At 43.4% G+C, this 60,948-nt stretch overlaps 2 protein-coding genes and 1 pseudogene across 4 annotated transcripts; 2 read left to right on the top strand and 1 right to left on the bottom strand.

Moving 5' to 3' along the window:
- Positions 1–4,205, top strand: part of LOC139321195 (transmembrane protein 91-like) — a 4,750-nt pseudogene extending 545 nt beyond the window's left edge.
- Positions 4,206–24,319: 20,114 nt separating this feature from the next.
- On the top strand, positions 24,320–51,563 carry ATP4A (ATPase H+/K+ transporting subunit alpha). Its single transcript, XM_070950017.1, has 23 exons — positions 24,320–24,418; positions 25,976–26,107; positions 28,554–28,613; positions 29,278–29,481; positions 30,357–30,470; positions 31,820–31,954; positions 34,467–34,584; positions 34,663–34,931; positions 37,443–37,641; positions 37,759–37,868; positions 38,629–38,763; positions 38,981–39,173; positions 40,383–40,558; positions 41,488–41,624; positions 42,170–42,299; positions 43,448–43,616; positions 44,794–44,948; positions 45,821–45,944; positions 47,334–47,479; positions 48,358–48,491; positions 49,355–49,456; positions 50,832–50,923; positions 51,535–51,563. The coding sequence occupies exons 1-23, from the start codon at positions 24,320–24,322 to the stop codon at positions 51,561–51,563; spliced, it is 3,162 nt and encodes a 1,053-aa protein (XP_070806118.1).
- A 2,246-nt stretch (positions 51,564–53,809) lies between these two features.
- TMEM147 (transmembrane protein 147) lies at positions 53,810–60,191 on the bottom strand. Of its 3 annotated transcripts, none has more exons than XM_070949621.1 (8): positions 60,141–60,191; positions 59,181–59,317; positions 57,687–57,756; positions 57,506–57,571; positions 56,718–56,854; positions 56,447–56,531; positions 54,743–54,864; positions 53,810–54,113 (listed from the first exon to the last, which is right to left on the bottom strand). In XM_070949621.1, exons 2-8 carry the CDS (start codon positions 59,255–59,257, stop codon positions 53,993–53,995), a joined length of 678 nt encoding a protein of 225 aa, XP_070805722.1. In that variant the 5' UTR covers positions 59,258–59,317; positions 60,141–60,191; the 3' UTR covers positions 53,810–53,992. The 3 variants fall into 3 exon arrangements, with proteins under 3 accessions (XP_070805722.1, XP_070805721.1, XP_070805723.1); XM_070949620.1 differs by lacking the exon at positions 60,141–60,191 and adding an exon at positions 60,019–60,096; XM_070949622.1 differs by lacking the exon at positions 60,141–60,191 and having other exon boundaries at positions 59,153–59,233.
- Between the last annotated feature and the right edge of the window lie 757 nt (positions 60,192–60,948).

The raw sequence follows: 60,948 nt of genomic DNA on the forward strand, positions 1-60,948 counted from the left end.
GTACCATGAGATGTTCCTCAGGGGCTGCATGGCTACAGCGAAAGAGGGGGATAAGGAAGAAAGGGGGACAAGTAAGGGGACAAGTAAGAGAGTATAGTGACATTTGCAGAGAAACAGAATATGTGACATCATAATATCTTCACTTAGGATTAGTTGCCTGCTTTTCCTTCTTGTAGTGTTCATATTTAGCTCTTCGTTCATTCGTTCGTTCATTTGTATTCTGCCAAATTTTGTAATTCATTTGCAAATGCTTTTCCTCTAGGAGCTCAAAATTGTAGGGAGGGGAAGGATCCCTATCTTTCATCCATACCGGTACCATACACCCCTTTTGAAGTAGCTTGAGTTGAAAGAATGAATGGCACAGCTTTATCCAATTAACTCTTGGTCAGGGGAATTTGAACTTCAGTACATAATCACTAGATAGATAGGTGATGGAGGGATAGATGGATAGCTAGATGATAGATAGCTAGATAGATAGATAGATAGATAGATAGATAGATAGATAGATAGATAGATAGATAGATAGATAGATGTGTGTGTGTGTGAGAGAGAGAGATAGGTGAGAGAGAGATGAGAGAGAGAGAGATGAGAGAGAGAGAGAGAGAGAGAGAGATGATAGATAGATAGATAGATAGATAGATAGATAGATAGATAGATGATAGATAGATGTGTGTGTGTGTGTGAGAGAGAGAGAGATGAGAGAGAGATGAGAGAGAGAGATGAGAGAGAGAGAGAGTAGATAGAGAGATAGAGATAGATAGATAGATAGATAGATAGATAGATAGATAGATAGATGATAGATAGATGTGTGTGTGTGTGTGAGAGAGAGAGATGAGAGAGAGATGAGAGAGAGAGATGAGAGAGAGAGAGAGTAGATAGAGAGATAGAGATAGATAGATAGATAGATAGATAGATAGATAGATAGATAGATAGATAGATGTGTGTGAGAGAGAGAGAAAGAGAGAGAGAGAGAGAGAGGGAGGGAGGGAGGGAGGGAGGGAGGGAGTATTTTGAGGAGTTAGTGATATATTTTGATTTCTCCTTCATATTAAGAAAAGTTGAAGCTGAGAACTCATTATGCTTGTTTAACCTGCTCATTTTCACTAATGCTGGATGAATAAAGGGAGAGGAAGTCTAACTTTGTCTTACCTAACTTGATTCCTATCATGTCAAGACTAGGGCTTCTAATCTTGTGACCACATAAGAAGGATCATGAAGTCTTGGTGCTAGGTTTTAATACAAAAAAAACCCTGAATGTTGCCCATTAAGCTGAGACTCTGCATAGGCTTGAGCTCCAAGCTGCGTACCCAGAGCATATGGGTCTCTCTACAGCTTGAAACAGGGTTCCCTAATTAATATGTTATGCTTTCTTGTCTTTCCATTTAATATCTATCAGAATTAAAAGAATAAAGCTTGAAATCTCTTCACTTAGTGGATGTATTCATTGTCTCTGGATTCTCAAAGAACCAATCTCTGGCACCTTACCACTGCCTGACACTTGGCAAAACAATAGGTCAACTAATTATATCTCTTATCGCCTAATTTATCATATATTCTTCTTGACATTTTAAAGAGAGTAAATAATACACATTGATTGGTGTTACCATGATCTAATGGTAAATAATTAATCCTTTACAAATCTAAAAAGGCTTTTTGTGAGGTATTTGGGATTCAGATCATATCAGGGGTGAAATCCAGCAGGTTCTGACAGGTTCTGGAGAACCAGTAGAGGAAATTTTGAGTAGTTAGGAGAACTGGCAAATACCACCTCTGGCTGGCCCCAGAGTGGGGTGGGAATGGAGATTTTGCAGTATCCTTCCCCTGCCATGCCCACCAAGCCACACCCACCAATCCACACCACATCCACTAAGCCACGCCCACAGAACCGGTAGTAAAAAAATTGAATTCTACCACTGGATCATATATATTCGATAACCACATTTACTGTTACCAAAGTATATTTTTCCAGAAAAACAACCTTGCCATCTCTCAATATTAATCAGAAAATATTATTTGACACAATTATCATAAATTGTTCTGAAGACAGCTTAAAACATACAAGCATACCATGAAATAGGCACTACTTCACCTGCAGTATATGCCATCCTGAAGAAAGAAATTAATAGACTGTTTGCCTTTTAACTTCCACTAATTCTTTACTGACCATGATGTCATCCCATCGTTCTCCTTAATTCATCCTGCAGTGGGAAAGATTTTCGCAATGTTTCTTGCAGAATATTAGAACAATGGGTGCTTTATTAGATCATCTGTCACCTTTAGGTTTATAAATCAGAAGTAATCCAATATAAAATAACCTGGAGCTATTTAAAAAATCCATGGTCTAGAATGAATAGAATCAAGATCATGTGAAGTGTTAATACCACTTTATAATGCCTTGGTAAGACCACACTTGGAATATGGCATCCAGTTTTGGTTGCTACGATGTAAAACTCTACAAGAGGACAGTGCAACAAAGATTATTAGGGGACTGGAGGCTAAAATATAATAGTTGCTGGAATTGGATATGTCTAGTTTAATGAAAAGAAGGACTAGGGGTGACATGATAGGAGTGTTCTGATATTTGAGGGACTGCCACAAAGAAGAGGGGGTCAACCTATTCTCCAAAGCACTTGAAGGCAGGACAAGAAGCAACGGATGGAAACTAATCAAAGAGAGAAGGAACCTACTCTAGAACTAAGGAGAAATTCCCTGACAGTGAGAACAATTAATCAGTGGAATGATTTGCCTCCAGAAATTGTGGATGCTCCAACACTGGATGTTTTTAAGAAGAGATGGGACAACCATTTGTCTGAAATGGTATAGGGCCGTGATGGCGAACCTATGGCACGCAGAGCCATATTGGTGGGCATGCGAGCTCAGCTCCGACACACATGTGTGCGCCAGCCAACTGATTTTGGGGCCTTCTGGGCCCACTGGAAGTAGGGAAACAGGCTGTTTCCTGTCTCTGGAAGGCCTGGGGGAGGTGGGGAAGGCCCATTTTTTTCTCTCCCCTGGCTCCAGAGCCTCTCTAGGAGCCTAGGGAGGGTGAAAACGGCCTTCCCCACTCCCCAGGAGGCCCTTCGGAGGCTGGAAATGGCCCATTTGCCAGTTTCTGGTGAGACCGGAAGGCCCGTTTTTTGCTCTCCCCAGGCTCCTAGAGAGAGTCTGGAGCCTGGGGAGAGCAAAAAACAGGCCTACCGGGCCCCCGGGCCATCACATGCCAAAAGCGGGGGGACTGCGGGGGAGTCACACATGCATGCGTGGGGGGCAGGGCACATAGAATTATGGGTGTGGGCACGCGTGCGACAACACACACATGCCTGTGCTTCCCCCGTTAAAAGGCCTTATGGGTTTGGCCCTGGTAAAAGTTATTCCTAACATCATATATGCTCAAAGACACCCAGTTCATTAATTCTAGGATATGTTAACTATCTGAGCCAGAATTTGAGATCTGGTTCCAGTCAGAGGATCTCAAGATTCTACGTGTTAGGGAATGGCTATTGCCTAACTGGTTGGGTTGGCAATATATATAAACCGTCAATGTATGTTTGCAGTCAAAATGTAATGTGTAGCTTTAAGACTGTAATGCTGTATTGCATCATACTGTATTCTGATGGGCTAGCTCTGTAGCCAACGTACTTAAGGGGAAGCTGGAATCATGGCTTGTTTTTCTTATTACATTATTATTGCTACCTCTGCTCCTCTCTGCCTGTTCTCTCTGCATGATCACTGCTTGATCATTGCTACTTGTTGTTTTTCTACTGTTTTACTGATTGTTTTACTGCTGTACTCGTTCCTGTTTGCAACTCCAAAAAGAACTGTTTTATTGCATATGACTACAACAACTACGTAGTTTGGAGCTTGTGATCTAAGTAAGCTTCATCTTGCAAGGCTCGTGTCAACCTATCACCTAATACTAATGTGATAATACCTGACCAATAAGGTGGGTTGACTTTCCAAGTCAGCTAATCATTCCACAGCTTCCTGCAGGTCACCTTATTTCTGGAGATGCTTTTCTGTTTCAAGTGCTCACCAGTCTGATTCTTATGTCTCTTTCTCTTCAGACTCAAGAATCCAACCGAAATGGAAACTATACAACTGCTCGAGAGAACTCCAGGCTGGCCCGCATATTTATCTATTGGGCAGTTGGCGTCGGGCTCATTTTCTGGACCCTGTACACCATCTTAATTTCACGCCACTTCTAGGCTTCCAACGGTTAGACATCCAAGTGAAGTCCGTTAGAACATCAGGCATTACATGGGGCTCTTCTCCCACAGCTTTACCCAAAAGCCTTAGTTGGAGCTAAAGTTGTCGGCATCATTCCATTCATATGCACATGAACTGACTTGATGATCAGCAGTGGAGCATGAGAACTTCAAAGTCTTGCACCTGAGCCAACTTTTAACATTCTGAAAGTTCTCCCTAGCAGTAACCCATCCAACATCAAGTGATAAATCTCATGTGTGATGCAACTCTATGGTATCAAAAGATCTCCAGATGAAGGTCATAGGAGGTCCATTGGCTACCTGGAACAATATCACTTTAGCTAGGGTTATTAGTTTGTTTCTTACATGTGTATAATTTAGATTTCTTCTGGCAGTTGAAGATCTAATCTATGGATTTTCCTCTCCCTTTTGTTTATCCCCAAAACAACAATGCTGTGACAGCGCACAACCATTCAATCTGCTCTATAGTCAAACGTGAAATTCAATGTGGGTCTTCCCTAGCCAACATCTTAACTACTACTGCTACACCAGACTGGTCCTTCTGTTCAATGAACCGATCAGTTACCTTTGTATTGTCAAGGAAAACAATGGAATGTTAATGTTAACAGAATATTTTTTTCATTCATCTGACCATTTTTTCGTTTTATTCTAAGGTTGGCCTTTAAATGGTGGGCTTCAAAATGACATTTGAATTAACTTATGTAAGTTTAATTGCAATCAGTTGGATTCAATATCTACTATATATTTGAGCATATCCCCTCTAGTCCCGTAACATTTCAGCACTATTTTTCCCAGAGGTTTTAGGAACTGCTTCAAGGATCTAACCTAGTGAGGACATTAAATTTCCAGAAGATGTTTGGGACTACAGCTTCCATGATCATTAGCCATTCAAATATCTGGACAGCTCCCACTTGCTCTCTAGTGCTCCTAGTGCTAGTCCTAGTGCTCCTATCTAGCCAACCCAGCTTCAACAGTAATTCCCCTCAATATTTCATAGATGAAAACAAGAGATCTTTTACCTTGATCTCTACATAGCTTGGCCCCTTAAGATTCATGCAAATGAGTGAGATCTGGGCCTGCACTTGAATGGGTTGATTCTGCAAGAGGCTTTCATCAGCTATTTTGGGCACTTCTTGGCACTATATCAATCAATAAATCAATGCTGTAAAACTGCGGTGATTTTTATTTCCCTGGTACATTTTCAATGAGTTGCTTGGATTCTCCACATTGCTAAAAAAAAAAAGAGAGAGAGAGAAAGTTAAATAACCTTGTTTATATTGAATAGAAAGGAAAATCCTCATTTTTGTACTGCAATGAAGAGCAAATATTCAAATGCCTTAAATATGCTGCGTAGCAACACTCAAAATTCGTCAGATGATGATGACCTGTGCCATAAACTAGACTTAGTGAGCACCTAGTTCAACATATTGGAATGCTCCTTAATTTGTTAGATATAGTCTCCCACATACCAACCTTTTATACTGCCTTACACCAATCAGATCTTCCTATCCCTTCTTTTAATTACTTTTGGACTCTTGATTTTTATATATACTTTAGGTTTTAATACAAGTAGTCTCGGACATAGGACTGGTTGCTTAGTGACTGAAGTTATAATAGACGCCCCCCCCTCCCAAAGGTACTTAATGACACAGTTCCAAAGCTCAGATGGACATGAGTCACATGACACATTTGGTTGCTCCACAATTGACCTACATTTACCATCCTTTGACCCACTTGTACCATCACAAGACTGCAATTTACAATGTTTCCCCCCCCCCAAAATAGTGATTATTTATCAGTTTTCAGCAAAAGTACCTATAGCCAGTGGTGGGTTCCTCCCAGTTCGGCCAAGCCGGTAGCAGTGACAATATGACATCACCGAACCAGTTCTCTTTGTTCGGGAGCTGGGCCCTCACACACACACACACACACACACACACACACACACACACACACACACCGTGTTATTCTTACCTTTTATTTGCCCCCCCCATCTATTCGCTACCTCCCCAGTTGATCGGCTAGAAGGAAAAAAACTGTTTAAACTCTTGTCACGGGGCTTCAAAGGGCCACCCTACAGCTGATCAGTGTTAAAAGGCAGTGTGGTGGTAGACCAGTGCGCTCGAAAAACAAATAGGTAGACTGGTGCCTCCAAAAACAAATGGGTAAACCAGTGCCTCCAAAAACAAATGAGTAGACCGGTGCCTCCAAAAACAAATGGGTAGACTAGAACACTCCAAGAACAAATGAGTAGACCAGTACAGCTCTGCAAGCAGCTAAAAGCCTGGTAGACCAGTATCTCTGCTAAATCCTAAAGAATTGTCACATGACCATCAAACTACGCCCACAAAATAAGCCACGGCCACAGAACCTGTAGTAAAAAATGTTAGAACCCACCCCTGCCTATAGCCATGATGGCGAACCTATGGCACGCATGCCAGAGGTGGCACGCAAAGTCCTCTCTGCTGGCACATGCGCCATCGCCCCAGGTCAGGTCTCCGCGGTGTTTCTTTTGTGAGCTTCTGTTTCCCTGCAAACGACGAAACGGAAGCTCACGAAAGAAAAAGATCTTACTTCTTGCCGCGCTGCCAGTGTTGGGATGCCCTGCCTCCCACCAGCCAGCTGGTCTTTGGGCCTCTGCTGTGCATGCATGCATGTCCGCGCATGTGCATGCACACCTTTCAGTTTCGGCATACATGCGCGCGCAGTTTGGGCACTCGGTTTCTAAAAGATTCGCCATCACTGCCCTATAGCAAACAATTGGCTTGCTTCAGGACTATGGTGTTACCATTTAACCACTATTAAAAAAAAAAACCAGTGTAAAATCAGTTAAAGGATGACCTGCTTTATGACTGTCACAACTTACGACCGTAATGGGCAGACTCTATCTTAAGACTTAAGGACTTAAGTGGGCAGATTCTTCAGTCAAGGACTATCTCTACATATATCTTTTATATCTTCTTCTTTTTCATATTTTTTTAGACTCCGGTGTATCTTCTATGCCAGTGATGGCTAACCTTTTTGCCATCACGTGCCAGGAGGGGGGGTGGGGGAGTTCGCATGCACACATGCCCACACCCATAATTCTATGCGCACCGCACCGCAAATGTGCACGTGACCCCCCCCCTGCTCCTGGCACACAATGGCCCAGTAGGCCCGTTTTTCTCTCTCACCTGGCTCCAGCTCCTCTCTATGCATCTGGGGAGGGTGAAAACAGCCTTCTCCACGCGCTCAGAGGCCCTCCGGAGGCCTGAAACAGCTCGTTTCCCAACTTCTGGTTGGACAGGAAGTGACTTTTTTGCTGTAATAAGTTTGAAAGTTTGAAAGTTTATTAGATTTCTATACCGCTCTTCTCCCAGGGCACTCAGGGTGGTGTACAGCCATATTAAAACACATAAATTTATAAAATTTAAAACCAATTAAAATCAAATATATAAAATTTGGCCCTTAAATTAAAACACACATACGCCCATTTAAAATTCATATTGGGCCAGTCCGGCTTGCTGAAACAGAAGGGTCTTAAGGGCACGGCGAAAAGTATGCAGGTCGGGGCTAAGACGAAGCTCTAGGGGCAGCTCATTCCAAAGGGCTGGTGCCCCCACAGAGAAGGCTCTCCCCCTGGGTGTCGCCAGTCGGCATTGTTTGGCCGACGGCACCCTGAGGAGCCCCTCTCTGTGGGAGCGTATTGGCCGGTGGGAGGTTGTTGATGGCAGAAGGCGGTCTCATAGATACCAACGGGAGCCAGTGCAGCTCGCGCAGGAGGGGTGTTACGTGGGTGCGCCAAGTCGCACCCATAACCACCCGCGCGGCTGCATTCTGGACCAGCTGGAGCCTTTGAGTGCTCTTCAAAGGGAGCCCCATGTAGAGAGCATTGCAGTAGTCCAGACAGGACGTGACGAGGGCATGAGTGACCGTGTGCAGGGCATCCCGGTCCAGAAAGGGACGCAACTGGTGCATCAGGCGAACTCAATAGAAAGTTCCCCTGGCCATGGTCGTCATGTGATCTTCCAAAGACATAAGGTTCGCCATCATGGTTCTATGCTCTTGAATTGATTGCATCCCACCCTCCTTATGCTGCATTATGTCCACCATAAAAATTTGATTTGAATGCCTTAAAGCAGCTGTGTTTTTTTTCCCAGATTTTCCCAGATTCCTGGAGAGCTGCTTTTTAGAGCATCTGGGAGAAGATGCAGCTGCTTGAAAGTATTGCAGGCAAGCTCTACATCTAGATTAGATTAACAGAGTTGGAAGGGACCTTGTACATCATATAGTTCAGCCCTCCACCCAAGCAGGAGACCCTACACCATTTTTGACAAATGGCAGTCCAATCTCTTCTCGAAAGCCTCCAGTGATGAAGCTCCCACAACTTTTAAAGTCAAGCTGTTGTTGATTGCTCTCACTGTCAGAAAAGTTCTCCTTATTTCTAGATTGAATCCCTCCTTGATCAGTTTCCATCCATTTCTTGCCTGGCCTTCAGGTGCCTTGGAAAATAGGCTGACCACTTCCTACCTGTGGCAGCCCCTCAAATATTGGGACCCTGCTATCATGTCTGTGGTCGCACCGACCCTCTGGAATGGGTTACCCACTGGGCTCCGGACAACCCCCGACCTCCGCACTTTCCACGCTGACCTGAATACATGGCTTTTTCAACAAATTCTCTGATCTGCCGCGAGGTTTTAATTGTCTGGGGATTTTAAATTGGCTTGTTTTAGCACTATTTTATTGTTATGTTGTTTCTATTCTGTGAGCCCCCCGAGTCCTATGGGAGAAGGACGGCATATAAATTTGATAAAATAAATAAATAAATAAATAAATAAATGTCTCCCCTGGTCCTTCTCTTCACTAAACTTCCTGTCAGGGTTCCACGTAACACCCCCAATGAAATCAAACTCCAAGGCTTGAACTTCCTCAAAGCTAATTTTTATTAGAGATGTCATATTGGCACATCTGGGAAAACCCGAATCTGAGAGCTTCCGGGTTTTCCTCGCCCAAAAGAAAGTTCAAGTCCTTGCCCTTCACCCACATGTCCATCACACGAACAAATCAGATACCCTCCAGAACAGAAGATACCTCCCTAGTCTTCTCAGCACAGCTGCAGGGCAAAGTGGCCTTGACTTTCTAGAAAGAATGTTATTTTGACCACAAATCATCTTCACTCCATACAATCCCCCCTCCCATTTTACCACAATAGAATTTGTGGCAGGCCTGAAGGCTCAAAGGAAAAAGATGGCTTCCAGGTCTGACGTTAGCCATGCCCAGTTCCTGTAACCATTCTTCATATGTTTTAGTCTCCAGCCCCCTAATCATCCTAATTGCTCTTCTCTGCACTTTTTCTAGAGTCTCAACGTCTTTTTTATAGTGTGGTGACTAAAACTGGATGCAGTATTCTAGGTGTGGTCTTACTAAGGCTTTATAGAATGATATTAGTACCTCACTTGATCTTGATTGTATCCCTCTGTTAATGCAATTTAGGATTGCATTGACTTTTTTGGCTGCCACCGCACACTGCTGCCTCATATTTAACTGGTTGTCCACTAAGACTCCAAGATCCCTCTCACAGTTACTGCTATTAAGCCTGGTTTCACCCAGTCTATATGTGTACTTTCAATTTTTCTTGCCTAAGTGTAAGACTTTACTTTTCTCTACATTGTATTTCATTTTGTTAGATAGGGGCCAGTATTCAAATCTGTCAGGATCTGGATCTTGAGCCTATCTTCTAAGGTGTTAGCTATTCCTGCCAGCTTAATTTCATTTGCAAATTTGGTAAGTTCTCCTTCTATTCTCTCATCTAAGTTGTTTATGAAGATATTGAAGAGTACTGGGCCTAAAACAGAACCTTGTGGTATCCCACTGCTTACTTACTTCTATGTAGATGTAGACCCATTAAGGACTACTCATTGAGTACGGTTTGTCAGCCAGTTACGAATCCATCTGGTGGTGATGCTATCTATCCCACTTTTTTCTAGCTTACCAAGAAGTAGTAAGTCTACCTTGCTGAAGTCTAAATATATTATGTCCACAGTATTTTGCTGGTCTACTAATTTAGTCACTATGTTGAAGAATGAAATAAGATTGGTTCGGCATGATCTGTTTTTAACAAACCCATGCTGACTGCTAGTTATTATTTTACTCATTTCTATATATTGGCAGATCTGTTTTTTTATTATCTTTTCCATTTTTATTATCTTTTATTATCTGCGTTGCCACACCCAATTTGGGGTGGTTAAGGAAGTCATAACAGTCCCTCAGTTGTTTTTCATACAGGAAATTTTATTCTGGGATTTTCTCACCTCCCCATAAATTAAACATTTACTGAAATTCTTGTGGCCAAAGAAAACATTCCAGTATTTGCCTACTCTGCAGTTTCTGGTGCTCTCTGACTTTTATTGCTTTCTTGTGGACATTTCATTACCAAACCAGGAAGCAATATTTACCTGCCTTTATTTTTTGGCAAATAGGGTTACTTTCTCCAGCCTAGGAAAGATGCAATTACAATCCAAAAATCCTTGCTAAGAAAACAGCAGGGACTTGTTCAGGCAGTCACCAGAGAAGACTCAGCAATTAGGATATATAATATAATATTGTATTGTATTGTATTGTATTGTATTGTATTGTATTGTATTGTATTGTATTGTATTGTATTGTATTATTATTATTGTATTGTATTGTATTGTATTGTATTGTATTGTATTGTATTGTATTATTATTATTGTATTGTATTGTATTGTATTGTATTGTATTGTAGTATGGTATAGTAGAGTAGACTAGAGTAGAGTATATAGTATTGTATTATTATAATTGTATTGTATTGTATTGTATTGTATTGTATTGTATTGTATTGTATTGTATTGTATTGTAGCGTTGCATTGCATTGCATTGCATTGCATTGCATTGTATTATATTCAGGGTAGCATGGAGAGCACTTGCCTATAAAGTCGTCAAGAGTCGGACATGACTGAATGGTTAAAACAATAACAGCATATTATATCATATTAATGCCAGTATGCTTTTTTTTCTAGCTTAATGATTAGTAAATTGCCTGAAACATAGTTCCAAATCAATTAGGGTTGATCCAAAGTCAACACAGATGTTTCTGTCTCCAACAAATATGTTCCCCCATGGGCTTTGGTGATCCTTTCAGTTCTTTCTTATGTACAGTCGTGGCCAAAATTGTGGTAACCTTTTTGGGAAAGTGTATTTTTGAGGTTTGATGGCTAATAACACCACTTTTTTGGGAGAGTTTCAAGATAATCCTATTCCACTGCTGGAATGGGCTGGGAATAGCCCAGACCTTCACCCAATTGAAAATCAATGCAGCCAACTGAAGAAAACTTGTTAGTCAGAAACGACCCAGCAATAAAATCCAGTGAATAGAAGCAATCATTCAATCTTGGTTTCACATTAGAACAGCTGCAGAACTGAAAGACTTGGTTCACTCCATGGGAAGACGTTGTAAGGCCATAATTCATGCTAAAGGTTACCCAACTAAGTATTAACTGACATGGTGATCATTTTTGTATATCTCGTTTTTTTCTACGTGTTTCACTTTTCTTCTTTATACTGTAACTGCTATTCTAATAGCAAATCCTTCATAAAAGCATTACATCCTTGATTATATTATCTTTCCATTGAGATATACTGTAGTTCTATAATACTACTCCAAAAAAAAAAAAAAAGTGGCGTTATTAGCTAGTTTTAGAAAATACACTTTTCCCAAAAGGTTTCCACAATTTTGGCCACTACTGTATCTAACGTCCTTACCCATTTCCATAACCGGTTAGAATTCCATAGTCATTTCAGAACTGCATCTCATGACAAAGCAACATTCCCTGAGCTGGATGGTGTTCCTTCTGTTTCCCTGATTTCAAGTCATAGATATTTTAAGATTTGGAATTTTATGTCAGCTTGATATGCTTGAGAACTGCCCTCCCCCGAAAAAAGAAACAAGGCATCTGAAACAAGAAATGGAGTCCAACTGGAGTTTTTTCTTTACATATTTAAGGGCACCGATGCACTTATGTGTCCACAGCAGAGTCATCGTTTTGGTTGCAAAATACAAGTAGATGGTTTTCTCGGCAAGATGACAAGCAAATTCTCAGCCTTCAGGACATGACTCTGGTACAATTCAAACTTCAGGACATGACTCTGGTACGATTCAAATGGAGCTGCAATCCCAAAAGCAAGTTGGCACATGTGTTTGTTTTCCTTCGTGCACTAATGCTACTCCTTCCCTATCTCTCCTTCCTGCTTCATAAGGTCACCCGTCGATAAGAGTAGGAGTGGGCAACATTTTCCAAAGAACTTTGGCTTTGATAAGTGGAGATCTGCTGACATGTTGGAGCTCCTGGGAGTTTTAATGCAAGGTCTTATCAAGGTCCTCTAGGGCAACGGTCACCAACTGGTGGTCCATGGACCACTGGTGGTCTGTGAGAAAATTTTGGTGGTCTGCAGAAAAATTATTTGCATTTTTTATATTGCACTAAATCAGGGGTTCTCAAACTACGGCCCCTGAGCCGGATACGTGCAATGAATGTTTGTGTTGCTGCAGAGAGTCTCCCCCTTTGGAGTCTTTTTGTGTGGGTCAGAGGGGGGCAGAAATTCCGGCTTGGGATCTGCTTCAGCCTCCTGGTGTGGGACTTTGGGCGAAGGCTGGAGGGAACTGCCTCGTGGCCTGGAACTGGCTGACCATCTCAGCCTGCTGAGCCTCCAGGTGCCAGTACCTGGCCTTGCACTCCCACAGGTCTTCCCTCTGCTTGGAAAGCCTATGCTCCTAGTCCTCAGTGAGGTGCTTCTGCTGAGCCTCCTTCTCAGCCAGATCCAATTTGAACTGAGCCAGCTGTTTTGCCAACTCTTTCTCGTGGTGGCTGCTTAGCTCCAACAACTGCTTCCTGTTGCGGCCCTAAGGAGCCCAGGTGGGCAGGTGAAGAGTGTCTGGGAGGGGAGGGGTGAGTAGAGGCCGGCGAGGTGCCCCTCGACCATAATGTGGCATGTTTATAATGACCTTCGTTTCTGCAATAGACTCAGAAATAGAAATAAATATCTCAAGACAGCAGGCATGGAACTGTGATCCAAATTATGCCCCCTTTTATATAGGGCAGGGCTTCTATCGCAATCCTGCAACTTACAGATTTTGATATGATCACATCCAGTGGTGAAATCCAAAATTTTTTACTGGTTCTGTGGGTGTGGCTTGGTGGGCATGGCTTGGTGGACATGGCAGGGGAAGGATATTGCGAAATCTCCATTCCCTCCCCACTCTGGGGTCAGCCATAGGTAGTATTTGCCGGTTCTCCAAACTGCTCAAAATTTCCGCTACTGGAAATTCTCCAGAACCTGTCCGAACCTGCTGAATTTCACCCCTGGTCACATCCCACGCATACCGTAGAAGGTGTGGCTCTATAAAATTGAAACAAAAAGGGGAAATTAATGTATTTAATATTACGTGTTGGGACAGCAGCAAGGATTGTATTCGCACAGTATTGGGAAAAATGAGGAAACTCTGAGAGAAGAAGATCTAAGTATATTAGACTGTGCAGAAATGGACAGACTGCCATTAAAGATAAAACAAAAAGAAGATACAGAGTATTTTCAAACAAGGGACTTCTTTTATAAATTGGATAATAGAGGTACAAATTAGGAGCGGGGAAAGTACTATTATGTAAGCAGATTACCCCCGACAATACAAAGCACTTATGTATATTAAATGAAAATGTATAAATAAACTGTTTTTTTAAAAAAATAGCGAACAGCTCAAAGACTATGTCTCATTTTATGTCATAAAATGCTTCATCAAACAAAATGCATCACCTTGCAAAGATCTAGATTTAAATGGGAAGTGAAGACATATAGCCCAATTGCGTACAATCCTTGCAACAGATGTCAAATTGTGTGTTATTACTTGACTTAAAGCTGTAAGAACCAGCTTTGCTTCTGCTTGTGGTTTGGGTTATTGCAATGGTTACGCAAGACCTTTTCCGAAATACTCTTTGACACAAGAGTATCGAAGGGTGAAAATGCTTCATTATATTGTCATTGGAAAAAACATTATTGGTTTCCTAAAGGGCCTTCCATGCTAGAAGTTTTCTTTGGGATGGCCCTTGTACATATGGGAATGTCAAAATGACATCATCCTCATCATCCTTGTCTGATGAAAAGAAGGACTAGGGGATACATGATAGCAGTGTTTTAATATCTCAGGGGCTGCCACAAAAAAGAGGGAGTCAAAGCTATTCTCCAAAGCACCCGAGGGCAGGACAAGAAGCAACGGGTGGAAACTAATCAAGGAGAGAAGCAACTTAGAACTAAGGAGAAACTTCCTGACAGTGAGAACAATTAATCAGTGGAACAACTTGCCTCCAGAAGTTGTGAATGCTCCAACATTGGAAGTTTTTAAAAAGAGATTGGATAACCATTTGTCTGAAGTGGTGTAGGGCTTCCTGACTAAGCAGGGGGTTGGACTAGAAGACCTCCAAGGTCCCTTCCAACTCTATTATTCTATTATTCCATCACATTATATAAAAGGTTTTCAAATGGATTTTTTAAATGGCTCTGAGTTAAATGGCTTAGTTTTTCAAACCATCATTTCATTTATAAAGTAATTACTTTATTGAGAGCTATTGCCTTCAGAGGCTGTTTCTAGGCTGCCAACTGAGACCTTACTGGCCAATATAGAAAGGAATAGGGGGGGGGGATAATTTTATAAATCTTTATAAATCTTCCACTTTGGATACCTATTTCGCCCAGATTGCATTTTGGACAATCGTTTTGTCTAATGTACCCTATAAAAAAAAAAATGTTGAGACTCTAGAAAAAGTGCAGAGGAGAGCAACCAGGTCCCTTCCAACTCTGTTAACCTTGATTTATTCCCCTTAATAAAATGCATAAATGCACACTTTTCATGCCTAGGGGCAGTTTAGGCCAGAATTTTCTATATTAATATTCTTTTTTTGAGGGGAAGGGAAAAGAGTTCCTCTGCGCTATTTGGAAAAGCCCAAACGTTAAGTGACGGCTAAGTTTTAGTTTGGACATCGGTTTGAAAACGTCAGATTTTGATATGTCTTATTTACTTAGTTGATTTATCTACTAGCTTTTTTTTTTTTAAGAACAAGGTGTTCTTTCGCACTCTTCACCTTCAAGTTCACAGATGCCCTACATGTGTTTGGTACAGAAGGAGATATTGTAAAAGGGGCATTCCAAGGTGGCTTTCAGCTAGATGTCTAGGTGTGTGTTTGTGTGTGTTTTCTGTCCTCTCTTACAGGGCTGTCTCCTCTTGGTGTGTGACTTCAAAAACACGCAAGCGAGACCTGGCTGTATAGTGCATGGAACCACCCCTCACTCTTAGGGAAGGTTGGCAGCCACAAGAATTTATAAAAGGGAGTTACCTTGGGGGATTCATCCGTTTACTCCGTTGGAGGGCCTGGCATCTCCTGCAGCCTTCAGCACCAAGTTCCCCTTGAGCCCGTCTTGTTGACTTCAAGGACTCACCATGGGGAAGGAGGTAAGGAAGCTTCTGTTTTCATTTGGGCACCGGCTTCAAACTTCACTCAGGATTCCCCCCACCCCCTTTTATACTAGTAAATGGATCTGCATCATTTAGCAGTAGAATATATTTCATTCAATTTTTTTTTTTTTTTAAAGGCTGGTTTTTATAGCTCTAATTTTCATGGCTCTTTAGCAGAGTTGGAAGGGGTCTTGTAGGTCATCTAGTCCAACCCAAGCAGGAGACCCTATACCATTTCTGACAGATGGCAGTCCAGTCTCTTCTTGAAAGCCTCCAGTGATGAAGCTCCCACAACTTCCGAAGGCAACTTCTGTTCCATGGGTTGATTGTTCTCACTGTCAGAAAAATTCTCCTTACTTCTAAGGTTGAATCTCTCCTTGATCAGTTTCCATCCATTATTCCTTGTTTGGCCTTGGGGTGCCTTGGAAAAATAACTTGACCCCTTCCTCTCTGTGGCAGCCCCTCAAATATTGGAAGACTGCTCTCATGTCTCCCCTGGTCCTTCTCTTCACTAGACTAGCCATGCCCAGTTCCTACAACCCTTCATCGTATGTTTTAGCCTCCAGTCCCCTAAGGCTCTGGAGATATTGTTTTTTCCCTGACCTGTCAGTAAATCTAGGGAGCCAACTGGTTTTTTAAAGGGAGGGTTCCTGCATGGCATGCCAGTGAACTGCTCACTCTGCTTGTGAATGGGGTTAGCATGGGATAAACTATAGAAGACATCTGGAATCAACCTCCCAACCAAGTTAGATTTTTGTGGAGCTAATATTTGCCGGGTAAAGTCTTAGGCTGCATTAAGAGAGAGAGAGAATCAAGATCATGTGAATGCCTTGGTAAGGCCACACTTGGAATACTATCACCACGATATTAGAAAAAGATGTTGAGACTCTAGAAAGAGTACAGAGAAGACTAATAAAGATGATTAGGGGATTGGATGCTAAAATATATGAAGAATGGTTGCAGGAGTTGGGTATATCTAGTCTAGTGAAAAGAAGAACTAGGAGGTGACATGATAGCAGCATTCCAATATCTCAGGGGTTGCCACAAAGAAGAGGGAATCAAGCTATTCTCCAAAGCACCTGAGGGCAGGACAAGAAGCAATGGGAGGAAACTAATCAAGGGGAGAAGCAACCTAGAACTAAGGAGAAATTTCCTGACAGAAATTTCAATCAATCAGTGGAAGTTGTGGGTGCTCTAACAGTGAAGGTTTTAAGAACAGATTGGACAACCATTTATCAATTTCCTGCCAGTGGAATGACTTGTTTCCAGAAGTTAAGTGTTGGAGGTTTTTAAGAAGAGATTTGACAACCATTTCTGAAATGTTATAGGGATTCCTGACTGAGAAAGGGGTTGGTCTGGAAGATCTCCAAGGTCCCTTCCAACTCTGTTATTCGGTTAAACAAAAATGGCCACACTCTTACAGAAAAGCAAAAAGCATTTGGGAAATCTTGGGGGTTTTCCTGCTCTATTACTGGGACTGTATTATCAACGCTATTCAACAGGAAGGAACAATTATTTCATCCAACCAATATTTCGGTCAAGTAAAATGTAGGCAGACGTTAGAGATCTGACAAAAGCAATAAACGACTGCGGTTTATTCAAACATTTCCTAGCAAGGACCTGGTGGCTCAGCAGACTAAAGCATTGTGATTAACACCAGCTGTCTGCAATTACTGTAAGTTCGAATCTCACCAGACTCAAGGTTGACTCAGCCTTCCATCCTTTCTAAGGTAGGTAAATTGAGGACCCAGTTTGTGGGGGCAATAAGCTGACTTTGTATAAATATACAAAAAGTATGAAGGCTATTGCTTAACGCATTGTAAGCCACCCTGAGTCTCCGGAGAAGGGTGGCATATAAATCACATTTTTTTTAAAAAAAACAGATTTCTCTGCCAATAAAGAAGAACATTTGTAGCTCAGGGTTGAAATGAGGGTTCCTTGGTTCTTTCTGGATGCCAGATTTGATGTGTTCTAAGTGATACAGACTTTTATAGCTGAATTCAAATCAGGGCAACCATCATAATTCTTGCAAACTTCCAAAGGTGAATTAGTTAATCAGTTGTTCATTAAATTTATGTGAATTTTTTTTGGTTACTCTTTTTGTGTCTTACGTATTTCCTTAAACTAAGCTAAACCCACAAATAATATTTGATTTCCCCCCCCCAAAAAAAATCCTGTTCTGCTTTTTATACCATTCGAACGATTGCTAAATGATGGTATAGTTCACACAAAAAAAAAATGAAAGGGAAGATTGTTTTTTATTGCTGCTTATAACTGTGACTGATGACTGTCGCCTGGATGACTGATGACTGTCGCCTGGATGTCCAGAGACTCTATCCGAAGCCATTTCACGATGAGAAGAATAAGAGCAGTGTTGTGGATGGGGTGTTATATCACAATCTGTCCATGCAGATCTGACTCTGCCTGTGGGCAAAATGAAGTCACTTCTTGGAGCAGCTGTCCAGGATACAAGTCATCATCTTTCAGTTAGAAGAGTTGCTTCACTCTGGGATTCTCCAGAATGAATTGTCAACTCAATTATTTACTGAGAAAGCTTTCATCCAAAATCCTGGTCTTTTTTTTTTTTTTTTTTTTTTTTTTGGTTTTCCGTCCATTCATGTCTGATTCATGGAGACTGCTTGGACAAGTTCCTGTAGTTTTCTTGGTAAAATTTCAGAAGTGGTTTGCCATTGCCTCCTTCCTAGGGCTGAGAGAAAGTAACTGGTCCAAGAGAGAAAGTAACTGATCCAACTCATCTTAAGTGCAACTGACTTTGCACTTAAGATGAGACTAAAACCCGTGGTCTCTTGGTTTCTAGCCTGGTAGATAGATCTACATCACAATGGCTCACAAGATCAGGCTTAAAGGTATGTTCCCCTCGCACATATGTGCTAGCCGTTCCCGACTCTAGGGGGCGGTGCTCATCTCCATTTCAAAGCCGAAGAGCCAGCACTGTCCGAGGACGTCTCTGTGGCCATATGGCCGGCATGACTAAATGCCAAAAGCGCACGGAACGCTGTTACCTTCCCACCAAAGGTGGTCCCTATTTTTCTACTTGCACTTTTTACATGCTTTCAAACTGCTAGGTTGTCAGAAGCTGGAACAAGTAACGGGAGCTCACCCCGTTACGCGGCACTAGGGATTCGAACCACTGGACTGTTGACTTTTCAATCAACACGCTCAGAGTCTTAGCCATTGAGCCACCGCATCCTTTCTAGATCAGGCTTAGGATAGCATTTATAACCTGAGTGTATGGTTAGCCAGGGTGTGAATGGTTGCCCTGCTATTGCTGGGGCAGAGAAACATAGTAAGGGGTGTTCAGGGAAGGAAATGGCAAATCAGCTGTGACAGTTCTCATTGCTACCTTTACCTGTGGGTTGAGATAATCAAGAGAGGAATGTGTAAATTGAAACCAATATGCGTGTGTGTATGTGTATCTGTGCACACGTGTAGAGGAGAGAAGAGCCGAGAGGAAAGGAAAAGAAACCAAAACATAGAAGATGAAGCTGATGTTCTTGACAATGTCGTTCGATTTTTCTGTGATGTGCTACCCAAAATCCATTAGCGCTATAAATGTTGTTAGACAAATCAACCTGCAGAAGGAACAGCCAGAATGTCCTTCTTCTATCTCTGCCAGAAAGTACATTTTGCGCTGATTCCAAGACTGCTGGTCTAAAACACACACACATACACGGAGAGAGGGAGAGAGAAAGAGAGAAAGGAGGAGGCAGGCAGGCCTGGCTCCAGTCATGATACCATTAGGCGTAGCAAGAGGGCTGCCTTTCATTTGCATTTCATTGGGAGAACAGCAAACAGTTTCATATTTACTCTAGTATGAGCTTGTCATTATGGACAAAGAAGGGAGAAAATGTTTCGGTGATTTTCTACTCTGAAATCCTGGCGTGTCGTATATACTGAATGGAATGTTTCCCCTTTGTTGACCTGAATGATTTATTTCAAGGAGGAAAATAGGCTACTTAACCATGTTATAGGCCCCTGTGCTGCATTCTTTCTCTCTTTGAATCTTGTCAAGGTCGACTCTGCCTTTCATCCTTCCGAGGTGGGTCAAATGAGGACCCAGATTGTTGGGGGCAAGAGGCTGACTCTGTAAACCGCACTGTGAAGGGGTATATAAGTCTAAGTGCTATTGCTATTCCTGCCTGCCTTTCTCCCTCCCTCCCTCCCTCCCTCCCTCCCTCCCTTTCTTTCTTTCTTTCTTTCTTTCTTTCTTTCTTTCTTTCTTTCTTTCCTACTTCCTTCCTTTCTTTTCTACTTCCTTCCTTTAATTTAATTTAATTTAATTTAATTTCGAATTTATATACCGCCCTTCTCCCTGAGGACTCAGGGCGGTGTACAGCCAAGATAAAAAACATAGAATACAAATATTAAAACATTTAAAAATATATATAAAATTTGGCCCAAAAAATTAAAAATCACAGACTAATTAAAAGAATTTAAAAATTTTAAAAATTTCTTCTTAAGCCAACCCGGCTTGCTGAAAAAGATAGGTTTTCAGGGAACGACGGAAGGCATTGAGGTCCTGGATTCTTCTTATCTCCGGGGGCAACTGATTCCAGAGGGTGGGAGCCCCCACAGAGAAAGCCCTCCCCCTGGGGGCCACCAGCCTACATTGTTTGGCTGATGGCACCCTGAGGAGGCCCTCTCTGTGGGAGCGCACGGGTCGATGGGAGGTCATCGGTAGCAGCAGGCGGTCTCGGAGATAGCTAGGCCCTATGCCATGGAGCGCTTTAAAGGTGATAACCAACACCTTGAAGCGCACCCGGAAGACCACCGGGAGCCAGTGCAGCTCGCGCAGGAGTGGTGTTACATGGGAGCGCCATGTTGCTCCCATCACTACCCGCGCTGCTGCATTCTGGACCAGCTGGAGCCTCCGGGTGCTCTTCAAGGGGAGCCCCATGTAGAGAGCGTTACAGTAGTCAAGGCGAGAGGTGACGAGGGCGTGAGTGACTGTGCACAGGGAATCCCGATCAAGAAAGGGCCGCAACTGGCGAATCAGGCGAACCTGATAAAAGGTCCCCCTGGTAACAGCCGTCAGATGTTCCTCCAAAGACAGCTGCCTATCCAGGAGGACTCCCAGATTGCGAGCCCTTTCAGTGGGGGCCAAAGACTCGCCCCCAATAGTCAGTGATGGAGTCAACTGACTATATCGGGATGCCGGGAGCCACAGCCACTCAGTCTTGGAAGGTGCAGTGGTTAAAATGCAACATTGCAGGCTAATTCTGCCAACTGCCAGGAATTTGATTCTGACCTGCTCAAGGTTGACTCAGCCTTCCATCCTTCCCAGGTCAGTAAAATGAGGACCCAGATTTTGGGGGGGCACAGGCTGACTCTGTAAACCACTTAGAGAGGTCTGTAAAAGCACTGTGAAGCTGTATAAAAGTCTAAGTGCTAGTGCTAAGTGCTACTGTCGTAAGTGCCAGGAGGGCAGAGTTGCTGATAAGGCTTGCAACCTTGAGACAAGCGTGGAAGGAGAGACCTGTGTTTTGAACATTGCAGCCACCAGCAAAGAAAACAAAGGAAGCTGTTTTTTTCTTCAGAAGAACTGGAAGGTCCAAAAGAGAGGGGGGGAAATAACAGCGGGCCAGCATGATAAAGCACAGTGTTAAAAAAAAAAGATGCAAGAAGCTGGCCCTTAACAGAAAAAGAAGAAAGCTCAAAGAGAGGCGATTTAAGACAGAACAGGTTTAAAAGAAACATTGATGCCTGCCAGTGTATGGCATAGTATGTAGGCAATTGTAATAGAGTTGTAATAATAGCAATAGTACACTGCTCAAAAAAATAAAGGGAACACAAGCAGAAGACATCCGAGATCTGAATGAATGAACTAGCCTTATTAAATACTTTGTTCGTTACATACAGTAATTTTGTGTTCCCTTTAGTTGTTTGAGCAGTGTATAAACTACTGTATGTAAAGAACAAAGTATTTAATAAGGCTAGTTCATTCATTCAGATCTCGGATGTCTTCTGCTTGTGTTCCCTTTATTTTTTTGAGCAGTATATATTGAATAGTACTAGTATAGAATTATAGATTATGTGGATTTACAGACGGCTGTTACATATAAACTGGGGTAACAAAATCACAAATGAGGAGGTGATAAGCCGCCTGGGAAAGCAAAGGGAAATCATCAAAGCCATTAAAAAGCAAAAGTTAGAATATTTTGGGCATGTGATGCGACACCCAGAAAAATACAACATCCTTCACTTAATCCTCCAGGGAAAGATTCAGGCAGAAAAAGAACATCACAGCTTCAAAACCTAAGGGACTGGTTTGGATGAAACTCAGCAGCACTTTTTCATACGGCTGTTGACAAAAATAGGATTGCCAACATGATTACCAACGTCCGATGATGGATACGGCACAAGAAGAAGAAGTATAGAATATAAACTTTGTTATCGCAGTACTAATGGAAAAGTAACATACGTTGTCTCAGTAATTATCATAGTAATGGTATAGAAATAGCAATAGAACAGAATGTAGGAAGAACTCACATATCACTTTTATATGTTTTTACAAAACAAAACATCTCCCCAATCCTTATAGGGAGATGTATAACAGAATAAGAAAGATGGAAGGGACCCTGAAGGTCTTCTAGTCCAACCCCCTGCTCAGGCAGGAAACCCTATATCTGTCAACTTGCAAAGCTTTCAAGTTGCCATGAGCAGGAGGGAGGGAGAACTGAAGTGAATTCCATATATTCTTTCTGACCGCAATCAGAAGGAGGGCGTTAGGTTTCACAGCCAGCCAAAGTGGTTAATTGGAGAATGTGATTTATGACATGGCCAGAGAGAAGGGGAGAGACAGGGTCATAGGGGAACGTAAATCTAAGTAGGATCAGTCCTAACTGCATCCCAGTATTGTCGGAATGTTGCTCCTAATAAATGACTATATTTCCTTTGAAGTTTGGATCATGGCTCATGAATTAATTAGGGCATCTTTCGGAAACTTGACAATATCAATCCAGACAAATGTTGTCCAATCTCTTCTTAAAAACCATGTTGGAGCATTCACAACTTCTGGAGGCATGTTTAATTGTTCTCACTGTCAGGAAATTTCTCCTTAGTTCTAGATTGGTTCTCTCCTTGATTGGTTCCCATCCCTTGCTTCCTGTCCTGCCTTCAGGTGCTTTTGAGAATAGCTTGACAACTCCCCCCCCCCAGTGATGAAATCCAGCCGGTTTTATCCGGATCGGGCGAACCGGTAGCGCTGGCAGCGGGAGGCTCTGCCCGCCTGCCTGGACGTCATCACGTCCCATTTTTTACCCTCTGCGCATGTGCAGAAAGCTCTGTGTATGCGTGGAGGAGGCACGCGTGCTCACATTTCTGAACCGGTAGCAAAGGTAAGTAAATTTCACCCCTGCTCCCTCTTCTTTGTGGCAACCCCTGAGATATTGGAAGACTGCTATCATGTCACTCCCTAAGCCTTCATTTCATTAAACTAGACATACCCAGTTCCTGCAACCGTTCTTTATATGTTTTAGCCTCATGTAAAAAGCTTTCAGTCCCAGGTTTGGTGCTCTTGACTCTGGGTAAAACAAACTGGGTACAGTTTTTTTTTTAAAAAAAAAAAAACATTCTGTGATAATGTCCTAGGCAGTAAAAGTAAACTAATATGTATAGCGGGTGACTCCTTATTTATCCAGCGGTGAAAGGAATTTGAGCATTCATTTTCACATAGTCATTGCCAATCCATTTGTCAGTGGGCAAACCACAGAAGGCAGGCCAGGCAAATGCCTGGTCCCCAGAGACCACCTGGATATCAACTTTGCAAAAGAAGAATACAGCACTGTTAGTTCGTGCGTACTATCAAGTTTCAAGTTGTTGTGATAAGCTTTTCATCAGCTTTGTGTGAATAGATTTACTAAGTTACGGCTTGCGCTGGACAAAGCTTTTAATCTTATCGGTAGGGAGATTCAGGTTCAGTACTGTATAAATAAACAGCTTCAAGGGCAGGGGTGTCAAACTCGAGGCCTGCGGGCCGGATACAGACCGCAATGTGGTCTTAACCGCAGAGCCATCCTGGAAAACGTAAGGGGCCAGCCTGCATTGCTTCAGCCCAGTCTACCTGCGTAACTTCCAGTGGTAGGTTCCTCTCGGTTCGACCCAATTCTGCCAAGCTGGTAGCAGTGATGATATGATATCACCGAACTGGTTCTCTTTGTTTGGGAGCTGCCCCCCCCCCCCAAGTTTTATTCTTACCTTTTATTTGGCCCTGCCCCCAATCTATTTGCTGCCTCCGAGTCTCAGCTGATTGACTGGGAAAAAACTGTTTAAACTCTTGCCGCGGGGCTTCAAAGGGCCACCCTACAGCTGATCAGTGTTAAAAGGCAGTGTGGTGGTAGACCGGTGCCTCCAAGAACAAATGGGTAGACCAGTACAGCTCTGCAAGCAGTTAAGAGCCTGGTAGACCAGTACCTCTGCCAAATCCTAAAGAATTGTCACATGACCATCAAACCAGGCCCACAAAACCATGGAACCGGTAGTAAAAAAATTTAGAACCCACCCCTGGTTGCTTCGGTCCGGTCTACCCAATGCGAAGAGGAAACATGCCAGCAGTTTGCGGAGTGGCATCAAGATGGCCACGCCCATCCAGTCGGCCATGTTTCCCAGCCTCCCAAGGTCAACCGCAGCCCTGATGCCCTATTATCAAATTGCTATTATCAAATCCATTCATGTAAGTATCTTCAATCAGAGCATGAGCAGAAAAGACCTCCTAGGGCAGAAACGTAAGTCCCTTCAAAACAAAAAATAGCACCTCCATAGGTAACTGGTTCGACTGTCATCAAAACTGCGTTGATATCAGTCATGTGATATCTTGATTCCAGAAAGCCTCAAAATTCAGGGAACTGCCAACTGCTCTCATTTTGACCAAGAGGAAAACATCCAAAATATCATTCTGTTCAGTTTCACATCTGTAAAAAAATAAAAATAAAATAAATAAATACTGAAGCTGATATTCTGCAGAGGTGATGGATGACTGTGGGGCTGAAGTTTAGATCCACTACTAGCGAAGTAAAATTGCGGAGCGAAATTTTGAAAAGTTCCTCTAGTTTATTCCTAGAATAGTTAGCTTTGTTCTAAAGCACAACTCAACCGGTGTACCTGTGTGTACCTGTAATGCACTCAGTCGTCTTAGTAAAGATGAGCTTGCTAAAGGTTATCTTTCAATTCATCCCATTCGTTTAATACCAAATGGTAACAGTAACAGAGTTGGAAGGGGCCTTGGAGGTCATCTAGTCTGACCCCCCCCTGCTCACACAGGAGATCTGCAGTAAGGATTCGAACTGCCGAACTGCCAACCTTTCTGATCGACAAGCTCAGTGTCTTAGCCACTGAGCCACCTAGTCAGGCAGGTCAACCTTTGAGTACAAATCGGATTGTTTTTGATAAACAATTTGATATTTGATCAAGAGAATTTTGTTTGAGCAAACATGTCCAGCGCTGGGGATCTAAGGCAGTCCCCAGACCTGTGAGGGTGTCAAAATAGCCAAGATGGCAGTTGCAACCAACAATTGACTTTTCTTTGACATTCACACACACACACCCTCCACTGTGGACATCACTCTTCACGTTAGCCCAGGGGTCTGCAACCTTAAATACTCAAAGAGCCATTTGGACCCGTTTCCCACAGAGAAGAAAACACCGGGAGCCACAAAACCTGGGTGGGCGTGGCCAACTCGATGTCACTCACTTCCACCAGTCACATGACCCCCTAGCCATGCCTACCCAGCCAGTCATTAGGGCAGAGAACCAGTTGTTAAAAAACACTGGGAACCACAAAATCCTTTTCACATATCTCTCTCTCCCTTCCCTCTCTCCCTCCCTCCCTCTCCCTCTGTATCTCTCTATGTCTCTCTCTCTCCCCCTCTCTCTGTATCTCACTGTCTCTCCCCTGGCCGTTTCTCCATCCTCCGCCGTCACCCTTACCTTCTCAGGCCAGGTGAGGAGTGACTGGAAGGGGAGGGTGAGGGGCGGGGCCAGCCAGTGGTGGGATCACCTGACAGGGAGCCACAGCAAAGGGCCCAAAGAGCCGCATGCGGGTCTGGAGCCGGAGGTTGCTGACCCCTGCGCTAGCCATTTGGTTTCATTTTAATCCCAGCACTTAAATTCTATTCTGCTTTCCAGAGATGGGTTTTAAAATGCTCAAAAGAATATCGTAACACCTTAATTCATAATAATTAACAAAGCTATTTGACCTTAAAAACCTATTTTTCTGTTTTTGTCCTGCTAGGAGAAGTACGAAATGTACTCGGTGGAGATGGAGAAATACGATGGGGAAATGGATGTGAAGATTAAGAAGAAGAAAAACAAAGGGTTAAAGAAAAAAGAGAAGTTGGAGAACATGAAGAAAGAGATGGATGTGGTAAGCCATAGGACCACACTGTAAAAATGAGATATCTCTACTAAATTAGACAATATCTAATTTAGACATTGTCATTTCCATAGCTTGACATAGGCCGCTTGCCCATGATTAATTTAATAGTGGATTATTGAACTAACCCAGTTTGCCTGTCACACTTAAACATAACACTAGTCACATCACACCAGGATAAACCTGATTATTTTTGCTGAAAGTTGACATACCTTATAAGTCCTTGACTTACAATCATTTGTTTAGCAATCATTTGAAGTTGCAACAGAACTTAAAACATGACCCATGACTGATCCTCATACTTACGACTATCGCATGGTCACGTAAAAGATTTGAATTAAGAGATATATGTACGGGGGTGGACGAAATGGGTAGATTATGAGTTGAATAAATGCCACATTAGGATTTATTATATAGTTTTATAGCTGAAGGTTGCTTTGAAATGTATAGTATAGGGGGGATATAATAACATTGTTAGAAAGAAATGGTTAGCATGTGGGGGGTGGTGTTAAAAGGATGGTAAGGTATTATATAATTTGATATCAACTTGGATTTTATTTTTGGAGAAGCCATGGGGGGAGGGGAGGGGGGAGGGGGGTTAGGGAGGGGGAGGGGAAAAAAGGGGGGAAAATCTGCATTTGAAAAACTTTTTCAATAATAAAAAAAAAAAAGCCTCTGCCAATCACACAAGTCAGCTGGGATCTTGTTAAGCATATTCACATTTAGCAAAAAAAAAAAAAGGAATTAATTCTTCATCTATAAAACACATTCGTAATGTGTTCATTCGTAATGAACCCAAGTTCAGCATTATGGCATTAATTATCCTCACCGTCCTATGAACAACTCAGTGATCTCACAGGCTGTAATTGGTTTAATGAGGGGCACTTTATCCACGTAACCCCTCTTAAGCTCCTTCAGAATTTGGAATCTGAAAGCAGACATTAAATACAATCAATAACCGACACTCAAGGAAATTTGCATTCAAAGCTCTCCTCAGGAGAGCTGTGCACAGAATTTGGCAGACAAAATTAAGGAAAGTCACAAAACGGAAGAATTGCCACATCCTTTTGTTTCTCAGCCTGCAAACCGTTTGAAGCTACGGAGTACATTTAATGTAATTATATATCGGTCTCAAGGGAAGGAATTCTTCTCCAGAACAAAATGTAATTTTCTCTCTGAATTTCAAGGAAGGAATGTTGTTGTTTTTTTCCACTAGTATTTTGAGAGACAACTTCAGTAAAAGTACTGGTCTTCAGAAAATTTCAGCCAATGATAAGTAATGGTTTCACAGCAATGTTAATTCCATCCGATATCGTTCGTTTAATCCATTTCATAATTCATAATTTAACCCGGGGTGAAATGCTCCCGGTTCGGACCGGATCGGGCAATCCGGTAGCGATTGTGGCAGGTGGTTCAGAGAACTGGTAGCGATGGCAGCCTGAAGCTCCACCCACTCGCCCGGGTGTCGTCACTTCCTGCTTTTAAAAGATTAAAAAAAAGGCTCTGACGATCACGCGCCACAGCTGTGATCGTCAGAGCCTTTTTTTTTACCTTTTAAAAGCATTTTTTTGCAACCTATTCACCCGAATAGGTTGTAAAAAAATGCTTTAAAAAAGTAAAAAAAAAAGTTGGCCACACCTACCCACATTAACTCCCCACCACCAAGCCACGCCCACAAAACCGACAGTAACAAATTTTACATTTCACCACTGATTTAACCTCTCCTCAAATCTCTTTGAATAACAGAGAATGCCTCATTTCAAGGGCATTTGAAATGAATTATTTTGTTTCCTAAACATTTTGGTATGCAAATATTAGAGCTGCAAATTCTTTTCAAATACTGTACCTCCTTCATTTTCTGAGACAGTGTAATAAACTATATTACTGTTTAATACTGGCTGTGTCCAATTACATATACAAGCTAAATTTCTTTTCTTTTTTTTCCATCTGTAATACCGTATATTCTTTGCTTTCATGCACGATACGTTTCATGTCTGGAATTTAATCTCCTGGCAATCCAGAATCAATTCCCACTTATCTGGAATTTTTAAAATCGTTCCATGCTTTCGTTTTGTGAGTTTACCTCAATCTGAAGAAACATTTGTTGGCTGTGCTTATGTGTTGATGCAAAACAGCAGAATAGAATAGAATAGAATAGAATAGAATAGAATAGAATAGAATAGAATAGAATAGAATAGAATTCTTTATTGGCCAAGTGTGATTGGACACACAAGGAATTTGTCTTTAGTGCATATACTCTAAGTGTACATAAAAAGACAAGACACATTCGTCAAGAATCATAAGGTACAACACTTAATGATAGTCATCGGGAACAAATAAGCAGCCAGGAAACAATCAATGAAGGACCATGCTCAAAGGATAACATCTCTCCATCCCCTGAAATCATATTCTTATCTTGGGTCTCTCCTCCTTTTAGGATGATCATCAGCTGTCTATAGAAGAGTTGGAGATGAAATATAGGACCAACATCAAGAAGGTGAAGCCCTTTGACAAAAAAGAGTATTAGCGGCAAGCGGAGAGGAACACAGGTTTTCATAGCTCATCATAACCCTTTCTGCAGCCTTGAAAGTACGGTTGCCATCTAGTGTTTGAAAGGAAGTGATACATGGGGAATAAGGCTGCCCTAAATTGGTAGCCGCCTTCAATGTATCCATGATAGACAAATCTCTAGGAATCAGAGGCATTAATTGTGTCAGGGTTCCAAGTAACACCCCCAACAAAAGAAGATTCCGAGGCTTGAATTTCCTCAAAGTTCCATTTTATTAGAGATGTCATATTGGCACATCTGGGAAAACCCGAATCTGAAAGCTTCCAGGTTTTCCCCACCCAAATTAAAGTCCAAGTCCCTGCCCAGCACCCACATGTCCATCACATGGTCTAATCAAAGCACCGTCCCAACTGGAGATGCCTCCCAGTTCCAGCCCTTCAGGTGCAGGGCAAGATGACCTTGACTCTCTGAGAAAGGAATGTTATTATGACTTTATATCACCCATGCTCTATACACCCCCCCCCTCCCAATTTCCCACAGTAGTAAATGTGGCAGGCCTGAAGGCCCAATGCAAAAGATGGCTTCCAGGCCTGACAACTGGTTTGTTATTACTGCATATTTATATCTGGCCTCCTTGTCGATTTGCTTCCAGGGTCTGACCAGCACAGTGGCTGGAGAGATTCTCCTTCGTGATGGCCCCAATGAATTGAAGCCTCCCAAAGGCACTCCGGAGTACGTGAAGTTTGCGCGTCAGCTGGCTGGGGGGCTGCAGTGCCTGATGTGGGTGGCAGCTGCCATCTGTCTCATCGCCTTTGGCATCCAGTGTGGCCAAGGGGATCTTACCAGCGCAGACAATGTAAGTGCCCACAGCAGATTTGGGAGTCAGCGGGACAAGAGATGCGATGGGACAGGGGTGTCAAACTGGATTTCTTCAAGGGCCGGATCAGCATTGTAGTTGTCCTCCGTGGGCCAGCCGGCGGGGACGGGTGGGAGAGACAGGATGGACAGTTCCTGCAGCATCCTGCCGGCCAAAACACAGTGTGGGGGGGCACCCCTGGGCCCTGTTTTCAGCCCATGCCCAGTTTTGGCCAGCAGAGTGCTGCAGGAGGTTGTCCAGACTGAAAACGGGATGGGGAGGGCACACAAGGCTCCCCTGAGCCCTGTTTTTGCTAGCAGAGGCACTGCGGGCCTTTGCTATTTCCAGGCCGGCCCGATCTAAGCACCACGCGGGCCAGATCTGGCCTGTGAGCCTTGAATTTGATACCCCTGCAATAGGAGATAGAATGCTGATTCTATCAAAGTGGGTAACAACAAATCTGTTGTTAAGCAAGCAGAGAGATTGTTTTAAACAAGCTCTCCCTCTTGAGCTGCTTTTCTAGGTAATACCAGGCTTTCCTAAAAAGTGCTAATTGCAGGTTAAGAAGCTCAGCTGTGACCTTAATTAATTTATTAGACCCCCCCCCCACCCTCCCCAGCTCACAGCTGTTGCTTGAAACTTAAATCAGTTTCACACCCACAGCTTTTATACTCAGGTGTAAATAGGCATATTGGTCAGAAAATGAATATATACTACTGTTTATTACTGTCGTGTTTGAGAATGGTTGCTAAAGAAGGTAGTTGATAAATGAGGAGGGGCTGTATAATAAATGTAATGTCTGCCAGGATAACTGGAAACAGTGCAGCTGTGACAATACAAAGACCAGCATATTTTTTCTTCTTCTTCTTTTTTAGTTATACTTGGCCGTTGCTCTTATTGCTGTTGTGGTGGTGACTGGTTGCTTTGGTTACTATCAAGAGTTTAAAAGCACAAACATCATTGCCAGTTTCAAAAATCTCGTGCCGCAGGTAAAAATGGCTCCCAGTAACTTCTTCTTCCTAGCGTATTCCCTCACGTGCAGGGTCCACTTTTGGGATCATTAAGCGCCACTTTGCATAGTCAGCTGCGTCTCCGGGGCACAGGCCCGCGACTTGCATATCTTTGTTGATGGTGTCTTGCCATCTCTGTTTTGGATGCCCACAAGGTCGCCGGCCATTGACTTCTAGATGGTAAGCAGTCTTGGCCATGGTGGAAGGTGCTGCTCCCTGGACGTGTCCATACCAGCAGAGCCGGCCTTCTCTCATCTTCTCTATAATTGGTGTCACACCAACATGCTGTTGAATGATGTCATTTGTGATCACAGGTGGGTTTCAGCAGGTTCTGACCGATTCTGGAGAACCGGTAGTGGAAATTTTGAGTAGATTGGAGAACCGGTAAATACCACTTCTGACTGGCCCTGCCTCCATCTATTCTCTGCCTACCGAGTCCCAGCTGATCAGGAGGAAATGGGGATTTTGCAGTATCCGCCCACCAAGCCACACCCACCAAGCCATGCCATGCCGACCAAGCCACGCCCACAGAACCAGTAGTAAAAAATTTTGAAACCCATTACTGTTTGTAATGTGGTCAAGAAGGGAAATGCCCAATATCCAATGGAGCATTGACATTTCCATGGCACGAGAGAGCTTTCAGTCCCTGTTGTTGCTGCCCAGCATTCAGTGCCATACAGGCCGGATGGGTATCTTGTAAATCTTAGATTTAAGATGGGTTGGCATTCGTCTGTCACATACCACACCAGTGAGTTCTCACCAACACATCCAAGCTGCATTCATCCTTGCTCTCACCTCACCACTGATGTCACCCAGTGGTGGGTTTCAAAATTTTTTACTACCAGTTCTGTGGATGTGGCATGGCTTGGTGGGCATGGCTTGGTGGGCATGGCAGGGGAAGGGTACTGTAAAATCTCCATTCCCACCCTACTCCAGGGGAAGGTTACTGCAAAATCCCCATTTCCTCCCATCAACTGGGACTTGGGAGGCAGAGAATAGATGGGGGCCGGGCCAGTCAGAATTTTTACTACCAGTTCTCCGAACTACTCAAAATTTCCACTACCGGTTCTCCAGAACTGGTCAGAACCTGCTGAAACCCACCTCTGATGTCACCATTGCCTTGGAGAGGGGATCCCAGATACCGAAAAATATCCACCTTCTTTAGGTTTTCTCCATTGATTTGAAGCGTAAATGGCTTCCAGTATCCCCAGTATAAAATTCTTTGACCATCTGGGATTTTTGCTTTGCTTTGATTTTTTTTTTTTTTTTAACGTGAAGAAAAGAATGTTCTAAGTCCAAATAGTTTCTTCTCTTCTTCCCAAACACAGCAAGCCACTGTGATTCGGGATGGTGACAAGTTCCAGATCAATGCTAATCAGCTGGTAGTGGGTGACTTGGTGGAGATCAAAGGGGGAGACCGAGTCCCAGCAGACATCAGGATCATCACTGGTCAAGGATGCAAGGTACCTAAATAAGAAAGAAGGCTGCTCCGATAAACGTGACCTCACCTTCTCCCCACTCCAAAAAGTTTGCTTTTCAAACTCTCTGTTGGAGAAAGATTATAAAGTTTGGCCCATTTGGTTCACTGGACGAATGAAAGGAACTAGAGAAAGGATCACTTGAATATGAGCCAGCAGTGTGCAGCAGTGGCCAAAAAAAGCTAATACAACCCTGGGTACAACAGAGGCATAGAATCAAGAACACATAAAGTATTAGTACTGCTTTAAAAACCCTTAGTAAGACCAACAGTGGTGGAATGCTGCTGGTTTAACAACCAGTTCGGTAAGAGTGTGTGTGTGTTTAAGGCATTTGCACGCAGCGCTGAAAATGGAGCATTTAAAAGCTCAGCTGCTTACCTTCCAAGTCAGCAACGGTAAGTAGAACAGTGGGGGGGGGAATCAGCTGCGCCACGCGATTGAGACGAGCTACAAAACAGGAAATAAAGGATAGGATGGAGCAGGGGTGGATGGGCGGGGCCAACTGATCATCAGCACTACCAGTTCACCCGAACCGGTCGGAACCAGTTGAATTCCATCTCTGAAGACCACACCTGGAATACTACAACCAATTTTGGTCACCAGACTACAAAAAAGATGTTGAGATCTTGGAAAAAGTTCAGAGAAGAGCAACTAAGAGGAGCAAAGGCCTGGAGACTGAAACATATGAAGAAACGGCTGGAGGATCTGGATGTGGCTAGTCTAAGGAAAAGAAGAATTAAGGAGTGACATGATAGCAGTGTTCCAGTATTTGAAGGGCTGCCACAAAGAAGAGGGGGTCAAATTATTCTCCAAAGCACCAGAGGGCAGGACAAGAAGCAATGGATGAAAACTAATCAACGAGAGAAGCAATTAAGGAGAAGCTTCCTAACAGTGAGGACCATTAACCAGTGGAACAGCTTGCCTTCAGAAATCATGGACGCTCCATCACTGGAGGTTTTTAAGAAGAAACCAGACAACCACTTATCTGAAATAGCATAGGTTCTCCTGCTTGAGCAGGAGACTGGACTAGAAGACGTCCAAGGTGCCTTCCTGCTCTATTCTATTCTAGTCTAAACTAGTGAGTTACTTGCACATTCTATGTGTGATCCCTGTCACCGTATTACTGTTTCAATAGTATAGTTGCAATCCAAATGCAGAAATGAAGGAAGAACATGCCCACTCCTACATCTCACGTAGAGGGAGGAAGTGCTTCAGACTGTCTCGAGGTCACTGTGTAACATGTAGCTTGGTCTAAGTAACCAAGTGACTACAGCCTTACCTTAGGACTTGGTAGATTCATGTTCAAGTCATCATTCAAATTTAATAAAAAAATGAAAAATTACAAAACATACACATTACAGTCATACTATCCATTCTGTTCTGCAATATCATCCTGGTTGCCCTTCTCTGCACTTTTTCTGAGACACTAGAAAAAGTGCAGAGAAGAGCAAGCAGGATGATTAAGGGACTGGAGGCTAAAACATACAACGAACGGTTGCAGGAACTGGGCATGGCTAGTCTAGCGAAGAGAAGGACCAGGGGAGTCATGATAGCAGTCTTCCAATATTTGAGGGGCTGCCACAGAGAGGAGGAAGTCAAGCTATTTTCCAAAGTACCTGAAGGCTAGATAAGGAATAATGGATGGAAACTGAACAAGGAGAGATTCAACTTAGAAATAAAGAGAATTTTTCTGACAGGGAGAGCAATCAACCGATGGAACAGAAGTTGCCTTCAGAAGTTGTGGGAGCTTCTTCACTGGAGGCTTTCAAGGGGAGATTGGACTGCCATTTGTCAGGGATGGTTTAGGTTCTCCTGCTTGGGTGGGGGGTTGGACTGGATGACCTACAAAGTCCCTCCCAACTTTGTTAATCTATCTATGAAATATATAGCAGTTCTAAAGCATATTAATTTCTAAGTAAATACTTAATATATTTTCAGGTTTGTTGACTTTAAATCCCAGAATTCCACAGCCAGGATGGCCATGGATGAGAATTATGGGAGTTGAAGTCTACGTACTTGGAAGTCATCAAGGTCAGGAAACACTGGCTTAATTATTCAGATCAATGCAAAACTCAAAAATGATTCCGATCTGGAAAACAATCTGTGGGGAGAGAAACATGTTTCCATCTCCTGCACACCCAGATATTTGAATAATGTAAGAAAGAAAATGCACAATGTAAATTTCAGAATTGAAAATTGTCCAGCCACGGGCAATTATCTCCATACCGAGAGTTGTGCCTGCAGAGTTTCATGGAATTATGTCACAGTGCACATAAAAATCCTTCCTTTCTTTCTTTCTTTCTTTCTTTCTTTCTTTCTTTCTTTCTTTCTTTCTTTCTTTCTTTCTTTCTTCTTTCTTCTTCTTCTTCTTCTTCTTCTCCTTCTTCTTCTTCTTCTTCTTCTTCTTCTTCTTCTTCTTCTTCTTCTCTCTCTCTCTCTCTCTCTCTCTCTCTCTCTCTCTCTCTCTCTTCTTTCTTTCTTTCCTCCTTCATTCTAGGTGGATAATTCCTCTTTGACAGGGGAATCTGAACCTCAAAACCGTACCCCAGAATGCACCCATGAAAGCCCTTTAGAAACAAGGAACATTGCCTTCTTCTCAACCATGTGCTTAGAAGGTAGGAAGAACTGGTTTTTGGAGGGAAGACATCGGTTGTCCACCGGAAAGCTTCTACTCTTCCCTTCTTCTTTTTCAGGAACTGCCACTGGTGTTATCATTAACACCGGGGACCGCACCATCATTGGGCGCATCGCCAGCCTGGCTTCAGGAGTGGAGAATGAGAAGACGCCCATTGCTATTGAGATTGAACATTTTGTGGACATCATAGCTGGCTTGGCCATTTTCTTCGGTGCCACCTTCTTTGTTGTTGCCATGGTGATCGGCTACCCCTTCCTCAAGGCCATGGTCTTTTTCATGGCAATTGTGGTGGCTTATGTCCCTGAGGGTCTTCTAGCAACAGTCACGGTAAGTATCACAACTCAAGTAGTTTGAGCTCTTTCTGAATACTTTCCCCCTGTTCTTTCCATAACATCTTCACATGTTGCTTTGTATGAAGGAAGTGCTGTAGCCCACCAGCGGCCAGTGGATCTGGCAGCAGATTCTGACAGTGAGGAGGTTGAGGAGGAACATGGGCCAGTCCTGGAGTCTGGGGAGGGCTCTGATGAGGGCTCTGCGTCGGAGGCAGAGAGGGGGCCAGGGCCATATGCCAGTTATCAGCTGCCTTTGGAGTCAGACATCAGTGAGGCAAACCTGTTCCCAGTGTGCGCCTGCGCAGAATGGCCAGATAAAGGAAACAGCTAAAGAACAAGGGTCGACTTGGGAGTAAGGCCACAGGTGGACGATGAATGGCCCCTCCCAGAGGGAATAAAAGAGGAGCAAAAGGAGAGTGGAGTTTGCAGGAGACAATTAGTTCACTACTGCATTCTTGCCAACTATTGCGGGGTCTGAAAGATATCGGCCTGGCCACTTTCCAAGCCTGATAAAGGTCGGTAACTGTGAACTATCTTGAAAGACTGTGGGAGAGGAAAGACTTTGCTGGAGAGGAATTCACTGTAAATTAAATAAAAGGGGTTTATCGGGACGAGGACTCAGCTTCGTGCTGCTGGGAAAGCCTAAGTCAGAGCAGGAAGTACTGCAATCGCTCCCTGGCATCTCCACCAGGAAGTCCCAAAGGTGCTTTTTCAAAAGGCAGTTGGACTTTCTTTGGAGGTTTATCTGTGCCCTCAGGGTCACCTGAATAGTGCAAGTGGGTGTGGAACTGCTGGCTTTGTTGTAAACAGGAGATAGTATCGTGCCCCTCCCTCCTCTGTTGAGCGAAGAGTGCTAATGACCAGATGACTGCAAGAAATATAAATCCTTCCATTGTCCACCACTCCATCAGAAGTGAAAAAGCTTCTTGGATGAGAAGCAAAACATCTTCAAGGAAAAACGAAGTCCAGTTGCCTTTTGAAAAAGCATCTTTGGGACAACCACGACCTGAATGACTGACAATCTCCACAAACACGTCCACCAGGGAGCATCTCAAGCAACAAAATATCTTCCACAGTTCAAAGACTTACCACCCAACAGAACAGAAAAGAATGAACTAAATTATCCTTCCCAGCATGGCATCCTTCAGATATTCTGCACTACTTTTCCCATACGTCTGTAGAGATTCTCAGTCATCCAGATCATGGTTGTCCCAAAGGTGCAGACAGACCCTGAGGACACAGATAAACCTCCAAGTGCTTCAACGGCCCTCTAAAAGGATGCAAATGACCAGCTGTCTGCAAGGAATATAAATCCTTCCATTCCTCATTATCCTGTCAGAGCCAAAGAAGCTTCTTGGATGAGAAGTGAAACGTCTTCAAAAGTAAAAACAAGGAAGTCCAGTTGCCTCCTGAAAAAAATCACTTTTGGGACTACTTTTCCCATATCTTCCAGTCAGCCAGAAGCATAAGATTGGGAGTGGGATCAGTCTTGAACAAATGTGTCAGAATATCCATGAACTGGAATAGGGCATAGCAACAAGGTCAGCCAATGGGAGCTGAGACAGGAAGGAGCCTGGGCGTGGCTCTGTAGCTCTGTGCTCAGCTCTGAAGCTGAAACTAGTCTGCCTGCAACTCTTTTCTGCCCCAGCTACGGACCCCAAAGAACGCAGCACACACAAAGTCCGTTCAAACCTTGGTTTACTAAATAAATCAGTCTTTTACAACAGTGGCTGTTAATTAACTGCATTAACAGCCACCAAGAATTCAAAGAATAAGAAAGAACTGAAAGCTTACTGTGGTTGGCAGAATGCCCAGAAGCAATTTGCAGGAAGCTGATAAGATAAGCAAGACAAGACACAAAGGTATGTGAACGAAGTTGTTCCCTGCAAATTGCTTCACTCGGCATTCCTCCTTAAATAGGCTAAGGGAGTAGCCAATTAGCCCCAAGCCTTATTCTTGAGGAGACCTCCTCCTGAGGAGCCACTCCTGCCTTTTGGCAGCTCTGCGCGCCCGTGCATCGAGAAGAGGCTCCTCCTCTTCATCCTCTTCATTTAAGGGAGCTTCTGGAGGTCCTGGAGGCCCTGGCTGAATCCCCGCCTCTGGCACCACATCTTCTCCAGCCTCCTCATTGTCTGACTCGAGTGCCAGCTGCACAGGCTGCTGGACAGCACCACATCAGCCTCCTCGCTGTCTGAATCAGCTACTAGCTGCACAGGCCGCGTACGGGCCACAAAAACTCTGAACTGAAATCCGTTCTCTCCTCTGCTGTTGGTATTGTATATTTATTATATTTATTTCATGTGTTATAAAGAGAAGTTAAGGAATCCTGCTGAATCAGTTACCTGTGTGTGCTTTCTGAATTTGATTTCTGCAACGAACTCTGACAAAATGGCTTAATGCACTCAACTCAAATTGACTTTAGTTATTCCAAGTTCCAAATATTGGACCTCACTTGTTTCCTACCCCCTTCTCCCCTCCCCACCTCCCTCTCATCCTCCTTGGATAGGTCTGTCTGTCTCTCACAGCCAAGCGACTGGCCAGGAAGAACTGTGTAGTCAAGAATCTGGAAGCTGTTGAAACGCTGGGCTCGACGTCGGTCATCTGCTCAGATAAAACTGGGACGCTCACCCAGAATCGAATGACGGTCTCGCATCTTTGGTTTGACAACCAAATCCACACAGCGGACACTACAGAAGACCAGTCAGGTATTTGCAAGCCTAGCAACAAGCAGAGAGACAGTCAGTAACGATGGGCAGCGGGCTGCCCATCCTAAGCTTACAGCCCAGAAAACCTGCCACGTCGCTTCTTGTTCTGCTTTCCAGGGCAAACTTTCGATCAGTCCTCGGAGACTTGGAGAGCTCTATGTAAAGTGGTGAGCCTTTGCAACCGGGCTTCTTTCAAATCAGGACAGGATAGTGTACCTGTGCCACGGGTAAGAAAAATCCATACGGATTATTTATTTATTTATTTATTTAGCGTATGACAGGGGTGGTATTTAAAGGGGACGTGGTGGCTCAAGGGCTAAGATCCTGAGCTTTGTAGATCGAAAAATCGGCAATTCAGCAGATCGAATCCCTAGTGCCGTGTAATGGGGTGAGCTCCCGTTACTTGTCCCAGCTTCTGCCAACCTAGCAGTTCGAAAGCATGTAAAAAAATGCAAGTAGAAAAATAGGGACCACCTTTGGTGGGAAGGTAACAGTGTTCCGTGCACCTTCGGCATTGAGTCATGCCTGCCACATGACCACGGAGACATCTTCGGACAGCGCTGGCTCTTCAGCTTTGGAACAGAGATGAGCACCGCCCCTTAGAGTCAGGAACGACTAGCACATATGTGCAAGGGGAATCTTTACCTTTAGGCCTGTTTCCAGCCTCTGGAAGGCCTCCGGACCCTGTGGGAAGCTGTTTTCGCCCTTCCAGAGGCTCAAGAAAAGCCTCCAGAGCCTGGGGAGAGCGAAAAATGTCCCTCCCCCCACCATGGTGTAGGTGGCTGACTAGGCCACGCCCACCATGGCCATGCCCACCCAGTAATGGGGCAGCGAACCCATTGCTAAAGGATCTGAAGCCCAACCCTGAGCCCACTCACCTTAAAGCAGCCAAAGTTAAGAAACACTGATCCAGTATCAGTGCAAATTCAGCCTGCACTTCAACGGTGCTAATCCTGTTTCTATGTTTCTCTCCCTTTTCAATCCCAGCGTATTGTGATCGGAGATGCCTCAGAGACAGCCCTACTGAAATTCTCTGAAATCACTCTCGGCAACGTCATGGAGTACCGGGAGCGCTACAAAAAAGTCTGTGAGATACCCTTCAATTCCACCAACAAATTCCAGGTTAGCAGCTGATTTTCTGTCCCCTTGGTTCCAAAGAAGCTCAGCAAGGATCACCAAAAGGAACTCTGATTCAAATAGTACTGGATTAATCTGGCATTTAAATCTGGACTCCATTCCTTCCTGCCACTAGTTCATTGCCACTAGCCAAGAAGCTAGAAAGTTGCACATTGGGTAATAGACAAATCTCATGGATTCTATCATCTTCTCTTACTTTCAGCTGTCTGTCCATGAGCTTGATGATCCCAGAGACCAGCGCCATCTGCTGGTGATGAAAGGTGCTCCTGAGAGGATCCTGGAACGCTGCTCCACCATTATGATTAAGGGCCAGGAGTTGGCCCTTGACGAGCAATGGAGGGAAGCTTTCCAAACAGCTTATATGGACCTTGGTGGACTGGGCGAGCGTGTGCTGGGTAAGAAAGAATGGTATCAATGACTGAAGTTTTCATTAAGTACTTACTGAAAAAAATAAGGTTCTACATTTAGGCAGGAAAAACAAAATGCACAGGTACAGTATAGGTGGTACCTCGCTCAATAGTAGTAACTGTGAGAGGGATCTTGGAGTCCTAGTGGACAACCATTGAAATATGAGCCAGGAGTGTGCAGCAGCTGCCAAAAAAGCCAACACAATTCTAGGCTGCATAAACAGCATAAACAGGCTGCCACAAAGAAGAGGGAGTCAAGCTATTCTCCAAAACACCTGAGGGCAGGACAAGAAGCAATGGGTGGAAACTAATCAAAGAGAGAAACAACTTAGAACTAAGGAGAAATTAACTGACATTTAGAACAATTAATCAGTGGAACAACTTGCCTTCAGAAGTTGGGAATGCTCCAACACTGGAAGTTTTTAAGAAGATGTTGGATAACCATTTGTCTGAAGTGGTGTATGGTTTCCTGCTTAAGCAGGGGGTTGGACTGGAAGACCTCTAAGGTCCCTTCTAACTCTGTTATTCTATTCTATTCTATTCTATTCTATTCTATTCTATTCTATTCTATTCTATTCTATTCTATTCTATTCTATTTTTTTAAAAAAATCTCTACAACTGCCTACTGGTAGGCTAGTTTTATCTTTGAGAAGAACCTCAACAAAACGCCCTCTTTCTCGATCTTCTCCTTCACTGACCTGTTGAGCCCTTCCAGGTAGCAATTATGCTCTCGTGAACAGCATGGAGCCACCACTGAACTCTCGTACAATTTCTCTGAGGTATTTTACATGAGCAGCATTCAGGAAATTTAAATAATGTCTCCAAGCTTCTGGAGCTTCATCCTGCGCATGGCAACTACCGAAGTATCCACCAACACCCTCAACAGTGTCAACTACTTGGATTTTAATTGGGTGTATGTGTGTTTTAATTTGAGGGCCAAATTTTATATATTTGATTTTAATTGGTTTTAAATTTTATAAATTTATGTGTTTTAATATGGCTGTACACCGCCCTGAGTCCCCTGGGAGAAGGGCGGTATAGAAATCTAATAAACTTTCAAACTTTATGAGAAACCTGAAATATCAAGTGAAGCACCAGAAGTCCAGTTTGAGCACTGTGGGCTAAGTGAAGATGGAGCTGTAGTTTGACTCATGGACTTATGAAGTAAGTCTCGCAATGCTTTTCTCTTGTCCACAGGTTTCTGTCACCTCTACCTTCCCCAGAATGAGTTCCCCCGTGGCTACCACTTTGACAGTGATGAAACAAACTTCCCCACTAGTGGGCTATGCTTTGCAGGCCTTATCTCTATGATTGATCCACCCAGAGCCACTGTGCCCGATGCCGTCATGAAATGCCGTACTGCAGGTATCCGGGTAAGTTCATCAGATGTTCTGATGATTTCAATGGTTGGGAAAGTATTTGTAATAATGCTATGGAAGCCAGACATGGACACGTTGAAATCTTACAAGATCCTAGGATGGTTCTTTCCTAATCTGAGGCTTCTGGATATGTTGGACTTCAGCTCCCATGATAACAATAGCAATAGCACTTAGACTTACTGTATTTTTCAGACTATAAGACACACTTTTTTGTCTCCCAAAAAGGGGTGAAAATGTCTGCGCGTCTTATAGACCGAATATTGCCAAAGCCACACCCACCCACTGGCAGTTTTTTTGCCACCACATGCCCCATTTTCGGGTCTTTTTTCGGCCTGTTTTCAAGGCTTTTTTGGCCATTTTTTTAGAAAAAATGGCCTGAAAAAAGCCTCAAAAGTAGGTTGAAAAAAGCCTCAAAAATAGGCCAAAAAAGCCTCGAAAATGGGCCAAAAAAAGCCTTGAAAACTGGCCCAAAAAAGCCTCAAAAATGGGCAGAAAAAAGCCTTGAAAATGGGCTGGAAAAAGGCTGGAAAAGGCCCGAAAATGGAGCGCACGGAGGCCAAAAACTTTTTTGTGTTGATTTCCTCTTCTAAATTTAGTTGCATCTTATAGTCAGGTGCATCTTATAGTCCGAAAAATATAATATATACCACTTCACAGTGCTTTGCAGCCCTCTCTAAGTGGCTTACAGAGTCAGCCTATTGCCGCCAACAATTTGGGTCCTCGTTTTATCGACCTCGGAAGGATGGGAGGCTGAGTCAACCTTGAGCCTGGTGAGATTTGAACTGCCAAATTGCAGGCAGCCGGCAGTCAGCAGAAGTAGTCTAACCACTGCACCACCGTGGCTCATGATATTTGGGTGTGTGACAAATATGTTTAGAAACAACTGCTACAATCCCCTCCCCCCCTCCCATTTTTTTTCCCAGGTGATCATGGTAACAGGAGACCATCCAATCACCGCCAAAGCCATCGCTGCCAGCGTTGGCATCATCTCAGAGGGCAGCGAAACTGTGGAAGATATCGCCACCCGTCTTCGCATCCCCGTGGAGCAGGTTAACAAGCGGTGAGCATCTTAATACCCGGGCATATTAAAGAGCTACTTTGAGTGACAGCGGCACCAGACAAGGAAGATATTCTGTGCAAGGGAAGAAGTCATATGGTTGTCAGGGTTCCAAGTAATAGATCCGTGGCAAGCGAAAACTCTGAGGCAAGTGGGTTCCTCACAGAATAGCTTTATTGGAAATATCACATGGGAAACCAACTCTGAGGGACCCCCTGGTTTTTACCTAATTAAAAGTTTTTCCCTCAATCCCAAACAATCAGTCACATGGCCCAATCAATGCAGCTTCCGTTGGTCTGGTGACATCACTCCTCCTTCCTCTGGTCAGGTGTGAGAAGGTCCTTGGCTCCCAAGAGAAAGTATTTCATTTTGACAACACAACCCCAGCTATCTCTAAACCCCCCCTCCCTATCCCTCAGCTCCAGTGTGGCCACAGTGAAGCTCCAAGATGGCTTCAGCCAAGCCAGCTTCAGAGTTGACAAATGGAGTTGCTGGGGAGCTATTGGGAGGTTTCCTAATCTTGAAGAGGGCTTCTCTCTTATTTCAAGGGATGCCAGGGCATGTGTGGTCAATGGAGGTCAATTGAAAGATATGGAAAGTGAAGATTTGGTTGAGATCCTCAAGATGCATCCAGAGATGGTCTTTGCTCGCACTTCTCCACAGCAGAAGCTCATCATTGTAGAAAGCTGTCAGAAACTGGTAAGATCCAAACTTCTTATTTAAAAAGTAGATATATTTGACACTTTTTACTTTCCCACCCATAGAAACTAGAAAAATTTACAGAACCAGTGACATCATTTATACAAAATACCAAGCGTTGATAATTCTCCCCTTAGATTTTTTTTTTCTTATGGTTTTAATATGTATCAAGGCTGGCCAATGACCATAATAATTTGTTATTATATCATAAATAATTTGATTTGTGTAACCCCATAAATCACAACTGATTTATAATTTGATATGAAGTTCCCAGATGGGTTTTGATGAATCCAGTAAACAAGCTAAGCATGTTAAGTGGACACGGTCCATAATTAAGTAATTGTCTCCATCCTTCCCTTCCTCCAAAGATAATACGATGCAGGGTTGCCATTTTTTTTAAATCTTCATAATTGCTTTGTGAAATACATTAGGCTGAACGGACAAGCGTTCTTAATTGTATTACTCTGGGATATATAGAAATGCCTGAAGCACCCAGCTGCTGCTCCCTTCGGGTGGACCAATTCTGATATTAGGGAACTTCTAATTACCGTATTAAGGGATGTATTAATCTAATTACTGTATTAAGGGATCCGGCAGCTCAGTGGCTAAGATGCTGAGCTTGTCGATTGGAAGGTTGGCAATTCAGCGGTTTGAATCCCTACTGCCACGTAATGGGGTGAGCTCCTGTTACTTGTCCCAGCTTCTGCCAACCTAGCAATTCGAAAGAACGTAAAAAATGCAAGTAGAAAAATAGGGACCACCTTTGGTGGAAAGGTAACAATGTTCGGTGTGCTTTTGGCGTTGAGTCATGCCGGCCACATGACCACGGAGATGTCTTCGGACAGCGCTGGCTCTTTGGCTTTGAAACGGAGATGAGCACTGCCCCCTAGAGTCAGGAATGACTAGCACATATGTGCAAGGGGAACTTTTACCTTTACCTTTATTGTCCTATATACAGAAAAATACGGTAGCTATACCTTTCCAGAAGGAGATCAAGAAGAAAGACATGGTGTGGCAAAGCCCTCTGAGCACATGGAATACTAAAGAGAAGTGCTGCCCATTATAAATCTTTGTCCTGAATCCCGTTCGTAGAACCCGAGTCTCACACTTCTCGCTCTTGTCCACAGGGTGCAATTGTGGCTGTTACAGGAGATGGGGTGAATGACTCCCCGGCGCTGAAGAAAGCCGATATCGGAGTCGCGATGGGCATTGCTGGATCCGATGCAGCCAAGAATGCTGCAGATATGATCTTGTTGGATGACAACTTTGCCTCCATTGTTACTGGCGTTGAGCAGGGTCAGTTCCTGGGAGGATCTCTTGCTTAGAGAGATTCTGAGATAGGATGTCCTCACGCACCTAGAACAATAGCAATAGCATTTATTTTTTTATTTTTATTTTAATTTGATTTATATGCCGCCCTTCTCCGAAGACTCAGGGCGGCTTACAATGTGCTCAGCAAGAGCCTTCATCCTTTTGTATATAAGCTGACTTTGTATAAATATACAAAAGGATGAAGGCTATTGCTGAGCACATTGTAAGCCGCCCTGAGTCTTCGGAGAAGGGTGGCATATAAATCAAATTAAAAAAAAAAAATTTATACAAAGTCAGCTTATTGTCCCCACAAACTGGGTCCTCATTTCACCTACCTTAGAAAGGATGGAAGGCTGAGTCAACCTTCAGCCTTGGCGAGATTCGAACCCTGCAGTAATTGCAGGCAGCTGGTCTTAATAAGCTTAATAACAGGGTGCCTTAAACCCCTGTACTACCAAGGCTCTTTAGAGTTATATGCCGCTTCACAGTGCTTTACAGCCCTCTCTAAGCAGTTTACAGAGTCAGCCTATTGCCCGCAACAATCTGGGTCCTCATTTTACTGCAGGGGTGTCAAACTCAAAGCCCGCAGGCCCAGGGTGCTTAGATCTGGTCCGCGAGTCCACCCTGGAAACAGCGGACCAGCCCGTGACGTATCTGCCAGCAAAAATCTTGGATCTTGGGAGGGCTGCACCCGGCCCTCCCAGGCTCTGTTTTCAACTGTGACGGCCTCCTGCAGCCCTCTGCCACTTAAAACGAAGCTTGTGTGAGTTCTGTTTTCGCTGGCAGAGGGCTGCAGGAGGCCATCATGGCCAAAAACGGAACTCAGGAGCCTGTTTTCGCTGGCAGAGCACTTGAGCCACCACAGGCATCCCTGACATGAGTGACATCAAGCTGGCCATGCCCACCCTGGCCCCTGAGGTTAAACACAACCCTGATGCAGCCCTCAATGAAATCAAGTTTATCTGTTTTACCGACTTCGGAAGGATGGAAGGCTGAGTCAACCTTAAGCCTGATGAGATTCGAGCTGCCAAATTGCAGGCAGCCGGCAGTCAGCAGAAGTAGCCTGAAGTACTGCACTCTAACCACTGCGCCACCACAGCTCTTACAACACATAGAAGGAAGCCATTCATGTTCTGCATTTTTCTCTTTGTTTCCCCTCCAGGGCGCCTGATCTTTGACAACCTCAAGAAATCCATTGCTTATACCTTGACCAAGAACATCCCAGAGCTGACCCCCTACTTGATTTACATCACCGTCAGTGTCCCTCTTCCTCTTGGCTGCATCACCATCCTCTTTATCGAGTTGTGCACAGACATTGTGAGTCCTAAAGGACCAAACTAAAGTTTGCAGGAAGCAGAATAAGAGACACCCCCTCTAAACCATCTTTCATTTTGTGGGTCCCATTTTATGGATGTATAAGCCACTTCTTTTGGAACAAACCTCACCTTGGTTTAGCCTGAAGTGTTAACCCAGCCTGCTTAAGGCAATATCATTGCTGCATTCACACAACACACTAAACCCATTAAGCCAGTGGCTGTGTTTTTGACTTGTAATGTGGCTCAGTGGCTAAGATGCTGAGCTTGTCGATCGAAAGGTCGGCAGTTCAGCGGTTTGAATCCCTAGTGCCGCGTAACGGGGTGAGCTCCCGTTACTTGTCCCAGCAGTTCGAAAGCACATAAAAATGCAAGTAGAAAAATAGGGACCACCTTTGGTGGGAAGGTAACAGCGTTCTGTGCGCCTTTGGTGTTTAGTCATGCCGGCCACATGACCATAGAGACATCTTCGGACAGCGCTGCCTCTTCGGCTTTGAAACAGAGATGAGCACCGCCCTCTAGAGTCAGGAATGACTAGCACATATGTGTAAGGGGAACCTTTACCTTTACCATTTTAATGTAGGGTTTTTTTTAAATAGTTTAATTTTGAGGTAGCTAACCAGTTTAGGCCAATTTAGCCTAATTGGCTAGGTCAAGGTAAACCCAAGTGATACAAATTAATTCAATTATTAGGTTAAGTGTCTTGTATGAATCCAACCTTACAGGTCTAAAAGCCTACTCTTGGCTCCAAAAGGTTTTCATCCACCACACCAAGTTCCAAAAATTTCACGTGCCCATCATAGCAAATCTGGGGTGAAATGAAAGCTGTTCTTGTGTGCCAAATGCTTATTTTAGATATTCTGTCCTCCCCCACAGTTCCCCTCAGTTTCACTGGCCTATGAAAAGGCTGAGAGCGACATCATGCACCTGAAGCCCCGAAATCCTCGACGGGACCGCCTAGTCAATGAAGCACTAGCTGTCTATTCCTATTTCCAGATTGGTATGTATGCATACAAGAAGGCGTCACCTAGTGGTTAGAACTAGCAAAAGAAAGAGAATGCATTTGCTAGAGAGCAATGTGCTTTTAATTCAACTTTAACAAAAGCATCCAAAGTTGGTTTTTATTTTTTTTTTAGATAGCTTACTAGAACAGGTTTTGATTAGCCTTATCCAACAGAGGCCTCTTCAGATGCATCAGGGGGACTGCATCTCCTGCACCAGTAAGGAATTCTAGGTACTGGAGTCCCAAAATTGCGGGAGAATGCTGAGTTAGGAAAGGCTGGCTTAACCATAAAAGACTAGGGCTAGATCAAGAAGTTTCAATATAGTTTCTGTGAAGAGCACCAGGTTTCTGTCCTGATGAAGTATCTTTTAAAATACTGCAAAGTGGCATTTGTAGGATCACTTCAATGGACGATTAAAATAAAAATACCATATTTTTCGGAGTATAAGACGCAATTTTTCCGCCCCTAAAAGGGGGTGAAAATTTGGATGTGCCTCATAAACCAAATGTAGCCAAGGCACGGAGGAGGCAATGGTCTGTGACAATCCCTGCAGCCTGGAACAGCTGATTGGGGGTATTCCAGGAGGCCGATCCACCCGCCAATCAGCTGCTCGTGCTGAATCAGGCTGCAGTAATGTGCTGAAGCTGACCTGGCTGTTAGCTATTTGCTGCAAGGACATGTCAGAGTTTGCAGCAGCAATCACATCCAGAAAGCACATACAAATAACTGATCCATCAGGATTCAATAACTTCTCTTTATATATAATATAACACATGAAATAAATATACAATACGAAAAGCAGGTTTTCCAACATGGTAGTAAATACAAGCAAAATCCAAGCAGAGGAGAGGAGTTTCAGTTTCAGAGATCAGCACAGTATGCAGCTTTAGAACAGTTGACCTAAGCTATGCCCACGCTCCTTGCTGTCTCCTTCTTTATTGCTCACACAGCAAATACTGTTTCAGTTTCCAAACAGCCCTCAACTCGCTCACACACTGATGCTAGCCAGATGAATACCGATAGGCAGAGGCAGAATTTTTATTTTATTTTCCTCCCCAAAAACTAAGGTGCGTCTTATACTCCAGACAGTCTTATACGCCAAAAAATATGGTAGATGGAAAAGAGACAAGCCAGGAAATTATTATTATAAATATTCCATCCTGCCTAGAAGCCAGAAGACAAGATGGTGATAAGTACCATCTGTGTGAACTGGAAGAGATAGAAGGCGCGACTTCCTTACCTTTACCTCATTTGGTGAATGTGCCTGCAATATGCTGTCAAAGCATGCTCACCCAAACATTGAAACCCCCTGGCTTAAAAATCGGATGCCAAGGTGCAGCAGGACCAGAAATCCAACACAACCTGTGTGGTGTTTTGCCTTGCAGGAGCCATCCAGTCATGTGCTGGCTTTGTTGATTACTTCACCGCCATGGCGCAAGAGGGCTGGTACCCACTGAAGTGCGTAGGGCTTCGAGCCGCCTGGGAGAATGATCATATCCAGGACGTTCAAGACAGCTATGGCCAAGAGTGGGTGAGTAGAGAAGAGAAAGACCAACCTGATGTTCCAATTGTTGCAACTCAGGACTATTTAATCACAGGCCATGTTTACCCAACTTGGGAACCGGGAGTGTTCTTGATGATTCCTCGATTTGATTGTTTACTTTTAGCTTGTTTGCATGAATTGGGAGGACACTCCCACTATCACTGAAAGGGAAGCCACTAGTATATAGAGAACAAAGCCCACCCCCTTCTAACATTGATAATGTTACCTAGTTAGGTAATGAAACGTCTGCATGAAAATAATCAAAACTAACACCAAGGACGCCCCCATTCAATCCCGAGCTGCAAATATTCTCTTCTATGAGTAAACCAGTAAACCAGGCGTCTGGTTTGGACAAAACTCAGCAGCAATTTTTCATGTGGCTGTTGATAAAAATAGGATCACCAACATGATCGTCAACACCCGATGATGGATATGGCACAAGAAGAATAATGAGTAGATACTCTGTATTGTCTAGAACAGTGATGGCTAACCTTTTCTGGACCGAGTGCCCAAAGCACCCATGCGCATGCAAATGTGTGCATGCCCGAACCCCCAACATGCAATGCATGTGCAGCCCCCGCATGTGCCCCATCCCTGTGCATGCATGCGTGCTCCCCCACATGCGCCCTACCCCGTGCATATGCGGCAGAGACCTGAAGACCAGCTAGCCAGCGGGAGGCATGCATGCATGCACAGCGGAGCTGAGCTGGGGCGACGGCTCGCGTGCCCACAGAGAGGGCGCTGCGTGCCACCTCTGGCACGTGCCATAGGTTCGCCATCACAGGTCTAGAATCTCAAAAATACTTAAGTAGTTCTCAGGGTTATTTGATGGCTGGTGGTCATCTATTGTTTGTTTCTCTACCCAGACATTTGGACAACGTCTTTACCAAGAGTACACCTGCTATACCGTCTTCTTCATCAGCATTGAGATGTGCCAGATTGCAGATGTGCTTATCCGCAAGACACGACGACTTTCTGTCTTCCAGCAAGGATTCTTCAGGTAGATCACAGCCCCGGCAGCTCCAAGCGAGATCTTCCTAGTCTGGCACAGCTAGAAACATAGTTTTTCAAATTCATGTCTTTTATATTGTGATACTATACATCAAAACAAAGGGATAGTAGCCAATGGTTGCTTTGAGATATTGACAGCAATATGATCAGTGGACAAAATATTAATATGAAGGAACCTTCAGGATTGTCAAACAATTCAGTAGTGACTTCGAGCTATCCAAAGAAAAGTTGAATTAGGCTATAACCTTGAACCCACTTGGCTCACTGAAGTACTGGTACTCATATTGGAAAAGTGCTATTTACAATGTAATAGGAAGGATTTCAGATGTCCTAAATCTCTAAGGAGGTTCTTATTAAAAATAATTTTTCCAGTGGGCAAATGGCACATTTAAACTTTGCTGATTCTACAGTTGGAATCTTTCTTCTTGATTTTTCCAATCTAACAAATTCAACCTGTTGTTCAACCTCCTGTTCTCATTCTTAGTTCTTGAATTTGCGTTGGTTGGAGTATGTTTTCCTGACCAAATGATGCTGAAATGATGCTACTGATGTGCAAATTTGAATCAAGCATGAGTCCAGGAAATAAGCTCCTTTCCCAGAAAAATTGGCAAAGCACCTGTAGCTTTCCCCAACCCCAGAACACATTTGAGTTCTCCCTGAATTTGACAATTTTGTGAATTCAACAAGAGTAGGAATATTTGCCTTCTTACCCTGGAATTGGTTTCTTTCCACTGAGTGATCCGGTTCTGCCAATGATCAATTGACCATCACCCAATTCTGGTCTATTCAAAGCAGAAATCAAAAACAGCTGAACACCTTCCATCCAGCCTTACTCATCTCTTTCTCTTTCAGAAATAAGATCTTGGTGATTGCTATTGTGTTCCAGATCTGTGTGGGCTGCTTCCTCTGTTATTGCCCTGGGATGCCCAATATCTTCAATTTTATGCCCATACGGTAAGAACTTGTACACATTGGTATTCTAAAGTGACAAAACCACCTATCAAAAGTTCTCATGAAGACATGCTACAGAGCAGAGCTAGTTAGAAAAGCCCATAGCCACCTCTGAACTTGTCTTCCCAAAACCTGAGAAGAACGTGGCTTGTTTTGTGGCTTGTGTTGTGTTGCATTGTGGTTTGCAAGAAATGGCTTTCAATACTATACTGTATAAGGAATCTAGCAACTCGGGCAAACATGAATAAGCAAACCAATGTTCTCTTCCCACATTCTTGCTTCTCTCTTTCCTTTGTAGGATATCACTACACACTTAGCAGGGCTATAAATCTCAACTCTCCAGACACTTTACCCTTTATTCAGGAATTAGCTAACTCAGCAAAAAACTCCCTGACAAAACACAACCATCTCGACTAATCACACAAAAACTAAAACATGAAGCATAGAGATATAGATTTGTCCACTGAAGTGCACGGACATCATTGAGTGTATTTATATACTTTATTTACAATCTACCCTTTATAACAGGAGCTCAAGGCAGCCTATAGTGCTAATTCCTCCAATTCTTTTCCCCAAACAATAACCCTATGAGGTAGGTAAGGTTAAGAAGAGGAGGGGGCCAGCCCAAAATATAGAAGGAAGCTTCTATAGCTAAGGTTGATTCGAATTTGGGTCTCCCCATTTCTGGTCCAACACCTTTACCACTGTACCTCACTGGCTCTCTTTAGGTTTATATTCTTTATATATGTAATTTAGGGTTTAAAACCTAGTTATTTTGCCACTCCTTCACAAATCATTTCTTGTTTCTTTAGGAAACCCCACCTCACATCTTACGAAAACCTTACTCAGCTTCCTCTAATACATATTTTCCTCTAGCTGCACTTCCATTGCCTATTGTTTCTCCTATCCCATCAAACATTTAGATATTAAATTCAGCAAAGCAAAAGCGGCTCATTTACACATCACCTTATAACAACAGTAAGTACAGACACAGGGAAAGACAGTGAGGAGTTAAAGAGCTAGAAGGCTACAGCTTAATCCTCCTGATCCAAATCTCCCCTTTAGCTACCGTAAGTGGGAGAAAGCAAATCCTCTCACAAGACGGAACTTCCTGCAGCTCAGATCAGCACCAAGGACAGCAGCCACTACTGCCCTACATTACAACTGCCTCCTTTTTCCCCCGAGACTTTAGCAGAAGAAAACACAAATCAAAAACTGAAAAAATAAAGCTTTGGGGCCATATTTGTGTGGCAGAACGATGCTCAGTTCCTGTCTGCTTCAAGCCATGTCACTGAAAGATGATTCAGCTCAGCAGGCTAATTTTTGAAGCTGTTAAGCTTAACTTTGTCCATTCTTTTGCTTCCCCCCTCCTGTCTAGATTCCAGTGGTGGTTAGTGCCTCTACCATTTGGCCTTCTCATCTTTGTGTATGACGAAATCCGAAAATTGGGAGTCCGGAGACACCCTGGAAGTAAGTTACAAGAATGGGTAGAGAGGAGGGAGGCACAAGTTGACATAAGGTTCATAGAAGACTGGATTCAGACATCTTCTACTGCAATTCCCAATCGTGGAACACTCAGAAATAGTGCTGTACTATTAGAAACCTGAATGGGACGCTGTGGCTCAGTGGCTAAGATGCTGAGCTTGTCAATCGAAAGGTCGGCAGTTCAGCGGTTTGAATCCCTAGTGCCGCATAACGGGGTGAGCTTCAGTGACTTGTCCCAGCTTCTGCCAACCTAGCAGTTCAAAAGTACGTAAAAAATGCAAGTAGAAAAATAGGGACCACCTTTGGTGGGAAGGTAACAGTGTTCTGTGCGCCTTTGGCATTTAGTCATGCCGGCCACATGACCACGGAGACATCTTTGGACAGCGCTGGCTCTTCGGCTTTGAAACGGAGATAAGCACCGCCCCCTAGAGTCAGGAACAACTAGCATATATGTGCAAGGGGAACCTTTACCTTTACTTATTAGAAACCTTCACGGGTATACCTCTTTGTTTTTCCATTGTCTGAAAAACTGCTGTGAGCATCAATGATATCCTTGTCACCCTCACCCTAATTTCCATGTTGTCTCTTTCCTCCAGGTTGGTGGGACAAAGAACTTTACTATTAAAGAAGAAACTCTGGGCACAAATACTGGTCCCCACTGGCATGGTTTGTGCTGCCTGGGCTGCTCCCTGTGGGTGCAAAATACTACAGTAAGAAGGAACCTGGGATTTGCTTTCTTCATTAGCTACCCCTTCAACCGAGCTTGCTGAATTTCTTACCCTTCCTATGATGAAGTTCCATATCCCACAGGTCCAGCTACTCTGCTCCAGCTACTCTGGGACAAGAATCTGCCCATCATCAAGAAAAATATTTGGGGATGCTGATATGCTAGGGGAAATGGACGGTCCTTGAGATGGCAACCAAATATAAACATCAGAAGAGATATAAAGTGTGTTTTTTAAATATATATATATAAAACAGGTTTCAAAGCTCCAAAGCCTGCAAACAAGGCAATATGACCTCAAGGAAGAGTAAATTGAGCAGATTGAGTAAGTGGTTTGCCTCCCTTTGCCCTCTCCATAGGAAAATCAGATTTTTTTAAAAAAAATGTATATAAGATATGCAATGGCACATTAGCATCACTTTCAACTTCTGCATGATTTGGACTTTTGGTCTCCTTGGATTAGTTGTTCCCAAAACTTACACAGAACTTTCACACAGTGGATGAAAGGAAAGCAGAGAAATTCATACACAGGCAAGCAGCCTTGATTCAAGATAACCAGACAATGAAGCTATATAAACATATTTTCCATTCCTTCAAATTCCTATTACCCTATAGCACAATGGACTGCAATAAGAAAAAACATAATAAAATGATATATGCCTCATGAGGGCATCAGGCAAACATGACTTACATACTTGCACCATACTTTATGATGCAAGTAAATAATTTTGTTGTTTGCGTAATGGCGTTATTTTGAAATCATTTGTTAGTTATCAAATGGGCAGATTATGCCACCACCAAACCACCTCCTGTACTTGCGAGAGGCTTCCCTTCCTCCCTGTCTACCGTGTTTCCCCCAAAATAAGACCCTGTTTTATATTTTTTTGAACCCTGAAATAAGCGCTTGGCCTTATTGCCATGCGCTCAAAAGCCCGATTGGGCTTATTATCAGGGGATTCTTATTTTGGGGGGAAACAGGGTACCACCCTATGAATAAAGAGAATGATCCTTCCAACTTTCTCCAGTTAATTCGCTCACCGATGTGGAGGTAACTATAAGACTGAATTAAAGGGAAGGATTGCCGTGCCCACAAAGTCTCTTTTAATGGTTTTTAAGAACCCAGTTCCTGAAAAAGAAAATACCTTGAGTCAGACTTAAACCACTTTGGGCTAGTATACTTCATCTAACTGTACTTGCTGATATTTGTCAATTATTATTATCTAAAAAAGATTAAGTATTATATATGCCCTGGGAGAAAAATGAATCTTTCCACTTCTGTTGCTTTACAAGTAGGAAAGACAATTAGATATATATATATGCACATGGACTAGAAAGGTTTCCAAAGAATGACACCATAATGCTCCCTAAATCTAGCCAGCTACTGTTCACATTCCTTGAATAAAAATCGTTTGCAGAGTGAGAACTCTCTTGCTGCCAAGATCATGCAGAGAAGAGGGACCTCTCAGAAGTTTATGACTGTCCATGTAACGCTGCGCTTCTCATTACCACTTGGAATTACATCACCACATTCTCCATCATGATGGCCTTTATAAAGGCAGCATCCATACACTGTTGCCATATGCAAGAAGAAAAATCAAGGCCCACTTTATTATCATCACTACGACAGGCCAAACCATAAAAGCCTTAATTTTCATTTCGCCATTTTATTCCCAGCTACATACGGCTTTACCTGCAAACCTTTATATACACCAGTCTAAATAACCTCAGCTTCAAATGTTATTGCTAAATTCACTGTGCCTTTACCTTTGAGCTTCTCCAAACCCCGTCCAGTTTTAGATTAGATAATATGGCAATAGTTTCTACGAGGGAAGAATGCCAGGTACATCACGATGCAAATGATGGAGCCTATATAATACGACTGATGTACTTGCGTCCAATGCCATAATAATAAGTGTTACCTTGTGTATGATGATCTTATGAAGTGTTGTCATTTTTATGTTATTCTGGCTGGTTATGGATGCTGATGCAATAGAACTAAGATCGAACAGGGTAGGAATATGACATTATTGTGTATACTTGTTGGTTTAGTGGTATCCGTCTTGTTGGCTTAATGGTTGCATAAACACCATCATAACGTAGGAAACGCATGCACAGAACAGACAAATGAATTCAAACTGGGCAAAGTATAAATAATACTTTTTAAATTAGCATCGTTCTTGGAATGCCACAGTGACCATGACTGGAAACAATCTCACTGCAGGAAGGCAGTGCAAAGGCCTGCGGGCCTTTGCAAACAGAATCCATAGCCGAGAGATCTTAGGATGTACACAGACACGGTCTCTCAAGTTGGAGCAACAATTGGTGGAGCTTCAGTTACTGTGTACCAGGGTGACAAAGAGCGCCAAGGAGCTGAAGGAAAGGAGGCCAGTGATCACCGCTTTAACCAGAAGTGCAGTCCAGCTACCCAGGAGAAAGACGTGCACAAACGATCTAGAAAAGCAGAGAGAAGTACGTGAGGCCTGAGATTTTAAGGCTGGCGTAAAAACAAACCTACTATTGCATCCCATGCTTGATTTGCACATCATGCTGAACCAAGATACCGTTTATCATCACACATGATCAGCGACTAACTCTCCTTTATAAAAAAAAATTTGCTGGGTTTGTAATATAAAGACCCAACAAGCTGACATGATGGCTTCCGGTGTTGGATGAATACAACCAAATGTAGCCACAGAGAGGGGCGTCCACTGGGTGGGGTTAAAAAAAAAGCCAAGATGGTGGTTTTGATCACAGCCCCGCCCGCTTCTTACTTTTTGACCTAGCAGAAATACTGAGATGGGAAAGTTCTCCGAGCATTGGAGCAAAGGAAAGTCTTGATTCTTTGAGAAGAGGAAGGAGTTTTAAAAGAAAGGGAGCCATGGTGAGGATGTGGGAGGCCCAGCTTCAATTCCTCACTCGTACAAAAAGGTTACTCAGTTCTGGGGGGGAAACGGATTATTGTACAGAAAATAAAGGAAAGGGGAAACAAGGAGCTGAACCAAGGATCTGGAAGTTCCCAAGGTTTCCCCTCTCCCTTGGTAACCTCCCTTGGCCACCTTAATTCCACCAAGAACACTCACTCCATAAAGAAGGCTTTGTAGATACTGACACCCAGGAGGAAAGTAAGGGGCAGTCGGTAATGTTTGGGTAAATCGTAGCGGGTGAACATCCACACCAAGGCAGCGGTGGCAATGTAATGAACCTGAAAGGGCACAAAAGGAGAGATAAGGAAAGATTCCCAAATGCTTTCCAAAACCTAACTGCCAAGCAGAACATCTGACATTCAACCACCTTGGATTTATAAACCATTGCAGTATAAAATTCAAATATGTTTCTTCCAAAGCTGGCTAGCTAGCCAGCTCTGCCCTTGTTCGATTTTCTCCTTTACAAAGCCCCCTAAGTTCAGGCTCCCCCTTGGTGCTCAAGGCTCGTGGTTTAATTAGGGCATCCGTCGGAACCCTGACATCTGGCCCCTAAAGTTCACTCAGTTTCCATTTTAGCTCTTGAGGGAAAACCCTATTCCTTACAGCAGCGTTTCTCAGCATTAGATACTTGGAGATGGGTGGACTTCAACTCCCAAATTGGTTGGCTAGGGAATTCTGGGAACGGAAGTCCACACATCTTCAAGTGGCCACAGTTGAGAAAAACGGCCTTAGAGATTTTCCTGTTGTTGCCCACCAGCTGCCAGCAGAGCTGGCGGAGGACTTGGACGATGAGGAGGTTGGGGAGGAACTTGGGCCAGCTCTGGAGTCTGGGGAAGGCTCTGATGAATGCTCTGCATTGGACGCAGAGATAGAGCCAGGACCGTCCCAGCCACCGGAGCTGCCTTTGGAGGCTGAGATGAGTGAGGAGGAAGAACAGCTGAGGCCTGTTCCAGATACATGTATGCGCAGAGCAGTTAGGAGAGGTGAACAACAGAGGACAACGAGGGAAGCAAAGCAAACATGGACGCTGAATTGTCCCTCCCTGGCTGGGGAATAAATAGAAGGAAAGGGGAGTGGTTGTCGTAGGAGACAACAGTTCATATTCCTGAAGATTTTGTTCATTGTGTTTCATGCCACAAAGACTGCTTGCCAGAAAATTTGCAGCCTTTCGGCTAGGAGCTCACAGCCTTTGTAGGCCTTGCAATTATCGCAAGGAACTGATAAGGTCTGTTACTGCAGTTAACTCCTTGAAGGACTATTGCCTGGGCTTTTTGGTGGGTGAATGCAATTAATTCACAAGAGGTAAATAAAGAGGGATTTTTCGTGACGGAGTCTGTTTCTTGCTTCTGCTAAGGCTGGGTCAGAACAGTTCCCTCCATCAAAGAAACAGTTTGGGGAATTCTTTATTGGAGTCATGTTTGATTACAGAAAGTTCCACATTCACAGAATGATCTCACTTACTTCCCAGCTTCCTGCTACAGAAGCCACACAAATTGAGTTTTTTAATTTTATACACACACACACACACACACACACACACACACACTGATGAGTTAGTGTTTTAAAATTAAATCCCAGTAAATGCATGAAAGTCTATGAACGTCCTGTCTGTGAAATATTATTTTATTTTACTCTTTCACATGCAAAGATCCACAAATTTAATGAACTGATTGATATTTTTAACTGGACTGCCAATCCAAATGTATATAGCAAGGAAGCAAATCTACATACATTACCAAACAAAAAAAACCCTTCTCAGTAAATAAAAAAAACATCTTCCTAGTCCTCAGTAATTTAATCCTGTCATATGAAGTATTATTTTAGAGCTCAACCGAAAACAGGGAGAAAATTAACACTTACCAGGCTGATGTTGGAATCAATACTCATCTGAATGTATTTCCAGTCAAACTCAATGCCACGAGCTCCCACCCACAATGGGATGCATCTGTTGGAAGCAGGGAGGCAATTAGGATGGAAAAACTTGATAAAGACAGAGGCACAAAACTTTGCACAGCAGCCTTGCAGGCTGCGTTTGTTGAGCCAGCATCAAAAATGTGGGCAAGCAAATGCCAATCTAGTTTCTCCCACCCCTCTTTTGAGCAGTGACCCCTCTTTGGTAAATCCAACTCACCGAGACATGATGAGCTCTGCCGTGGCCCAGCCCAGCGCAGCGACCATAATCTTATATTCTCCTTTTCCCGCGTTCCGGGACATCACCAGGTGCAGACCCACCAAGTCAGCCAGGTCTACGGTAGCTTTCATGAACTCCTGAGGCACAAGACAAAGATCAGGAGGAGGCAAGCAAACTCCATGTTTCAACCCCAAAGATTCACACACACCCACACCCCAAACCCAGCAAAGTAAGAGTGCGCCCAAACAGCATTCAGTTAGGTCCCTGAACAGGATCTACAGGCAGTAGCAGCCAATATTCATACTTATGCTCCAACAACTTACACTATTATTTGCTAATGGAAGTCAGATTACTGTGCTTCCGATTTGCAAAATATACTCACTTGCCCCTGTCCAAGCAATGTACTCGAACCCCAAATTACTCTACACTCAAAAGGTTATTTCTTTCAGCAAGATGGACTTACTTAGCAAGGTAAATAGTTATTTAATAAAACTTTCTGCCTTGAGCGTTTTACATAGCAAGGATGCTAATCTTTTCAGGCATAGGTTCCCCCCAAAGGAAAATAGAAATTTCTGTTACAGAAATGACTCCAGTCCCCACAGAATCGCCAAGCTCACAAGATTTACAGTGAAGAATGACCAAGTACAAAGAAAAATCAACCAGGGGAAAAAAAAAATCACTGCCCTTTGGATTTTTGTTTTGTAAATACATCAGTCTCTTGAGCACCTGGCAGTATGCAAAATGCCAACTTTTAAGACTCTTGCTTGCTTGGCAACAACCACACTTACTCCAACGAAATCATAAGCTCCTGCACCACCCTCCCAGGTTGGAAAGAATGTAGCTAAAAACAGCATCTGTGAAAGACAGAAAGAGAATAATCCATTGCAACTTTTTACCGTTACTGGCCTCACATTTTTGCACCAAGATTCACATTCATCCCTCCTTCAGCAAGAAGTGTTAACCCATTACCTTGCATAGCTGGACAAAGAGGTAGGTGGCTCCTGCTTGCACACATCGCCAAAAGGCATTATATTCTGACCTGCATGAGAGACAGTACAACGATGTCCCAGGTAAAATCTCTATTTTTACACAGCATTACACTGGCAATTACACCACAAACAGATCATCAAAGAATGAATCAAAATTCTGCTGCACCATTCTAAAAAACACCACAGGCCTTCAGGGCTGCAACATGGTGTAAACTCCCAAACTCTCAAAGCACCATTTAAAATAGTGTTTTCTCAACTTTGGCAACTTTTATAAATCTGCATGCATTCCTGCCCAGCCACACCCAGATTTTTTTCCAAGCCAGGAATCCAGTTCAGGGTTTGCAGCCCCTCCTTGGCAAGAGAAGAGCCCCCTCCCCCTTTTTCTCACCTGCCAGGCAACTACTGCACCTCAGGGAGGGGCTAGGGGCAAAGGTAGCTGTCCCAGCCTGGAGTCTGTGTGTCTTGGCCCAGCACTGATAAGCTTCTGGCTGTGAAATAGCTTTTGTTGGAGAAAGTTAACTTGCTGGTAGGATGGATTAAAAGTATTTTTTTTAAAAAAAATAAATAGCTGTAAAGGTTTTTTGGTGCATTGAACAGTAGTTACTGCTGTGTTAAGGTGGTGTTTCTCAACTTTATAAATCTGTGTACTTCAACTCCCAGAATTCCCCAGCCGGCCATGTAAAAAGTAAAACTTGATACATTACACCATTAGGTGTTAAATTCTGCAGGGTAAATACCATAAAGGGGACTAAAGAACTAAGTTTTTCAACTCTGTAACTTTGGCCGCAGAGTTCAGGCAGTAGAAGTTTAAACAGCATATAGACCTGAAACCAGAGATATTTTTATTGGGCATTCTACCAGAAAAATATGACAAAAAGACTACATATTTGATCTTGCAACTAGAATTGTATTTGCGCAACAATGGAAAAATGATGAGATCCCATCTGAGGGGAATGTAATTAAGAAAATATTAGAATGTGCAGAAATGGATAGACTAACGCTTATTATTAAGGACAAAGAAGAAACTGAATATTATTTGATATGGGACATATTTTATCAATGGCTAGGCAACAGAAACAGAAGTTAGAAAGGAGGAGATATAAAAAGAGGAAATGTTAAAGTGGAGAGTTGTTAAATAAGATGTTAAATATTACTGTTAGTATATTATTATGTTAGTATATTAATATTATAATGATGAATACCACAACAAAGTGTTGTATTATGACAACTCAAATATAAGTGTACCCAGATCACACACAGTTTGATGAAAATTGAATGTGATATAAATAAAACTTGTTAAAAAAAAAATTCACACAGCTTAAAGTTGCCAAAATCGAGAAACGCTGGTTTAGAGACTGTCTCTGAACTACAGCGCAGCCCCCGATATTGTAAGCAGCCACAATTTCTATCTCGCAGTCAGTATCAGCATATAATACGCTCACATACCCCTCTTCCAAGTAAGAAAGACACTCACAGGCCACTGCATTTATAGGTGATAAAATAGGGGAAATAGGCCAGGGCAAAACAATTCCCAAAGTGGAAAAGAGTCATCTTGGCAAACAGGTGGACCAGGCAGGCTGACTTTTGCCGCCTAGTACTGTAGTGATGTTCCTATGGAGAGACAAGAGGGAGAAAAAAAATTAATTAATCAATAGTAATACAGGAGGTCCTCGGCTTACGGCCACAATTGAGCCCAACATTTCTGTTGTTCAGGGAGACATTTGTTAAGTGAGCTTTGCTCCATTTTACAAGCTTTCTTGCCCCGGCTGTTTTAAGTGAATCGCTGCAGTGGATGAGTTAGCAACCCAGTTGTTAAGTGAATCTGGCCTTCCCCATTGACTTCGCCGGTTAGGAGGTCGTTAAAAGGGGATCGCGCGACCTTAGGACACAGCAACGGTCGTTAACTATGAATCCGTGGCCAAGCATCCAAATTTTGATCCTGGGGATGCTGCAAAGGCCGTAACTGTGGAAAAAAGGGGTCCTAACAGTCATGGGTTTTTTTTTCAGGGCTGTTGTAATTTTGGTCACTAAATGAACTGCTTTAAGTCGAGGACTACCTGTATACCCAGAGCCTCAAACACACAAACACACACACACACACACATTTCCCCCCCCCAACCTCCCAATTTGCCCTTCCCCCAACGACCTCCCTTCCAGCAGACTACAACCCCCATCAGCCACAGCCAGCGTTGCCAGGGAGACGGGACTGGAGGCGGCTCTGGCAAGTCTTGGAAGGTCGGAGCTCCCTCACCACACCCCGGGCTGCCCTTGGTCCCGACTGGAAGCGCCTCAGGACCAGCAACCCGACCCACCGCTCGAGAAGCGCTCCCACAAAAGCACCGCGCGCCTCTCTACGGAGCTCTCCGCTGAGGGAAGCCCCAAAACCCCTTTTCCTCCCTCATCAAGTCCCCCGTCCTCTTTTCCCTTCACATACACGTCCTCCTCCCGCCTCCTCCTCCTCCTCAAACGCATCTGCGCCTGCGCCCGCGGCGCCGCCCTCCTCCGTCGGCGCCCGTTTGACGGCGGTTATTGTAGTTCTTTCCCGCGGCCGCCAGCTTCTTTTTCCATAGAGCCCAGGGAACGCGATGTAATACAATCCCCATAATGCCTAGAGGTTTGGTCGTAGCGGGGGCGGGAGGGAGGGAGGAAGGGTGCATGGCGGGAGTCGTAGTCGTTCGTTTTAAATCACGTCGGCTTTAACGCGAAGGGCGGTGTGAGGGGAGGATCGCTGGAGCGAAAAGGAGGGAGGGGGAGAGAGGCGGCGCGCCTGCCGAGCGGTGCATTCTGGGAATCGCTGTCGGAAGGTGAGTGGGCACAAATGGATGGGAGTTGTAGTTCTCTAATCTAATGTGGACTACGGGAGTTCAATGAAAGTGTAGAAAATAAGTTACTTTCTATCTATCAATCATCTATTATCTATCTATTTATCTATCTATCTATCTATCTATCTATCTATCTATCTATCTATCTATATCTATCATCTATCTATCTATCATCTATCTATCTATCTATATAGATATATAGATATAGATATATAGATATATAGTTGGTTTTGTTTTGTATTGTTTTTCTATTTTATGGGGTGAATATAAATTTATTTTGTATGTACTTGATTTGATATTTTATCTTTTTATGTTTAATAAAGTTTGTTTTTTTTAAAAAAAAAAGAAAGTGTAGAAAATGCTTTTCACCGCTTCGTTTTGCAGACGGTTCTTCTGGAGTCTGGATATGTTTATAGAAAT

The sequence above is a fragment of the Pituophis catenifer genome, unplaced genomic scaffold (genome assembly GCF_029215685.1).
Source record: "Pituophis catenifer annectens isolate HBS135680 unplaced genomic scaffold, rPitCat1.0.hap2 SCAF_9, whole genome shotgun sequence".
Classification (NCBI taxonomy): Eukaryota; Metazoa; Chordata; class Lepidosauria; order Squamata; family Colubridae; genus Pituophis; species Pituophis catenifer.

Bases quoted from the DNA above. Each gene is read 5' to 3' on its own strand.
- ATP4A (XM_070950017.1), top strand. From the start codon at position 24,320: ATGGCCACGCCCATCCAGTCGGCCATGTTTCCCAGCCTCCCAAGGTCA. The intron at 40,559-41,487 runs GTAAGTTCATCA...TTTTTTTCCCAG, and splicing joins GCCGTACTGCAGGTATCCGG to GTGATCATGGTAACAGGAGA. The intron at 43,617-44,793 runs GTCAGTTCCTGG...TTTCCCCTCCAG, and splicing joins TGTTACTGGCGTTGAGCAGG to GGCGCCTGATCTTTGACAAC.
- TMEM147 (XM_070949621.1), bottom strand. From the start codon at position 59,257: ATGACTCTTTTCCACTTTGGGAATTGTTTTGCCCTGGCCTATTTCCCC. The intron at 57,757-59,180 runs GTGAGTGTCTTT...TCTCTCATGCAG, and splicing joins ACCTATAAATGCAGTGGCCT to GTCAGAATATAATGCCTTTT. The intron at 56,855-57,505 runs GTAAGTGTGGTT...CTTGTGCCTCAG, and splicing joins GAGCTTATGATTTCGTTGGA to GAGTTCATGAAAGCTACCGT.